Raw genomic sequence first — 72,089 nt, 5'->3', positions numbered from 1 at the left:
ATGGGCTTGTGTTTTCAATTTGATTCTTATGTATACTAGAGGAGTTGGAATACCAGCATCTTAGAGAAACCAGCTAGTGAAGACAGAGAATATGAGGTATTAGTTTTCTGAAGGGAGCACTCATTTCTTCTATACTACTGAGCGTCATCCCAGGGACAACAAAGCCTTTTGGTGGGTGTCCTGCCAGCAGATCTTACCATGCCAACCAGGTGGAAAATGAGAAAATACAAAACATTTTCCCATAAATATGTAAAATGCTTTGTGATTTTCTGTGTCAGGTAAAAATAAACCTAAATTATAAAAGAAAAACAAGCAAGCAAAGTAGATTGGTGCAATGCAAATAGTTCATGTATATGTTTTAAAACTTTTGTTAAATATACATGTATTTTTGTGAGATACACCCACACCCAGCCCTCATCCAGCATCGTGTCTTCTTTCTATTTTTAAACCTCACTGAGTCCAGTTAGTACTAGTCATATGCACACGGCTGTGAGGCCATCCAGCGCAGACTGGTTAACTTACAAGTAACCACAACCACAAGGAAAAATGGTTCTCCCTTCCCCAGAACATTCCAGCTGCCATTTGCTTCTCAACTAAGGAGGAGGCCTCAGGAGGTTTTCCTCCATCCATGCTGGAATTTTGACCAGATGGTTTTTGGGTAGGGCTTGTGGAATTAACAACTGCTACAGAGAGTTCATGAGTGTAATGCCCATGCATGTCCAGAAGACAGCATTTATTTATACCCAGTAGCCTATTATAAAAGTTCACTGATTCCATAGAAATTCTATATTCATTAATACTTTATTCTACTTTTCATCTTTTCAGTATGCTTAAAATTATTATTTTAGCTCATTATTATTTTAGAAAGCAAACAGTAATCCCTTTAAATTTTTTCATAGAACAAAATAGAGAGAAATGAGCCAACTATAAATACCATAGGCAGCAATGTGTGGTATAAAAAGAAGAAACATTTGGAATCCATCCACTATGAATTATGTGTTTCAGAAAGATGAGTGAGTCTAGAAAGTTTTAAGTTTAAATTATGACCTGAAAATGCAGGCATTGAAAGTTACAAAGAAGTATCTAGGGACAGGGAAGGATCTTAAGCCATAAAGCCTCAGAATATGATTGCTTTCTGTACATACTCAATTTTCTATACACAAAGTATCTGATGCACAAATATTAAGTATTTTTTAAATCCATGATTCTAAATGAATGTCATTGTTAATGCCAAATGTTCCTGTTATAAATATTCTTTTTGGAAGAGAAGTTGACAAACTTTATATAACATGCCAAGTATATAATTTGTTGGGAAAATGTGGAACAACTCAAAGAAAATTCTGGAGAACCAAGGTTTCAAATATCCCAAGCACAAGACACTGAGTAACAGCAGTTGATGGAGTCTCAAAGTTTCACTTTTAGAATGAATAGCTCTATGTTCGAATTGTTTGCTCACAATTCAAATTTATGTAGCCAGCAAGCAGTCTTGGCTTCACTTGCTGAGGAATTGGCACTTTGAGTGATGATCCAACTAACATCATGAGCAACAGCAGAAGAGGTGTTGCCCAGATGAAAGCACAGGTGTTGTAAATAGAGGCCAGAAAAATGATGGAAAGGGGCTGTCTCATTTCTCCTTGTACGCTATAGCATTATTTTAAATCAATACTTCATTAGATTCCTCCATCTAACCTTTGACTCATTTCCCATTTCCTTTTTCTTTTATTTATTTATTAACTCAAATTTGCATATCTCTCTCTGTGAAATAGTGTGTATGTGTGTGTGTGCGTGTGTGTGTGCACGTGTGAGCACATGTGTATGCAGGTGCACTCACCTGTAAATACATGTGTGGAGGCCAGGAATCAACTTCAGATTTCTTCTATTGATCTCCACCTTACTTTTTGATCTAGTCTTTCACTGAACCCAGAGCTTGCAGTTTGGGCTCAACTGGCTGGCCAGAGAGACCCTGGGATTCACCTGTCTCTGCATTGGTGTTAGGGGTATTGCACCTGCCTTTTACCTGTTTGCTAGGGATCTGACTTTGGGTTCTCATGTTTGTACAGCAAGCCTTTACCAGCTTTTACTGAGCCATCTCTGCAGTTTTTCATTACTCTTCTATATTTTAAAAAAAATAAGAAGAAAATGAGAAACATGTCAATAATTTTGAAACTATCTCTCTCATTCCAACATCCTTGCTATTTTCATAGTTTTTAAGAAGGTGACATACATTCAGATAACCTTACTCAGGACATGCTTTAAAGCCAAGATTTGTGGTATCTGAAAATAGTACTTTCCATGGGATATTAATCTGTTCAATCAAAAATTTTGTAAAGGACTTTTTAATTTATAGCTCTTAATACAAAATGTTAGTAAAGCTATTATACTGAATTCATTATTTTCAAATGATATTTCTGAAAAGATATGGGATCTACTTAAACTGGGTTGTTTTTGCTCATTGTTGAACCCAGAAAAAGTAAGAGAATTCTCTGAAGGCCTGTGGATAAATAGTTATCTGAAAAGAAGTGACAAGTGAATAGGGAAGGCAAGACTGCTTTGAAAATGAAGGCCAGTAATGGGACCCCAGGGCTTTGCTGGCTAACAAATATAGGAACAATTGAGAATAGGCCTTGGGACCATGAGAAATGGAAAGCTGGAAGTGTGGTGATCATAAAGCTACGAGTCCAAAGAGACTTCAACCTCAGTGAAAGGTTATTGTGAAAAATGTTGATCAGTTTTAAAAGGACCCTGTCTGTGACTCCTCTTTGCTTAGATGAACTCAAGGTAAAATTAAATGTTAATAGTAACAGTGCAGATTCCCACAGAGCCAGAAACTGCTCTCATGAGAATCTGAGATCAGATTGACATGAGATGCTACTGTGGGAATTCATGACAGCATATAGACAGAATTTCTGTAGATTTAAAATAGAATATAAAACTTCCAAAGCAATGACTATTGAGAGATGTCAAAAACTCTATAACTAATAAATGTAAAGGTTAAATATATATATGTGCATATTTATGTATGTATATATTTATCTGAAAAAGAAAATGTTCTAGTAATTATTCATAAAACATTCAGTGTTATAAATGTATCAGTTCATGATTATTATCAGATCTCTGATTATACTTTATGTTACAAGATATGAATTTAGGCTCTCACAGTTTCTTATTATTTGGTGGAAGATCTGGGACTTGCGTCTTCCAAGTAAGGTCTCTGTCACAGCATAGGGAACAACTTCTCAAAACATTAATATCAACTTCCCTAGCAACCAGTAACCAATTTTAGAACACAATTGGACTGCATTGGATGTGCTTGGGACTGAAAGGAGCTACCGTTCACTGTAAACCCTGAGAATTAGCCATCCCCAAAGAATCCAGGTCATTGGTTCTTGAAAAATGTGGATTGCATTGCCCATCATTCACCTCTTTTTACAGAACTCTCTTAGTGCTACTAACATATTCACATAAGCATATCACTCTATCAGCAACACTGATTAATCTTTCAGAGGCTAAGAGCTTATTTCAGTTTTTCGAAACTATTTGATCAAGATTGCCATTAAGTAAGGTGTTGTGTCATACCCCTCTAATCCAAGCACTTGGGATGCTGAGGCAAGAAGATAATGCATGTATGCATTTAGGGCCAACAAGGGCTACACTGTGAGACCCAGTCTCAGACTAAAATGAAAGCATAGTATAGACTGCTATTCACCATTATTCAAGCTAGTGTATGGCTAATTGGCATTATTGACCCAAAGGAGACCTTTCATAAACACAGACTGGCCCATTTGTGAATGGATCCTAGAGGGGGTAATTTCACAGAGTCATGATAAAATCTAATGTCAGCGTTACATGCAATTCAATTTTCAGTGTTGATGGTCTTTCTGACAATTGGAGTTATTGCCAATAACTATAAGTGACATACTATCTTAAATGGAATCATTCTGTTATCTGATGCTTCCAACGTACAAATGTTTAACCTGACGGAGGTCAGAGCTTGTGGTTAAATGCAACTTGGATCATTAATGTACAGACTTGGTAAAGCTATGTGGCAATTTGCCTATCAAATGCATTCACTCTCAGCTCATTGTTGTAAGGTCATTTAAATTAAAAGTGTCAGACTGTAAATGATCTAGAATGCTGAAAAGATGAGAATTTAGTGTAGTGGGTCACAATGATATACTCAGATTAGGTTTCTCATATTTGAATGACGTCATAAGTTAGAGTATCTACAATAGAGAGGCTCTTTAGGGAGCCCCAATAGGGATTCAGAGGCCAAATACAATCAGTGTTATGAGAAAACATTGGGTCAAAGTCCCATATAAAATTGCCTTCCTTCGCTGTAAGACAAATGAGCCAACTTTTGATGGGAACCAGAGTGTGCACATGGTGGCTGCTCTTTCATCAGTTGATAATGATGATTGTTTGTTCATCAGGTGATCATAGCTGTTTTCTGTCTGGCCAACTAGTGGTGGTAGATGTTTTGCTGTGTCTGGGATAGTGAGCATCTAGGAACAATGGTGGTCCTGGATAGCTCAGGTTTGGTCAGCAAGTTCATAGCACCACACTTTAGACAGTAGACTCTCATCATCAGCATCATACTAAGAACTAGCTGTCTCACCAAAGAAACACTTTGTTCTAAAATGCACTAGGCCCAAACAAGGTTATAGTTAGTCTCATAGTCTACAGCTTCTCAAAGAAATGGCAGATGACCAGACCATTGGTAATAGCACAAACATTGGGAAAGTTAACAATTCTGACTCTTAAGAATATTGTCCAAGGCAATAGACCCTTGTGTTGCCTCTCTTACTGAAGTAATTCTTCCTGAGCTGTCGTTAGTACTTGGTGTCTGCTGTCACCAACAAACATCAGCAGATTTTTCAGGATGAGAAGTGAGGGGTAGGGTTCTCCACAAACAGAGATGATATATATTTAAATAAATAAAATTTCCTTGTTTTTGAGAACATCACTTCAATTTGCTTACAAAGGTCTACTAGACACTTCTTATCCAATTGAATTGACGCAAAAAAATGGAAATGTCAGAATGAGATTCGCAAACTTTCAATGAATTGAGCAATTCATTTCAAAATGATGTTTCCGATTCATGAAGGAAGCAAAACAGTCATATGTCATTGATGCCTCTGTTAGCACAAGTTGAGCATCACATACCCAAAATCCAAAAGTCTTTGAGTAGAATTATGAACCCATTTCATTCCCAGTGTTTTCAAGACTTTATTGAACTTAGCACAGATATTTCCATAAAATACCCAGTGATTTTCAATTCTGGCTTGAAAAGCTAAAATATAATTTTGTATTATTTAAAAGTCAGTATGATTCTGGTTACATCATATTGTTACAACATCACTAAGAAGCTAATTCAAAATTCTTTTCAGGTATGTGTGTACGCATATATGTGCACTTGTGTGGAAGGCAGTGTTGACCTCAGCATCATCTACTGTTGCTCTCCAGTTTTATTTTTGAGACAGTATCTCTCACTGAATCCTCTGGATTGGCACTCCCTCCTGCCTCATCCCCCCAGGACTGGGATTATCAGCATCCACTCCTATGCTTAGCTTTAATATGGGTGCTGGGAAATGAACTCAGATCCTCTTGCTTGCATGACAAGCACTTTACTAACTGAAACATCTTCCCAGTGCTCCAATTCAGTTCTTCTAATTCAAAGTCTCCTTATAATATCTGAAAGGACTAATGTATTTATTACACCTGTCAGTGACCCAGCCTGTTGTTTAGTGGTACCACATAGCAAGAAGTATCCATGTTATTGTATAAGTGAGTGGCCCTGATTCTCAAGTAAGTGAGTATACTAATTATAAAATGCATTTAACAGTTCATCTTCAATATAGACTGATATTACTGATGGTCACACATCATGTACAGTGGAAAAAGCACTGGGCAATGGAAGTTTGTGGCCAAGAAGTTTATTAGAACTCATTCTCAAGACCAGCACACACTTCGGAGTGAAGAAGGCACAAAAGGGCCTCAGATGAAAGTATAGGTGCTGAGATGTTAGGGAAAAGGTGCTTCCAGCTGGGAGACAGCATGGCTGAGGGGACTCTGTCAGATTCAGAGAAAGGGGTATGTACCTGCAGAGAGCTAAACAAGATGGAGGGAGCTCTTGAAAACTTTCCCAACAACTCTGATACATGCCCAGACTTCATGAAAGCCAAAAGAGAAACAAAGCACCTTTTTGTAGGTGGCCACAGCCAGGCCATTTCAAAGACAGACCTACAAAAACAGTTTAGCAGATTTGGAGAAGTTTCTGATGTGGAGATCATCACTCAAAAAGATGCGCAAGGAAACTCACAGAAAGTCTTTGCATATGTTAACATCAAAATGGCAGAAGCACACCGACAAAACTACAGAAAAAATGAGAAAACCTAAGCAAGTGATGAAGGTCTGTGTAGGTTTGTTATGACATATAAAGAATGAGACAAAAATAATATACACAAAATCTTAAAATCTCTAAGGTCGTAGTTTAGTCAACTAGTTTAAGGAACAAAATATATATCTAGTCAAGGTTTATCTGAGAATATTTGGTATTTTACCCAAGCTCTATCTACACAGCACATAGTAATTAAAAGTACCAGACTGGTGGCACTAACCTTATTGGATGTTTAACAGCCATAGTTTGAGGCCTATACTAACCTGGTCAGAGGGATTTAAAGGACAGTTTTTCTCCTTGCCCTCCAAGGTCAACTAATTTCCAGGGCACTATGAAACATCTCTCAACATGTTCTGTTAATTGTGGTTTGTCACCTGTCCTCTTGTTAAGGGAGGCCATGGATATCCCACGAGATGGACTTGAACCAGTATCCAGTCTACAAAGAGGAGGGTCAACTCAGAGGAAACATCTCATCTATGCTTCCAAGTGAAGCCAGACATGGTTGAACAGGACCTTTGACTTATGTTCACATACATGGAACTGGTAAAAGAAAGGAGCCAGGGGCTCCTCCCAAGCCCACGTGACCCCTGAGGTCAGATCCTCAAACGACCTTAAGAGTAAAAGTAAGTTGATTTATTTGGGCCAACTACATGGACTTAAACAACCAAAAGGAAACTATAACCAAAGATTAAAGTGATCAGTGTATTTCTTTAAGATTTTAAGGGGTTGCACTTCCCAGACATTAGGCTTAAGTCCATATAAAATATTATTTAGACAATTATTTCTCATTGATGATTTTGTTTCTAAGCAGAAAGTGCTGCTCAGATTTAAGACTTCAAACCATGGTCTGCAGTACTGTAGTGCCCACCTGTAGCTAAGGGAGACAACCTGCTATTGTTCTAAAATGATGAATAAATTTGTTTTCTCCCCTTATCTACAAGCCTTTGAGAGGGAACTGACACTGATTATAACCACTCCAACACTATCAAAATACCTGAAATCAAATCCTGAATCCATCACTCTCGAGTCCAGCCTTGGCAGACTAAAGAAAAATGAGGAGGAACCCAACAGAGGGATGCTTTTGGAAGCCCTTGTCAATAAATTCCAATGGACTCTCATACGAACATTGCCCTCTTCTTTTTTTCTAGTTTCCTGTCTAGAACTTGTAGTGCTAATTACTCTTGCCTTTTGGATGCTTTTGGAAGTTCTTGTCCAGAAATCCCAATGGACTCTGATATGAATATTTGAAATTTGCCATTCTGACTTTTTTCTGGTTCTCCGTCTAGAGCTTGTAATGCTAACTACTCTTGAATTTACTTCTCCTCATCTATTCACCAGTCAAGGACTTTCCCCCTACAGATAAGTGTTAGCCAATTTGGGAGTCTTTTAGATACACCCACTGAAGGGGTACTCCAATTGCCTTGCCCTGCATCCTTGTTCATCATGGAAGAAGCCACAGAGGTCTGCATCCCGATTCCCTAACTGTAAGTTGGGTAACTTCTGCAGAGGATGGTGTTATAAGAATAGGAGGTAGGAATTGGCTAGGCAGTTAAGGTAAACAGACAGACCCCAAAGAAAAGTAGCCAGTTTCTTGCCTAAAACTCACAATGTCCTTGGGCCCCTTAGCAACATATTGCATTCTAAAGGCCAAAAATGTCGAAAGTATTTGGAAGCTTTTATCTAATCCCTAAAAGATTTTAGGTCTACTTCTTCAGAGGGGGGAATGTTAGAGTAGCAAAAAGCCTCATTAAAAAAAATAAAAGAATACGGGTATGTGAATTTATCAGAAAAAAGTGATTGGGAAATATGAGAGGAGTTGGAAGGGGGTGGAATGGACATAGATTTAATCCAGTCAGCTTATATGCATGTATGAAATTCTCAATAAATTATTTTTTAAGAAAAGAAAGTATGGCTGCTTAAATATTGCTACATTATAGAATTATGGCCCCTCCTCTAAATTTATCTTCTAGACCTAACCCTCAGAAAGATGACTGTTTTTCAATAATGAGTTTTTACATAAATAAGCAAGTTAAATGGGCCATTACAACAAGCCAAATACAACTAGATGTATTTTTCCTTATAAAAAGAGGGAAATGTGAGTACTGAGACATATGCCTATGCGGGTAACACTGTGAAGAGAAGCAGGTTGAAGATCTGTCATCAAGGAGAGAAATGGAAAATAGATTCTTCCACCACAGTTCTCAAAAGAAACCAGCCCCGTGGACATCTTGATGGTAAGCCTTTTATTCTCTACCACTGGGAGACACTAAATTTCTTCTGTCAAATAACACAGTGTATGGCACTTTGTTACAGCATGGGAGGGAATGAATATATGCCAACCATAAATTACAGTGGGGGGTGGACTGCATCTCTATTCCTCACACAAACGGTGGCTGATCTTGATTGACCCTGAAAGGGAAGTGCAAACTTCTTTAGCTGAGAGAAGTCTCAAAGCAGGGTTAAGTTATGAGACCTCAGATGCCAGTGACTGATACTCCTGTAGCCTCATAGCCATATCCATACTAACAACACTCTGAGAGAGCACAGCCAGTCAAGGATGCAATGACATCTGTACCAGATGGCCATAAAGAATGTACTTCTTGATATAACCTTTCCTCCATTTCCTGCTAGTCCCTGTCTGTTACACAATTTTATTAGAGTTTGTCTTATCATTCCAATGCTGCTACTTTGTTTTTAGCTATATAATATTTAAGAATATATATTATTAGTTTTGATCTTTCTATTTTTCTTTCTAAACTATTGCATTTTGCTCTTTATCACCTTTTACTTTTACTTAAAATTATATTTTACCGTATTGACTTTAACCTCTGAAATTACATCTATATTTTCCCAGTACGTGAAAGTTCATTAACAAACATACCTCATTCAAATGACATTTTCCCCAAATTTTAATTGTGAAAAATAATCTATGTTGAATATTCTTGCATATGTATTATCATTTATAGAGGTATGCATTCAAAATAGATTCCTGGAAGCTGGAGAACTGGATGAAAAATGAAATGTGTAGGTAATTTTCCCCCAAATTGTTTATTCTGTCCATAGAAATAGTGACATTTTACTGACAAATCATTTTTGTATATAACTATTGCCTCTACAACAATTTGCACAAACAGAAAACCAGAAAGTTAGAATCAAGTGGATGGATTTACACTGGTGGACATCTGGGTACAAATGCTTGACTGGATGGGACTTAATGTGTACGGCAGAATACATGAGGACTCGTTGGGGGATGGAAGGATGGATAGGGCAGGGGTCTAAATTTGATTAAGAACTGTTGTATAAAATTACAAAAGCCCAAAAAAAATTTTTAAAGAAAAAAACAATTCTATACAAACCACACACTGGAAAGAAAAAAAGACAGTTGTATTTTATTTTTATCTGATTCTCATCATTTTAAGTTACTAATAGTATATTTTCATATGTTTCAGGGCCATTTGCTTTTCTGTCAGCTATTTTTTGACTTGTTGACTAATATTTTATTCATCATATTTTCATCTCAATTTTAGAATCACCTTTGTACATTGAAAAGTCTGTGTTATTATAATATAAAAACACAGCCATGCATGTGACACTTTCCATCTTGTTCTTCTGATGCCAAATTGAAGACCTGAGATTGAGTGATTTACAAATACCATGATATGTCACCTCATGGCAAATATGACCCAGAAATTTATTATTTGGTGAAACCACTATTGTAAAGCATTGCAGAGTGTACTTTCTCAACTCTAGATATCTTATTCAAGTACAGACCAAGGACATATCATAAGCAAAAGAAAGATAGAAAAAAGAACAAAGATATAGATTAGAGAGAGATGATAGATAGATATGATGTGGTTATTGATCATAGAGCCATAATTAACAAAAACCACATGATTACAACAAACATATTTTCCAGAAAATTTGTGTAAGTGGAAATAATAATAAAATGTATAGGGTAGTCAGACATAAACCAAAATCATTTTTATTATCATCAAAAACTAAGGAGTAGGGGCTGAAGAGAGGCTCAGCAGTTAAGAGTATTGACCACTCTTGCAGAGGACCCAGGTTTGACTCCCAGCACCCATATGGTGGCTATGAACCATCCTTAACTCCAGTTCCAAGGGATTCTGAAGCCCTCTTCTGACCTCCGCGGCACTGACACGGGTGCACTGCCATATACGCAGGCAATACACTAATACACATAAAATAAAAATAATTTTAAAAATCTAAGGAGTATACACAGTTGTTTGTGCACACTTATACAGGGTTGAAAGCACAGTAGTTTGTGCAAAGCAAGATCACAATAACATGTGAGTGATATGTGGCTCTGGGGTATTACGATAGCCGCAGCTTAATTTCCCTCACAAACTTATAGAAATGCACATTGCAAATGCAGTCTATTATTCACCAAAACTTTGTAGTGTGCCATGTCCTTGCAAATAAATAAATAAATATGAAGATGTAACTAATTTTGACTTTGCCTTATGTTTTTGATTAAATCAAATTTTGTGATTCAATTATATTTTATTTTGTATATTCAAATTTATGAATAATGGGGAAAAGTTTAATGTGCTCCTAAGTCACACATAAATTCACTCCTTTGTTCTAATATTTGCATTTCTTCCACTTTAGAGTTATATTTCATATTAATTTGACATTTATGTAGCTATATCCTGAAAAGTACACTTTAAATATTGATTTTAAAGGAGATTTTCAGAACTTCTAGCATGATTAATGACACAGTCCATCATATCCACAGTGATTTGATATAATGTCTTTGTAATATACTAAATTTTTATCCTAGCATTGTCTATTGGAGGCTTATATTCTGTTTGTGCTTTTCTAGTCAACTCTGAAACTTCACATTTTTCATTATCAATGCTGAGTTAGTTGGTATAAAATGTATACCTCTTCTAGAAATCAAGTTTTAGAGAACTTCACAGCTATTCATTGTTAGGTGATTACTTGTATATGAACTCTGGAACCTACTTATCTCTATGCAGAAACCCCTTCAACTAAAAAGCTGATGTTGTATTAGCATTACATTAAATTAGCTTGATAAAATATACCTCTGTGATGTTACATTACCTTATAAGACTACATGAGCTATTAAATTTTCTTTCTATGCAAATTCACTTCTATGTCTTTCAGAAATAATTTGTGTCTTTTTTTATTTAAATTTCACCTTTTATTAAGTTCATATTATTTAGATCCTATATTTTGAATATGATCACTATTTCAATTAATTATACCTTCAAATATAAGGATTATGGCTGAATTTTCTAGAGGAAACAGAAAATATAAATATTTGGAGGAAAAGGACTTGCAGCAATGCTGACTGCATGCACAAGACCTGTACCAATTCAATCAGACAAAAGCCCAGCGTAGAACAGCGGACATGGGCAGCAGGCCACAACCCTAGTCAAGGAACTATTGGAAAATGATTACTACTGGGTGAAGGAGAGTAGATCTTTGAGGGAATGACTCTAATAGAATGAATAGACTCCAGTGGATGGACTTGCACTGAAGGCCACCTGGATAGGACTTAACTTATAGGACAGAATACCTAAAATCTGGAATGGGGCAATGGGAGGTGGGGTGGAAGGAGGGGCTCTAAATTTGATTAAGATGCAGTATATGAAATGCACAAATCTCAATAAAAATATTACAAATGGAAAAAAATATACAAGCAGGTAGAGACCAAGGGTTTAACACCAGAGCCTGTTGGGGACATTTCAGATTCAAGCTTCAACCCTCTCCTTTCCTGTGGGAATGGCTTACAAATAAAGACATGCTTCAGACAAATATGTTTTATGTAAACTCACAATCAAAAAGTTAACCTTAGATTTTGTGAGCATTTAAGAATATCACAGAAAGCTTATTAGGCCTTGGGCTCCTCTTATAGCCTAGACATTTAGCTTTAATGCCCCATGACCTGTCCTATGAATGTTGCGTGTGTGTGTGTGTGTGTGTGTGCTGTATCAAGCACTGCAAGCACCAGATATTCCTTGGAAGCAACAAGAATTATCCCATTTGTGTTACAAACAATAGGTGGTGTTAAATTGATAACATCTGTTTGTGTTTGTGTGCGCTGTTCTACCTCAGCAGGTGTCAGAAAGGGAAAATTCTCTGTAAGGCAGATTTCTCTGTTTCCTTCCCCATATCATGCCAGATAGGCTTTTTAATAAAGAAAGAGTGAGGTCTTCTTTTGAGAGCACAGTTCTGGGAGAACTCTGAAGGAAACAGTTTCTCAGAGGAGTTGGGGCCGCCCCCCCTCCTTGGTTAAAATGAATGCTAAGAGTCCGGCTGTTTTTATGCAAATCACCATAATATGGCATCACACTGTCAGGCTTCCCCTCTCTCCCTATTACCTTCTCTTTTACTTTGACTCTTAAGATTTTCCTAAGGAATTATCAACTACGTGCACATAGAGACTATATTGTTTTTCCTTTCTAACTCCTATGATTCTAATTATTCTTTTCTCATATTTTATTTTTAATATAGTCACCATAAAATTAAAATCTGTAGCAATAATAAGCCTCATTTCCCTTCTCTTTAAATTTAAGGGAAATATGTCAGCATTTTCCCATTGTTTAAAATTTGGGTTATTTTTATTCACATGTCCAATCAATTCTCTTCTGAGAGATATCTGTATTATTTTTATGTAAGTTAGACATTACTCTGAGAAAATGAACCAGTTAATATGTTCATGTGAATTTCTTCAAGGCACTGAAAGACAATTTCTTCTCTTTAGGTCTATTTCTAGCATTCATTATGTTAATAGATTTTTCTAAATTTGTTCTGTCCCTGAAACAAATAATCTTAGTTAATCATTATTTATAAATTTTAATATACTGTTAGCTCTTTGGTTATTATTTTCAAATACATGCAATGGTGTTTGCATAATTGAACTTGTTTTGTGGTTATTTTTATGTGAAATCATTATTAAGTTTAAATATTAATGCTATGCTTATGCATCATTATGATCTGTCTGCAAATCAGAGGCTACTAGCAGAAACTGCTGTAGTAGTATTACAGACTGAAGAAGTATGGACCTACACACACACACACACACACACACACACACACACGCATATTAGTTATGTCATTTGGAGGAAACATAGACAGTAACGGGAAGGTAGCCTGTCTAAAAATTAAATTAAATTGCTACAAAGCAGTCAAGAGTTTCCTGCAGGCTCTGTGTCTGAATCTGGGTCATATTCTTGTTCAAGTGGAGACACATGATATGGAGCCCATCAGCAGGACTGACCACAGAGGAAAGGTCATGCCTGCACTCCCAGGCTTTCATCTCTATTTTCAGGCTTAGCTGGTACTGTCCTCACTCTGAAATCTAATATGGTTGCTACCATTCTTGCATTCAGAGATACAACAAGAAAAAGGACGGAAGACAGAGTCAGTCTTCACTCTGTCAAATCTGACAGTGTACTGAATTTGTAGAACTAATAAGATCTTTGATCTGGCATGGGTGACTGTGATATGTAACTTGAAGAATCCCAGAGCCCTCACTGCAGAAAGATTCACAAAAGGGAAGATGTGGAAACAGATGAAGCAGCTTATTCCATTAACAAGATATAAAATGTCTTCTCTTGTTTTATTTTATCTTTTCCTTTGTTTACTAAGGTACATTTAGCTGTCACTGGAATTATCTTATCTTTGAGTCACCATCTAGGTTATATATATTTATTTAGAGACAGCTCTTTCCTAATGCCTATTTCTTGCATTAAAATGAGGCAATTTAAAATCTTTCCTGAAGTAAGTTCTAGTAAATTTTGGTTCTCTAGGAGAATTACCCATTGGACTATAAGGTTCTAACTTTTGCTGAGACAGGAAAGTGGTTTTTTGTGATTATTATCAACTTGTAGATATTGAAAAATTAATTTTCTTCAAGTCTTTTCATATTTAGAGTATATATTTTTCTCATCATTGTGTTTGTTCTTTATGTTATTAGGTATTTGGTTGCACTTTTTCATTTTGGAATGACTTGGATATATATTTTTCCTGTACTACACTCATTGTTCAACTCTTATGACATATTGCCTCCTGTCTTTCGCCGCCTTGTTGTTTCTTGGGAGATATTCTGATTTGGATGATTTCATTCTTATTTTAAGTGCTTCCCAGAAAATTATGGCATAACAAGTTTTTATAATTTTTTCCTAGAAATTCTATAATTTGGCTTTGAACTTATCTTTGCCTCAAAGGCTGTTTTTAAAAGTATTCGTGGTACCCAGCTCAATTAAACAAGGGCCAAAATGGGAGGTGAGAAATAGGTGGTGGACCGCACTAGATTGAGAACTATTTGAGACTGATTGCTGCTGGGTGAGGAAGAGTATGACTTACATATAACTACTGGATGGGCTGACTAGATTCCAGTGAACATATTTACACTGAAGGACTTTTGGGTACAAACATCTGAATGAATAGGACTCAGCGTGTATGGCAAAGTGTATAGGGTGTGGTGGGGGGATGGGGGAGGAATGGATGGTGGAGTGGGTCTGGATTTAAGTGGGACATGTATGAAATTTTCAAAGCTCAATTAAAAAAGGGAAAAGAAAAGGTATTCTTACATCCAATCAGGCAGAAATTGCATCATGTTCACTGATTTCTTCACATCTATGTGGACAAAACTTCTAATTTGTAATGTGTAACAATATATTTCAGGGAAATCAGAAATGCCTTTTCTCACAATTCTGAAGGCAAAATGTCAAAGTTGCAGACATCAACAGTATCAGTTTCTTCTGAAAGAACTTCCTTTGATATGTATGTTTTTGTCTTGACCCTGAGGTCTTCCTTGGTCTCCTTCTGTTCATATCTATGTAAGAATTTTTTCACCCTTTGAGAAGAAAAAATCATATTTGATTAGATCCCACCCTACTGAGATTATTTTTTAACTTAAAAAACATTTATTGAGAATTTCGCAAATGCATATAATGTTTTGATCAAATCCACACCCACTCCCTCCCGTCCAACTCCTCCTGTATCTCCCCGTCACTTTTTTCTGACAACTGTGTGTACTCTTTCTTTTTTTGAGGGGGAAGCTTTTTGATACTCTAATATTCCCCTCTCTGAAGAGGTAACCCTAAAATATTTTAGGGGCTAGACAAGAACTACAAAATGCTTTTGACATTTTTGGCCTCTGGAACAGAGTATGTTGCTAAGAGGCCCAAGCACATTTTGACTTTTAGCCAAGAAACTGGCTAGTTTTCTTTGGGGTCTTTTTACCCTAACTGCCTAGCCAATTCCTACCTCCTATTCTTTTTAATATTTTATTATTTTTTTAATGTTATGAGTATATTGCCTGCATGTGTGTGAGTGCACATGTATCATGCAATGCCGCAGAAGTCAGAAGAGGGCTTCGAATTCTCCTGGAACTGGAGTTAAGGACAGTTCTTAGCTGTCATGTGGGTGCTGGGACTCAAACCTGGGTCCTCCGGAAGGGCAGTCAGTGCTCGTAACTGCTGAGCCATCTCTCCAGCCCTCTACCTCCTATTCTTGTTACACCATCCTCTGCAGAGGTTACACAAATTGCTGATACAGAATCAGGATATAGACCGCTCGGACTTCTTCCATGCTGAATAGGGACACAGGGTGTGACAATTGGGGTACCCCTTCAGTGAGTCTATTTAAAAGACTCACAAGTTGCATAACTCTTATCTTTAGGGAGAAAAGAAATTCCTTGACTGGTGCCTAGGAGATGTGAAGGAGATGTAAAGGCAAAAGTAGTTAGCATTATAAGTTCTAGACAGGGCACCAGAAAAAAAGTCAGGACAAGACAAATTTCAAATGTTCATATCAGAGTCCATTGGAATTTCTTGACAAGAACTTCCAAAAGCATCCTTCAATTGGGTTCTTCCTCACTTTTCTTTTGTTTGCCAAAGCTGGACTCGATAGTGATAGACTCAGGATTTGTTTTCAGGCACTCTGATAGCTGTTGGAGTGGCTAGAATCAGTGTCAGTTCCCTCTCAAAGGCTTCTAGATAGGGGAAGAAAACAAATTTAGACATTTTTAAACACTAGTGGGTTGTCTCCCTTAGCTACAGGTGGCACTACAGTATTGCAGACCAAGGGTTGAAGTCATATATCTGAGCAGCACTTTCTGCATAGAAATAAAATCATCAATGAGAAATAATTGCCTAAATAACATATTATATGGACAAAGCCTAATATCTGGGAAGTGTAATCCCTTGACCTCTTAAAGGAATATACTTTACTCTTTGGTTATACTTTCCTTTTGAGTGTTTAAGGCCATACAGTTGGCCCAGATAAACCAATTTATTTTTACTCTTAAGGTCGTTTGAGGATCTGTTCCTCGGGGGTCACATGGGCTTAGGAGGAGCCCCTGGCTCCTTTCTTTTACCAGTTCCACCTATGTGAAGATAAGTCAAAGGTCCTGCTTGATCATGGTTAGCTTCACTTGCAAGCATGGAGGAAATGTTTCCTCTGTATTGACTCTCTTCTTTGTAGATTGGTTCAAGTCCATCTGGTGGGATATCCATGGCCTCCTTGATCAAGAGGAGAGGTGACTCGCCACAGTTACAAGACATTTTGAGAGATGCTCCATAGTCCCCTGGAATTTACTCAACCTTGGAGGGCAAGGAATGAAAATTGTCCTTTAAGTCCCTCTGACCGGATTAGTATAGGCCTCAAAGTATGGCTGTTAAACATCCAAGAACGTTAGTTCTACCAGTCTGGTACTTTAAATTACAATGTGCTATGGGAAAAAATCCAAATAGATTATTATTTTTAAAGACCTTAATTCCAAATACGCATGTTAAGACACTGAGGTATTGCTGGATATAGGAATTAGAAGCTTAACAAGGGATGCAATTCAGTCTAAGACATCTTACACTATTTGTACCAAAGATAGTTTTCTGATATCTTGGAAGGAATGCTCAAGGCACCAACTCTAGAGGCTGGAGAGATGGCTCAGGGATTAAGAGCACTGGCTGTTCTTGCAGAGGACCCAGGTTCCATTTCCAGGATCCACATGAAAGCTAACAACTGTCTGTAACTCCAGTTCCATGGGAATCTGATACCCTCTCTGGCCTCTGCTTGCATCACACAACACGGGTGCATTTACATAAATGCAGGCAATAAATTCATACACAAAAAATAAAAGTAATAAATAAAATATTTTCAAAAGAAACCAACTCAAGAAACACAAATTATCCAAACTATTTCCTCATTTATAAATTTAATTAACAATGAAGACTCCAGAATAAGGTCTAGAAAAAGTGTCTATGTGAAACAAATCAGAATTAAAAAATCAGAAAATACACTTGACAAACACTAAGTAAAATAATGGTGATTTACATTACAATCAGAATAGACAGTGAACACAGATATGTACTTAATCTCTAAAAGACACATTTTAGGTAGAGCATTTCTAGTCATCAGAAGTTAAACCCGAATTAGATGATGTTAATGTTGTTCTCAACTTCACTGAATTTAGGCAGATTTCTTTCTGACTATAGGTCCCTGACCTCTTTCTCCTTAGAACATAGAGCGTTCACTTTAGGAACTTGCAATTGTGTGTGTGTGTGTGTGTGTGTGTGTGTGTGTGTGTGTATGCACACACAGCTTTATCTTTTCCCACTTAAGTTATAAATATTTGTCCAGTTTTTGTTAGCTTGGTAAGCCACAAATAATCTTCTCAAAAACATTCCAGCACTACATTTAAAATGCAACCACTCATTTGATTTTATTTACTATTTTTATTTTATGTGTATGCGTGTATTGCCTGCATGCAGGTAAGTGCATCCGTGTCATCCAATGCCCATGGAGGACAAAAGCTGCTGTTGGATCCCCTGGAACTGGAGTTATGGACAGTTGTTAGCTGCCATGTGGGTGCTGGGATTTGAACCCAGCAAGAACAGTCAGTGTTCTTAACCACTGAGCCATCTCTCCAGCCCCGCAACCACTTATTTGAAATATAATTTAGGAAGTGCCCATGTTTCTAAATATTTTTGAGAGACCTGGAACCTAACTTCATTGAGCTCCAACTAGAAAACACAGGCAGCCAAATGGCATTGACGAATCTCCTCACTAACTTCCTCTAGGATTTTCCCTTTAGTTTACCCAAATGTTTCTAGCCTCTCACCTTTCTTCCTTTTGGTTTAAGGGAACAGCACTCAATTCTTTCTCTTATTGCAATAGTATTCATCCTTACCTCAGTAGCCTTGAACTTTGTACAATCAAAATAAATTGAAAAAAAGAACGTAAGTAAAATAATGGAAACACACAAACATCACTTGATAATGGGATACTAGAAAAGTAAAGATTTGGATGATTGTGTTCTTGTGTGATAACAGGGAGAAGTTACACCAAGATTAGTATTATGGGAATCTATGGATGTACTTGCACATGGGTAGTAATCATTAGCCACACACTGCTATGTGCCATGTAGCCATCACAGCCATTAGGGCAGAAATCAATGAACCTAAAGACAGAAACTAAATAGAAAAAAGAACACAATTTAAAAGACATCTTTCAAAATAAAAAAAAGAGAAGCATCTTCCCAGCTAAAGCAAATAAAGCTAACATGCAAATGACTATCCTCATAAATGAAAGAGGGGACATTACTACACATCCCAAGAATATTATGAAGAAATTTTTAAAATGTTATCATATGCTCCAACTTTATGCTCCAAATATGACAATTTAATTTTATTCAAGACATAATATGTCAATACTTACATAGGAAAAACAGACAATCTGAATAGGCTTATAAATATAAAATAGATTGAATTAATAATATTTTCTCAAAACAACAACCGTTTTATATTGATTCACCAGTTTTTATCAATCATTTAAGGACAAATTTATATCAATTTTCCACTTTTTCTTCCAGAAGATGGACGTACCAGGAATACTTCCTAACTCATTCTGTGAGGCAATTGTGATATCAGAACTAGAAAAAAAATTACGAAAAGCTGAAAATCAATAACTTAATGAATACATTTGTACCCAGATGTCCTTCAGAGAAAACTCACTCACTGGAGTCTACTCAGCCTATCCACAGATGGCTTTAAGGCCTACTCTCCCTCACCCAGTAGTGATCAGTCTCCAGTAGTTCTCAGACTAGCCCCCTCCCCCACTGCCCATTTCCCTCGCTCCATTCTGGGCCCTTGTCTGATTGAGTTGGCTGCAGGGATAGCACAGCCATTAAAGGCTAAGGCTAACAACCAAAATGTTTTCTTTTTTTTTGAGACAAACTTTCACTATATACTCCTGGCTGTACTGGAATTTGCTTTGTACACTAGGCTGACCTTGAATTTGCAAAAATCTTACTGTCATTGTCTCCCACATGCTGGGATTAAAGGTGTGCACCACCACGCATAGCTCTTGTTTTGTATTTTGAAGCACATATTCTGAAAAGGATGTTTTTTATGAGGGTTGGCCATATTTTAATGGAAATTTCTGGTCTCTTGAATGGATGGAAGAGTTCAAACTAACATAGGAAAGGAACTCAGAATTTTTCTACTAAGATTTATTTATTGGATTGACTGATTCAATAAAAACAAATCACAACAAATTAGTAACAGGTATCAAACAATGAAAATTTTCTATAGAACTTATTTTAGTGGTCTATTTTTACAATATTTCTTAACAAAAATAAAATATCTAAACTACTATATGCAAAGTAATTAACTGGTTTAAAAGAGATGTCTTCCAAAATGGCATTAAAATAGAAAATGAGTAAAAAGAAACCATTTTATAATATATATTTTATGAACTGTAAGAGATGTATATTCTAAATGTTGGTAAAAGTCTTTAAAAAGCTAATATTTCAAAGAGGAATGAGACTAGCCTACAATATCATAAGAGAAGCATAGCTCATACATACAAATGGTAAATGTGTGTGCAATTAGCCACATTCACTCCAGGTGTTTGCTCTTCGGTCAGTGGGCATTTGGGTTAATTGAATTGCAGAGTTGCTCCCTGTTTACTCAGATTGTTTCACTTTATAGTGATATATATATTTATTCAGTGATGAAACAGATGGTGCATTTTTGTTTTGTTTTACTTTGCTTTGTTGTTTCAGAAATCATCCCCTCTGGGATTTATTTCACTGTGAGACCTCCTTTTCTCCAAACCAGGTTTCAGAATCAGAAGGTCCCTTCCCAAGAGACAGTTTTCCATATAAGCTTCTAATGGTTGGTGTCTGTACAATATTCTCCCCTTTCTAAATATCCTAGGCACAAGAATGAAGAAAAGAAAATAAGGTCAATTGACACTGTTTCAGTTAAATGTGACATAAAGGGTATAAGCGTATGAGATGGGCAGATCTGGTGGCCAATCTTTGTTATCTTTCTCATTTTCATAAACAGTGGTACTAATTCTTCTGCCAAAACAGTGATCACTAGGGGTCAGGTATTTGCTCTCACTGGAGGTGCTTAAATCCCATCAATTTATAACTGGCAACATGAGATATGAAGGGAGATTTGAAAATAGATGTCTATTTAAATGTGTTTTTCATTTAAATGAGGCTTTTTACACTCATAGTTATGTGGAGTTGTGAAACTTTTTTATATAAAGACAATTCACCTTGGGAAATCTGTGGAGGTAAAATCCTGAAAAGGAGCTAAGACATCCTGGCAAAATGTGACAGTTGCAGATGGGACTGATGATGGAGAAATAGAGTAAGTGATTTTTCTCTGTATTTTTGTTCTATGATGAATTTCTTTTCTTAGATTATTGAGCATTTCTTGATGGAAATAAATTAAAAGTGCAAAAAATGGCTAATTCAGTTCAACCTATTTTATTGGTGTGTTTGAAATTCCAATCATTTGAACATTTTTCTCTAAGCTTTTTTTTTTTTCAGGTATCTAGACTCTACTGTCAAATAGATACTCAGGCGTTTCCTCTACTAATATTTTCAAGTGCAGTATGCTTGGAATATTAACAAGCCTTCAAGGTCATTAATATTCAAAATAGAACCTGGGAAGATACTAATTAAATATGTAAAGTAGCATCTTCCAGCTTTGTAAGATTTTAGTTTGTTTGTGTATTATAAACCAGATCATTACAATAATATATAGGTCCATAATAGAAGGTAAAAAGGTGTCCTAGATTTACAGTGCTACACTGTTTTCTAGAGTGCAATTTATACTTGTGGAAATGAAAACTAAATGCAGGTCAAGTAGCAATAACTTGACCTTTGTGAATTTGTTTTTATATATTTTAAAATGTTGTACAGAATCATAGTAAGGGACTGGAGAGATGCTGCGTTGGTTAAGAGCACTTATTGCTCTTCCAGAAGACTTCACCCAAGTGAGGAGGCTCACAACAATCTGTAACTCCAGCTTAAGGCACCTGACATCCTCTTCTGGCCTCTGTAGGTACCTAACTGATAGGCATGCCTTCACACATAGATCCACAGACATACACATAATTAAGAAATGAAATAATTCTTTAAAATGAATCATACTGAATTTTTATTTTCCACAAATGCCTTTTATGGAATTCTGTGATTTATAAAGACATGTATTTATTTATTAGTTTTTGGTCAGTACAATGGCAGGTTCTCATCATGATGTTTGAAATATGTCATGAACGATACTCTTCCTTTTAATAGGAACTTAGAACATAAAAACGTAAAGCATTTGTTGCCTGCCAGCATTTATATCAACATACTGAAGTTCTGGTACCAAAAGGTTGTGGGAGACAGGCTTGAACCTAGGGTGAAAGTCTTATTGACAGCCACACAGAAGGCCTGAGGCAACGGCCCAACCGTTGGAGCCACAAGGAATGCCTTGTGACATTTCGCTCCCATTGGCAGATCATGAGACTGATGCTTAGAACTCACCACTCCCTAATCACCACCCTTGGAATCAAGGTATCCTACCTGCTGTACTGTGATAGGCTGCTAAACCTGTTATTCTAATAAGGTATCCTACTTGCTGTGCTGTGATTGGACCACTACCCCTATATAAGCTTGTGTCTTCCTGCAATAAAGCAGATCTTGTCACTGAACCTGGTCTCCTGCGTCTGAATGCAGCGAATCTGAGAGCAGGAGAGTGGCCATAGCCAGAGAGCAGCCACAGCCTGCGACCACAAAAGGTAAAAGGATTTTGAAGTAGAGGGAGGTTAAATAGTCAATAGGAGGGGGTTGAGATGTGTAAAACGAATATCGAGAGCTGAGTTCCCAGTGTAGTCAGTACTGATCAAGATGGATGAGCAGAAAGAATGGGATGGCATGGAAACATCCCCATGGAGACCAAATACATCTTACAATGTATAATAATCTTGTAGCAGAATATAGGTTCTAGGATTAGCACATGAGTTAGAAATGCTTGAACTTAAATTTGAGGAGTGAGTAGGGATTTAGAATTGATGTGGGGACAAGAATTGTATGAGCAATACGATGGGGTGAGGAGGCAGTTCAGACAGAGAAAATGATATATGAAATCAAGTGCAAAGGAACAGCATTATCCAGTGAAAGAACACTTCACCAGAGTTGTGAAAATCTAACTTACATCTGCTTTCTCTAGCTCTTAGTGTGTGTGTGTGTGTGTGTGTGTGTGTGTGTGTGTACACATTGATTGCCATCTATAAGCAGCAGGTAAATGAAAAGATGGTTTACTAGAAAATTCCTTTATCTACAGGTACCTGGAAATATGCATTAATTTAAAACTTGGAAACTTTCAGGAACTCTAGAAATAATTCATGCTGTAAAGTGCCCTAGAAATTATTTTGTTACTATTTTTGTAGTCTTTTTCCACAACATCAATTGTAGAAGAGAACATTTTTCTCAGAAATCAACTGAAGTGTTTGTGTGTTTTTTCTTTAATTCTTCAATCAGTAGTATATGTTCTTTAAGTACACATACTAGAATCTGCCCAAGAAAGTTTCAGGCTATTTTTGCAGTGGTTTCTGCAATATCTGGTGATGGCATGACAATATAAATTTTCTAACTTTCAGATAACAATTAAATTGCAAATGCATAATATAAAGTACTCAAGCTTAGGCAAATTAAGTTAAATAAATCCCAGACTTGTTCTTATTTGAGAAACATACAGGCTAATACAGAAATTTGCAATCTTGCATGAAAAACAATTAGGTTTCATCATGAAGTTACACTTTCAAGTGAACAAACAATAATACTTTATCAGAAGACAGCCTACAAGTATACTTATTTTAAACATTCCTAATGTTTAGTTAAAACAATTTTAGTAAAGGACATGTGCTACCGTGATAGGTAGGCTTCCAGGATGTTAACAGTAAGCTATCCTATGTCCACCATGAATAAATTAGATAAGCTAAAAGCATTTGATATAAAATAAAAAACAAAACTGTGAAAAACCCTACCAATAGATTATGTAATTCAACAAACACATGTTGAGAGATTTTAGTTTCACATTCACTAGTGACACCACCAAGTATAAACATCTTTAAAATATTAATAATTTAATTAGGAAGTCTGAGAAATTGAAGAGTTTATATAAAAATTCTATTAATTAAATTATGCGCAAGAAACAATGAGTTTTTAAAAGAAACTGCCAACTCTTTTAGAAGACAGAATATTTCACAAGGATAAGAAAGGTGTTATAAAACAATAAGAAAATTAAATTTCAGAGACAACACACTAATTTTAGAAAATATTATTAATTTGATAGATATGGCTACAGCTCTCCTCCTACCTATGATAAAATTTCTTTTGTTTATTTAGCTACTATTATTACTGCTGTTTGTCTTAAGATTTATTTTAAACTTTATTCATTAACAGCTTTAACTTTTGTCAGGGTGACACTAAGTCCATTCTTATCAACAATGGTGGCCAGTACTGTTACAACAGCCTTGATTTGGCCATTAGGAACAATTATTCCCCGGGCCTGAGGGAGAGAACAAACATTCCAAATACTCAAAATATAAAAGACTTAATCTAATTGAGTAGTGAGTCACCTGACCAAGGGATCATTCCTCAAGAAGGCAGGGTCACATTCCACCATGTTAAAGAGATAGAAAGAATATTTATCCATTTAATGAAATAATGTTATTTTCCTTCCCAGAATCCTGCTCTCAGTACAGCCACTGCAGAGTCACCATGAGATTCTGATGGGTCTCTCTCCCTTTTTGAGTCCTGATGAAAATGACATGACTTTTCTTATTCTTCTCTTCTGGTTTTTTTTTCTTTTTTCTTTTTCTCTCTTTAGGGTGCTAGCCAGAGTCAAAGTAGGCTTCCCTTTTTATCAGAGCTGTTTTCATTTTTTCTCTAAAGCTCCACTTCCCATCATGTGGCTGACTTCCTTGCAGGTTTAATTAAAATGGCATGACTCCTTTTCTATTACCCAGCTTCCTCCGCCAGGAAGATGCTAAGATTTATAGTTTGTCATCATTGGAGTTTTTCTTTATGATTGAATTTTGGTGTATTTCATGCAATGTATCTTGACAGAATTTAGATCCTCTCCCCAATCTGCAGCCTCTGTATAATGCCCAGTTTTCACATTCTCTAATAGAAAGATAGATGACAGACAGCCAGATAGAGAGAAAGATGATAGGTAAATATATAGATATATATGATAGATAGATAGACAGACAGATGATAGATAGATGATAGATAGATAGATGATAGATAATAGATATAGATAGATGATAGATAGTTGGAAGGAAACGTAGATGATAGATGATAGATAGATACATAAGTTGATTGATAGATGATAGATGATAGATAGATAGACAGACAGACAGAGATGATGGATGGATGGATAGATAGATAGATAGATAGATAGATAGATAGATAGATAGATAGATAGATGATAGAGATAGGGCTTGACCAATATGACAGAATACATGGAATATTGTAGTGGTCTATAGAGAGATGCAGATGGGGGGAGAGTTATAAAAATAATTAACGTGTTTTATATGAAACACACGAAATTTCAATAAAATATTCATAGAAACGAGAAATATGTATTAAGGCCTATAGAGTCAAACTTATGCCCACAGATGCCTTTTGATGTTGGTTCATCCACTGGAGCCTAGTCAACGTACCAAGGTTCTCACCCTTAACAAGGCAGACTCTACCCCTCCCAGCAGCCATTAGTTGCCCAAGGTTTGTAGTGTCTTACCCACCTCCCCACATCCATGCTGACACTTTATCTGACTTAGGCTTACTTTTGAGATTGTGCATGCTGTCATCATTGCTGTGAGTTCATATAACTAATCAGCTGTCTAGAAAACTGTTTCTTTGTGGTCTACTTCTTCTGGCTCTTATTGTCTTTCTGCCCCCTCTTTCACAATGATCTCTGAGACATGGGAAGCAGAAGCCTCTTCTTTTCTGCATGTTGACCAGTTGTGGGTTTCTGATGCATAAGGAAGTTTCTCTGGTGAGAGCTGAAAGATGCCTTAGTCTATGAGTTTAACAATAAGTTATTAGGAGTCAGTTATTTCTGCTTAGCAAATATAAAAAAAATATATCTTTATATCTATCTGTTATGTCTGTTTAACAGAATAAGGCCTGGGTCCCAACTAGCCACTATTGGGTCTTTCTTTTAAATTCTAATAAAATTGTCATTGAGATTCTTTTTGAGTCTGTCCTTAAATCTATTTTTTAAATTTCTTTTATTTCTTTTATTGAATTTTGATGTGTTTCATACAAAATATCTTAATCATCTTTATATACCCTCTCCCATCCGTGTCCTCCCACAGCCCCCTCACTAGATTTCACACATTCTATCATTTATGTAAAGGACTATCAAGTCAAGTTAGTGTAACAGGACATCCCCCAGTGCAAGTCCATCCACTGAACTTAAATTCTTTTATAAACAAGACTAAGAACTCAAAGAGGGAACCCTGATTTCCCTGTAACGTGATGACTCTACTGGGACTTCCCCAATTTCCAGTAACAATATGTTCAATTTGCTATTTTTTAATTACTTGAAATTCACTTTCATTTCTAAAGAGTTTGACCATCTAATTAAATTCAATGTATTTCTGTTTGCATCATTAGCTTTGTGCTGTGTTTCTCATTCTTTCTTTTTCTGTTGCTGTCATAAGACACAGTGATTAATACCTAAAAACTTGAGAGGTAAACATGATGATGTGAAGACTTGTGAGCTGACAGATGATAAATATTCTATCACACTTTGACTCACAACTCAATCACATTTATATTCAGGAAAAGGTTTTATTTCCCTTTGAAACACATTACCATATCTCTAGGGTTAAAAAAGATTTTATGAATATCTCCAGTGGATATGCATACAGGATGGATTAATTTAGAACATTCTTTACATTGATTTAGCCATTCATTCATTCATTTACATCAATACCTTTCCAATGTACTTGACCTATGTGGAAGAAACATCTTTCTGACCTGTAAGGAAAGGTTACCATTATCTATAGACACACATGAAGCTGTTTTCTTCTGAAGATATTTGAGCATCTAATATATAAGTGATATTTAGTTCTTGCCCAAGACACGGGCTCTTTTCACCTTCATAAATCCACTAGATGATCATAAACAGTGCAAGGACCTTGCAGGAGGGCTATATTCATATTTCACTAGAGCTCCAAGTAAGTCACATATATCAGTGTTTTTATTTATCTATTTTTCTACTCTCCATGGATTAATTGCTTTAGGTTTTCTTATTGAAGTGTTAGATTATACACAAAACATGATATACCATATTTTCTGAATTATATATAATTTTGAGAAAGAAACTCTATGGACAATGTTTTACTAGATTTTATGATCTGTTAGAATTCTCGGATGTGGTTAGAGAAGAAGAAAAATGAAGGAAGGAATATGTCTCTATATCTTTAGAAAACAGATTTTGATCATAGCAAATAAATTTTATATAGACATGGAGATGAATTCTTGTTGTGATTATGTTTATATACTTTATGATCAACATTCATGGCATTTTCAGTTACTAGACTAAGAGGACTTTGGAAACTTTGATTCAGTTCTCAAGAAAGGAATTGAAATCTTCATGATGATCATGTATGCTTATACATCAAACCCTAAACTTAGCTCTATTTCTTGAAATATTAAGTCAAGTAATCTTTACTTTTCTTTAGTGAAACTATTGAACTTTTTCCAGAAATAATCTTTCATAAAAGCTTGAGAAACGTGGAAAAATATTTATCAATTATGAAGTGGAAAGGTTTTATTTAATTTATTGCAATATACTGAATTTCAGGAACAGTGAAATCTACTGAAATAACAGTTTTTAAAGGATTAAATCAATGAGAGGTACCAGGACCAAGTTTGCTTCTATGCCCACACTTGAAGAAGATGTAGAAAGTTAGTTTTTAGCTATAATAGCTTTAATTGTCAAGCTGGCACAATCCAGAATCATCTAGGAAGAGAATCATAATGAGGGATTGTCTAGATCAGGTTGACCTGTGATCATGTCTCAGGAGGACTACCTTGATTATGTTAATGGAGGGGGGAGTCATGCCCACTGTGAGTGGTACCATTCCCTAGGCAGGTGATCTTGAACTGTGCAGGAGTGGAGAAAGCAGAGCACAAGCATCCCTGCATCTATGAGTCCTGTAGATTATAGACATGATGTGAACCATTCTGTCAAATTCTCTGCTTTGATCGATTATAACCTAGAATTGTGATGTAAAATAAACCTCTTTTCCTGGAGAAAAAAACATAGGCATGCACACTAGATATGGAGTCCAAATGGAACATAAGATCCAGGAAAGGAAGTCTCATTCACTGCCGAATCTGTTATGCCTCAAGTAATACTTGCAGATGATAGAGACAACAAGAATTATTTGTGGGATGAATAGCACTCAAGCAGAATACAATAGATCAACAATATCAAAACTGTAAGAGAAGAAGGGCTAATCAAGATGAGGAGGATTTAGGGTTCATCAAGATAAGGAAGACTTGGTGAAGAAGAATGAGATGATCAGAGTCATCGCGGATTATCAAGGAGACAAGAGTGGTCAAACTATGCAAGAAAAGATGAGAGAAGTGATGGAGAATAGCATGTGTGTGGTGCACTGGGAAAGGGGATGTGGCTGTGGCCAAAATAGTTGGATAGTGGAGCGACAGGAGCCAGCAGTTCAGGCATGGAGAAGACACTTAGACACATCATCGAGTTGTATATCCTAGCCCTGCCATTTATTCAACAATGGGATAACCAGCCTCATTTTATATCAGCAATGAGAATAATGTAGAGGATATATATTGACTAAAATAAAAAGGCATTAATATAAAAATAAATAAGTAAATAAATGATTAAATCAATGGTAATCTTGATGGAAAGTATTATAAACAGTGAATATATATTTTATTGAACTTTTGCAGAAAGACAAAGGCACAAAAAACAATGAAGTATTGGCCAGTCCCTAGAGAGTTCCAATTCATCTAAGAAAGTGGTTTTGCCACTTGTCTCAAATTGACAGGAGGTTAAGAAGCACTTTTATATGTCAGTTTGGAGAAAGTTATTGACATACTTAACACATGAATATGATTATGTATTCTCCATCATGAAAGGGACACAATTGCATAAGTGTTTTCAATATGTCGCTGGCTTTTTCTTAGGAAAGCTTTTAGTTTTTCCTTTTCAATTATCAATGTTTTGTCATTAGTTTCCATGGTGAAGCTCTACACTTGTGTAACTCTCTAAGTATATCTAAAACTAAATAAAAATACCTAAACCACATGAATATGTTTTGTATCCCTTCTACTATAGAGTAAGTGAAAAGAACTTGCTTTCAGTCACTTTGATTTCTGGAAATTCCATAAGCAGTCTGAGAAATGTAAGTTTTATTATTTTTAATTGAATCTTTAAGTGTCAATACCGAAAAGACTGCTTCAAAAATATAGGACATGTGCTTACTTAGGTCTTCTGCATGCTGATATGAGTAACTGACCAGCTGTCTGGAAAACTGTTACCTTGTGATCATCTGCCACCTCTTCTTCTTACAATCTTTTCACCCCCTCTCCCACCATGATCCCTGAGCCTTGGCAGGCAGAAGTTTCATATTCAGGGATAAACATTCTGTAACCTCTTGTTCCTTGCACATTGACCAGTTTTAGTTCTCTGTGTTAACAACATCTGCTATATAAGGAAGGTTCTCTACTGAGAATTGAGAGATGCATATGGATATAACAATAAATCATTAGAAATCAGTTTGATACCATATCTATTTAACATAATAGGTTCTCCCATGACCTGTGGACTATCTATCCTTGGGTTCCTAGGACTGGTGTCACTGTTGGTACAGGCTCCATCCTTTGAATTGGATCTCTAATACAATTACAAGGTAGTTAGTTACTCCTATAATGTTAATGTCACTATTGCACAGATGGGTGTATCTTACCAGCCCAGTTGTTGTTGTAATTAATATAATTCACAGATGGATAAGGTTTTAAGCTAAGTTTTCTCTTCAGGTAGCTTGAAGCATTATGAAAACTAACCAGAAGAGATGAGGCTTTGAAGTCAGCATTAGCTTTATACCTTCTTGATTGTTCTGTAGTTCATGTATATTTCAGGGTCTTACCATGGTGTTCTGGTAGGTAACCAAGAGCAGGGGCAAAGGCCAGTATTGTTTCAGGGTCTAAAGGAACTCCTAGTCAAGAACTTCAAAAGAGAGAATTCATTCCTGGCATTGGCCTTTTACTTTGCCAGCTCATAGTGTCCAATAAGGACAATATCTCTCAGTTTTAAGGTAACTCATTTTAATGTCTTTTTATAATGTATATATTTTAAGTAACTTTTATATAGATAGGTTTCCACATGGCTTTTTCTATAGATCTTTAACATTAATTATTCCTCCCCATAGTCTTTCCTCTGCCCTACCCTCCCGAACTTCCCCCAATTTAACCGTTCTTACCCTGTTGTTCCCCTGTTGCCCTTCATATTACTGCATTGTCCTTTGCCTCTGAGAAACCAATGGCTGATTATTGGTCTCTTCACTTCCCTGGATTTTCAAATAGACACATGCATATCTGAGATTTTTGAACTATCATTCAGCTATGAAAAATAATGTTACATTTGCATTTCTGAGTCTGGATTATCTCACTCAGATTGATTATTTTAGGTTTCATCCATTTACCTTCAAATTTGATAATTTTTAAAAAATATAACTCATTTTTTAAAATTCATTGACTCTTTTTGTGTGCGTATATCAAACAGAACATCCCAAACAATCTTATTCATCTATATACTCACTACCTAAATGGTACCCTCCATAGCCTCCCTCCCCTCTCAATGGAGCCCATATACTCTATCATCTTTGCTACTGTTCACTGAGATGTCGGTGCCCCCAGCCATTCTCCAGTGCTTGCCTGTCTGTTGAATCTAGTCAGCCTATCTAAAGATCCTTGTTTTAGGAAGATCAGCTCTTCCTCATCTAGCAAAAATCAGTTGTCAATATTCCTTTTGATAAAGTTGGGGTCTGCAGTTCATTTTCCCAGTACTATGCTGGGTTACTGTCTGGGAGTCTCTTGGGCCACCCTGGCCAACAACTCAAAGGAAGGTATCGCCTGTCTGACATTGTTTCTTGATATGTAGTAAAAATTATATTGACCCCATTAACCTTTGGTTATAATTTCCTTTCTAGTGTTTAAGACCCTACAGTTGGCCCAGATAAACCAATTTATTTTTACTCTTAAAGCTGTTTGAGGATCAATTGCTCTGGGGTCACATGGACTTGGGGGGAGCCCCTAGCTCCTTTTTTTTTAGCAGTTCCATCTATGTGAAGGTAAGTCAACGGTCCTGCTCTACAATGGCTGGCTTCGCTTGGAAGCATGGAGGAAATGTTTCCTCTGTGTTGACCCTCCTTTTTGTAGACTGGACACTGGTGAAAGTTCATTTAATGGGGTCTCCATGGCCTCCTTGTTCAAAAGGACAGGCAACTCACCACAGTTACAGGACATTTTGAGAGATACTCATAGTCCCCTGGAGCTTAGTCTAACTAGGTGGGCAAGGAGTAAATCTGCCCTTTATGTCCCTCTGACCAAATTAGTATAGGCCTCAAAGTATGGCTGTTAAACATGCAAGAAGGTTAGTTTCCCCAGTCTGATTCTTTAAATTACCATTTGCCATACAGATAAAGCTTGGGCAAAGACCAAACATTCTCAGAAAAACCTTGTCTAGACATATATTCTTTGATCTAATTGTATGTATAATTTGTCAGTAGGTTGTTGGACTAATATGGTTCCCTCTGTTTTTTTTTAAACTACATAGGCATTATTTATCCCTTGCATTGTCTAACACTTCCTCTCTTGAGCTTCTTCTTTCCCTTTATATCCTAGGTTCCATGTATAACCTTCTCTCCCCTCTCCCCTTAAAATAACCCCATTTTAATCTACATCTCCCTTATTAATGCCTGTTTTCTACTGTTCTTCTCTTTCAGATTCTTTCTTTTCCTTTACCTGCTTGGGTACTTTTCAATATCCTGGTTCCTGTAGTTATGTCTGGATACATAGTCACTTATCAGGATTTGGTGCTAGGATTCACACATGAGGGAGAATACATATCGTTTTGTTTTGTTTTTTCTGAGTCTGTGTTACTTAGTATAACAGTTTCTAGTTCCATCAATTTACCTGAAAATTTCATGATTTCATCTTTCTTTACTGCTGAGTAAAACTTCATTGTATAAATGAACCACATTTTCATTATCCACTCGTCAGTTGAGGGACACATAGGTTGCTTCCATCTCTTAAATATTGTGAAAAGAGTAGCAACAAACATGGATGTACAAGTGTCTCTGCAATAGGTATAATTGGGTCAAATGCTATGTTCATGTGTAGTTTTTTAAGAGTTCTGCACATTGTTTTCCAAAGGGATTGAACAAGTTTGCAGTCCCAATAGAAGTGGAGGAACGTTCCCCTTTCCCCACATCCTTTCCGACATATGAAATCATTCCTTTTCTTGATCTTAGCCAGTCTAAGGTAAGATGAAATCTTAAAGTGGTTTTAATTTGCATTTCCCTAATTGTTAGTGATGTTGAACACCTCTTAAGATGCTTCTTAGCTGTCTTTATTTCTTTTATTGAGAACTCTCTGTTCAGCTTCCTTAGCTCATCTTTTAATAGGGTTACTTCCTTTCTTCATTCTTTGTTTTTTGAGTTCATAATATATTCTAGATGTTAAATTATCTGTCAGATGTGTCACTGGTGAAGATTTTCAACCATTCTGTGAGTTTTCTCTTCACCTACTTGGTTGCTTCTTTTGACGTACAGAAGATTTTTAGTTTAATGAAGTCACATGTGTTGATTCTTGACCTTGTTTCCTGAGCAATTGATGTCTGGCTTAGAAAATCCTTTCTAACACCTATATCTTATAGATTAATGCCAATGTTTTATTTTAACAGTTTCAGAGTTTCAGTCTTCACATTCAGGTCTTTGATCCATTTGGAGTTGACTTTTGTGCAAGGTGAAAGACATGGGTTTAGTTACAGGTGTTGATCCAGTTTTGCCAGCACCATTTGCTGAACATGCTATCTTTCCTCCAGTGAATGTTCTTGGCCCCTTTGTCAAATATCAGGTGACTGAAATTGCATGTACTAATATTTAGGTCTTCAGTTTTGTTCCATTGATCTGCGGTTCTATTTTTTGGGCCAGTACTGTGTTGTTTTTATGACTATAGCTCTGTAATACAATTTAAAATATGCTACAGTAATCCCCCAGCATTGTTCTTTGTGCTCAGGGTTGCTTTGGCTATCCAAGTTCTTTTGTGCTTCCATATGAATCTTAGGATTTTTTTTTTCAATTTTGTGAAAAATGTCATGGGGATTTTGATTGACATTGCATTGAAATCTATAAATAGCTTTTGGTAGGATGGTCATTATCACATTATTAATTCATCCAATCCATGAACATGGGAGGTCCTTCCATCTTCTGATGTCTTCCTCAATTTCTTTCTTTAAAGATTTCAATTTTTCTTTGCAGAGGTTTTTAATGTCTTTGGTCAGGTTTACTCTGAGATTTTTTTTCCAGCTATTGTCAAAGTGAGTGTTCCATGTGGTTTTTCTCTGATTGCTTGTTATTGGTATACAGAAAGGCTACAGTATCTTGTAGATTAATTTTTTATACTGCCACCTTATAGAACGTGTTAATAATTTCTAGGAGTTTTCTGGTGGCATTTTTGGCATCTCTTAGATATAATATATCATCTGCAAATAGGGATAATTTGATCTCTTCTTTTCCAGTGATTACTCATTTAATTTCCTTCTCTTGTCTTATTCCTCTTCAAAGACTTTCAAGCACTATGTTAAGGAGGAGTGGTGATAGTGGATAACCTTGTATGGTTCCTGATTTCAATGGGAATGATTCCAGTTTATCTTGATTTAGAATGATGTTGTCCCCCTGACTTTAATTATGTTGAAGTATGTTCCCTCCAGTCCAAACCTCTCTAGGACTTTGAATATAAATGCATGTTGTATTTTGTCAAAGGCCTTTTCTGCATCTATTGAGATGGGTTCTTGTCTTTGAGCCCATTTATATGATTTATGACGTTTATTGACTTAAGTATATTGAACAATCCCTGCATCTCTGGGATAAAGCCAACTTGATCATGGTGGATGATCTTTTTGATGTGTGTCTGTATGTGGTTTGCAATGCAAGTATTTTATTGAGAATTTTTGCATCTATGTTCATTAAGGATATGGGTCTATAGTTTTCTTTTTTGGTTGTATCTTTACCAGGCTATGGTATTAGAGTGATGCTGGCTTCATAGAAGGGATTTGGAAGTTCTCCCTCCATTTCTACATTTTTGAATAAATTAAGTAGTATTGGATGTAGACCTTCTTTAAATGTCTGGTAGAATTCTGCTGTAAATCCATCTGGTCCTGGGCTTGTTTTAGTCGGGAGGTTTTGTATTACTGTTTCAATTTCTTTATGTGTTATGGCTCTGTTTAAGCTGTTAATCTATTCTTGGTTTAGTTTTGTTGGTTCCCATCTTTTAGATACCAGTCCATTTCTTTTAGGTTTTCAAAAGTAGCATACAGGTTTTTAAAGTATTCCCTTATAATGTTCTGGACATTTTTGGAGTCTGTTGTGATGTTTCCCCTTTCATCTCTGATTTTGTTGATTTGTAGGTGCTCTTTGTTTTTATTTTGGTTAACTGGGCTAGGGGTCTGTCAATGTTGTTTATCTTTTCAAAGAACCAGCTCTTAGATTCCTTGATACTTTGTATTGCTTCTTTGTTTCTATTTCATTAATTTCTGCTCTGTTTTTTGTTATTTCTTCTTGTCTGACGGTTTTGGGTTTCAGTTTTTGTTGTTTTTCAAATGTCTTGAGGTGTAATGTTAAGTCATTTATTTGTGTTCTTTCAGATTTTTTAACATAGGCACTTAGAGCTGTAAATATCCTTCTAAGAATTGCTTTCAACATGTCCCAGAGGTTTCTCTTGTGTTGTATTGTTCTTTTCATTTAGTTCCAGGAATATTTTTATTGCTTTCTTAATTTCCCCTTTGATTCATTCATCATTCAAGAGTGCGTTGTTGAATCTCCATGTGCTCATATAGTTATTACAGTTTCTTCCCGTGTTTATTTTAAGTTTTATTGCATTGTGGTCTGAGAGAATGAATGGAATTATTTCAGTCTTTTGTATTTGTTGAAGTCTGTTTTGTGACCCAGTGTATGGTCGATTTTGAAGAAGTTTCCACGGGGCCCTGACTAGAAAATACAGTCTTTGGTGCATAGGTGGAATATTCAGTAGATGTCTGATAGGTCCATTTGATGTATGGTATTGTTTAATTCAGATGTCTCTCTGTTAATTCTCAGTCCTATTGACTAATGCAATGGAGACAATGGAGTACTGAAGTCCCCAATTTAATGGGTTGGGATTAATCTGGGTCTTAAAGCCCTGTAGTACTGTTTTTATGAATTGGGGTGCACCAGGGTTAGGTGAATATATGTTCATGATCATAATATCTTCTTGGTCAATTGTTCCTTTGATTAGAATAAAGTGATCCTCTTTATCTCTTCTGATTACTTCTGTTTAAAGTCTATTTTACCAGATATTAGAATTGCAACGCCTGTTTTGTTCTTAGTACAATTCACTTTGTATATTTTTTTCCATCCTTTCACCTTAAGGTAGTACCTATCCTTGAAAGTGAGATGAGTTTCTTGCAAACAACAAAAGATTGGTTTTGTTTCTTAATCCATTCAACTAGACTGTGTCTTTTGACTGGAGAGTTTAGTCCATTGTTATTTAAACTTATTAATGAAAGGTGTATTTAATCCTGTTATTTTTACATCTGTTCACCTACTTGTATGAGCTGTGCATTTCCACAGTTTTAACTTCATTGAGTTTTTTTCCATAACCCCTTGGGTATAGTCATTCCTTTCTTCAGCTCTTTGTATTGCTACCAGAACTCTCTGAAGGGCTGGTTTTGTGGACATGAATTCTTTCAGCCTATTTATGTCATGGAATATTTTTCTTTCACCTTTGACTATAATAGACATTTTAGCTGGGTAAAGTAATTGGGGTTGGCATCTGTGGTCATTTAAAAATGGGAATACTTTGGTCCAGGCTGCTCTAGCTTTCACAGTTTGCACTTAAAAGTCAGCTTTAATCATGATGGGTTTTCCTTTATATGTGACTTGTTGTTTTTCTTTTGCAGCTTTTAGTATTGTCTCTTTGTTCTGTACGTTTAGTGTTTTTACTATGATGTGCATGGAGTGTTTCTTTTCTGCTTCTGTCTATTTGGTGTTCTATATGCTTCTTATATTTGTATGGGCATGTCTTTTTTTGATTTTTGGAAATTTTCTTCTACAATCCTGTTGAAGATCTGGTCCATACCATTTTCTTGAGATTCTTCTCCTACCTGCATGCCTATGATTTGTAAGTTTGGAATTTTTATGGTCACACAATTCTTGCATATTCCATTTTTGTGTTTCCTTAAATTTTTCTTAATCTTTGCTTGAGTGGTCTAGTTCATCCACTTTATCTTCCAGTCTTGATATTCTGTTTTCCATTTCATGCATCCTATTGGTGAGGCTTTCTCCTGTTGTTTCTAATTGGCTTACTGAGTGTTTCATTTCCTTCTTCATTTCAGCCTGAGTATTCTTCAATATTTCTAATTCTTTTCTGAATTCATTTGCAAGTTTATCCCTATCTTCTTTAGTTATTTGATTTTTTGTGTGTTCTTTAAATTCACTGAATTCTTTTTATCCTGTTTATAATTGTTCTTTTGAGTTCCATGTCCTGTGTTATCTCTAGGGGGTTCTCACTGTACTCCTCTAGAGGACTATTGGTACTTGTTGGGGATATATTATTTTGGTTTTTCATGTTATTATATTTTTCTCTGTGACTTTGACATGTGAATTTCTTTTGTATTTTCTGATTCTGTGTGAGACTCAAGCCTTCCTTTGTTGAGTTTAGATCTGCCTCTTTTTGTAAACTTTATGTGCCTTTGTGGTTTACTTTTTGGGCATGAAAAGCTGGTTGGTCTAGGCTTCAGGTCTTTCTTTTGATTTTATATTGGAGTGGCCAAATTTCTTTCCTCTTCAGGAGTTCCCACAGAGGCCCAAGTCAGATGAGGATCAGATGCTCTCAGGCTTTCTTCTAAGGTCTAAATCCCTTCAGGAAATTAGCTTTCAGAAATTTGGGGGCTGGGCTGGCCTGGGAGCAGTGCCCAGGGAAGATGCTGGACTCAGGAAGCTGGTGGCTGTGCCACCCAGAGACACAAAGGAAGTTGGGGTAGGGAGAGGCCATGAGGACTCCTGGGGACTACTGAGAGGAACTGGGTTAGTCTGGATGCAAAGGAGCAGGAAGCAGTGGGGATTCTGGGCCAAGAGGTCAGTCTGGGGGTCTGGGTGCTAAGAGAAGAAATGGGTCAGTACCCGGGCTAGGAGGAGAGCCAGGAGGGTGTATGAGGCTGTGGGAATTAACGTTTGGTGGGCCCCAGAGGGACCCAACGAAGAAAGATGCTAGCACCAAGAAGCTGGTGGCTGAGCTGCCCAGGGAAGCAAAGGTAGGTGGGGCAGGTCCAGGTCCAAAGGACTCCTGGGGACCACAGGGAGGAAGTGGGTTCGTCTGGATGCAAAACATCAGGAAGCGGTGGGAAGTCTGGGCCAAGAGGTCAGCTCCAGTGTCTGGGGTGCTAAGACAAGAAATGGGCCAATACCCAGGCTAGAAGGAGAAATGGGGCAGGGGAGATGGAAGGGTGAATGAGGCATGGGGGGTGGGTGTCAAGGCCAGGTGGGTGCCACTGGAGTTACCCAGGAAAGATGCTGGCACCAGGAAGCTGGAGGCTATGCAGCCCAGGGCAGCAAAGGGGGGAAATTTGATAATATTTTAAGAGCTGAATAATATTCTATTGTTTATAGGTACCACACCTTCACTATCCATTCATCAGTTAATGGACATCAAGGGTGTTTCCAATTCCTAGTTATTATTAAGAAAGCATCAATGAACATGAATAAATAGGTATTTCTCTGGAAGGGTATAGAGTCTTTTCAGTATTTGCCTGAGTGTTCTGGCTGGATCATAGGATAGATCAATTTCGAGCTTTGTGAAGCATCTCCACTCTGATTTCCAGAGTGGCTGCACCAGTTTTCATTCCCACCAGCAGTAGGTAAGAGTGGTCCTTTCTCCACATCTTCACCAGCATGTGTCATTGTTTTTTGGATCTTAGCCATTCTGAGTCTGGTAAAATGAAATCTCGAAGTGATTTTAATCTCCATTTGCCTGATGACTAAAGACTTTGGACGTTTTAAAGTATTTTTCAACCATTTACATTTCATCTTTAAAGAAATTCCTGAATTCCTGTTCATTTTCTTTCCCCAATTTTTAACTGAGTTTTGTGTATTTTTATATGTTTCTTTATTTTGTATTTTTTTATTTCTTTGTATATTCTAGATACTAACCCTCTGTTAAAGGTGTAGCGGGGAATTTTTTTGCATTCTGTAGGTTGCCTTTCCATTTAAATGATAATGACAGAAGCCTTTTAGTTTCATGAGATCCCAATTATCAGTTATTGGATATCATGCTTCCACTATAGGAGTCCTTTCAGAAAGTCCTTTCCTGTGCCTATAAGTTCCAAAGTATTCCCTATGTTACTCTCTATCTGATTCAGGTTACCTAGTCTGATTTGAGGTCCATGATCCATTTGGAATCCCAGCATCCATGAAGGGAAGTAGGTAAGAAACTCCAACCCTACCTGAAGAATTCCTGGCAACCAATGACTGCTGGGAAGAGGCGATTCAGTCAAAGTAAAGGGTGAGACTCAGGAGGTTGACCAGGTTGCAGTGGATGACTGCACACCACGGGGCATTTGGGACTTGAATCTGACTTTATGGGCCTTAATATATAGAGAGTACAGAAATGTGGTGGGAGGGTAGGATGGGGAGTGCAGATGTGGAAAAGATCTCAATATGATCAAAATATACGGTATGAAATTCATTAAAAATTGTATTAAAATGTATAGGGCAACTTCAGTCTTCAGTGTCTAAAGGAAGAAATGGTTCTAGTTTTTCTTTAGAGTGATAAGATCTAATGTGAACATGTGACATATTAAGCTTATTGAGAATTCTTGCTTCATTAAATAGAAATATTTTCTAGTGATTTTATGAAAGATAAGGTGAAGAAAAAGGTGTTCAAGTGAGCAAAACCAGGTGGCATAAGGAGCCTCATCTGTGTAATTATCAAATATCTATTTATTTACTGTGTGTATGTGTATTTCCACTTGCCCTGGAACTTAAGTGTGGAAATGAGAGAGCAGCCTGTAGTGCTGGATTATCTTCTTCAGAAGTCTAGGCCCGGGGATCAGACTCAGGTTGCCAGTCTTGTACACGATCACCTTTACTAACTGAACCTCCTTACTGGGTTGGTCTCATTTTATATTTTTTATATAAAGAACACAATATGTATCACAGACATCGATGCCATTAAAATCATTCTACTCTTTGCATATAACACATGCAACATTTTGCATTATTCATTATTCATTTGCCTATCAGGGGTTAAGCTATGAAAATTGACCAAGTTTTGGTCAACATTTAATATATTTTATTTAACATATTATATTTATATTTTAAAATATTTTACAAATGCCTCCATGCAAATTTCTCATCATTTAAAGCTATGCATTTTCTTATTTGCTATATATACATGCCATTATAAATGTGTGCGCGTGCATAGCATAATCTGACGACTAATGTATAATGGGAATTTTTGTATAAAGCACCAATCCTTCACTAGGGCCTCCAGATGCCCAACAGGCACACTGAAGCTGATCACAGCTTGGCTTCTCTACCTTCATTTTGCCTCTTCTCCTTTGGTTTAAAATAGTGTCTCACATGTCTACTCAGCTCTGCACATAAACATGTCAGTCATTTAGTTAGCACCATTAAGTAGTATAAAAATTGGTTACATAAGGTAGATTAGTCTTAAATTCACTTAACCTCTCTCATCTCCGATCAAGGCCACAAGGTCCCAGAGTAATTAAGGTATTTTGCTTGTACAGCATCCTGTTCTAAATCTCTAGAAACTGAAAGTCTCTAATCACTGTATTAGACTTCCAGTCACCAGAAACAGCCAGTCTCACACACAGATTATCCCATGATGAGCCTGTACCCCAAAGAGGAACTCATATCCCATAGTGGGTTAAAATGCTGTCAGTCCCCGCACCAGAATGAGGATCAGTTACCTCATGGGAAGTGTGTTACAGCCCCAGGCAATGCCAGAGCAGTATGTTTCCTGGGATTTATCAGAGCAGAGCCACCTTCAGAACTAGACTAGAATAAGGGTCAGCCAAGACCATGCTTTGGCCAAGACATCTTAATTTTACATGACTCTTTATCATGCATACCTCTTCATCACACATACCATTTTCTAAAACTCATGTCAGCACCCCTACTGCTCCCCCCCCCACACACACACAAAAGCAGGGCTAAGGATCAGATTCCTTTCAGTGTTTCCAACATGGCTGCATGGACTCAGTCCTGTCTCTTGTCTTGTGCTACTACTTTTGACTTCTGGATTGAGTGGTCAAGCTTAAGTTGTTTGAAATCCCCAGTCTTAGGCCCCTGGGTTCAAGACATTGATAAACAGCTGCATAGTTTTATGTGAAGCAAAACAGTCTTTATTACCCAATGATGCTAACCAAACACAGGACCTTGTTCATGTAAGGGAAGTGGTCTATCTCAGAGCTCCACCTCTAGATGATAAATTATTTTCATAAACAAAATAAAGCCACCCAATATCTTATATACACATTTATATATATTTAAAAGTATTCAAGTCAGCATATTTAACCAAAGTGACAACAGTTTCCATAAAGGCATAAGAAGTGTGTAGCTAACAAGCACAACTGTCTTCTACTTGCACTTTCACAATCATCATATCTCCCATGCAATAATTCTATAGCCACACATATCATAGGTTGTTGTTAATATTTTTTGAAATAGATTTTATTTTAAATAATAGTTTACATTAATAAAAAACGATGAAAGGAAATATAGAGAGTTTGCAAACACTCCACACCCAATTTCCTCCTAGCATATTATATTGCTTTGGTAAATCTTTTAACAATTAATTAAGCCACATTGACATATAGCTATAATTTATTCATATCTCTATAGTTTTGACCATCTGTCTTTTTCTGACACTGCGATCCCATCTAGAACACAAATTCACTTACCCTTTCTGACTCCTCAGCCTCTTCCTTACTATAGCAATTTATCACTTTCCTTATTTTGATGAGCTCAACACTTTTAGGAGACACTAGCCAGATACTTCGTAGGATGCTCTATTATTGAACTGTGTGAACTTTTTCCCGAGAAGGAAGAAAAAATGGTTGGTCATCCCAATACACATATAGCAATATGCACATTGCTAGCTCAAAAGCTCATGAAAATGAACTTTATTGTCTAGAACACAATTCTGAGCAGTTCCATTCTCCCCCAATCTTAAAAACCCTGTTCTTTTCCAAAGCAATCAGTCATACCCTTGCTATACCCCTTTCAACTGGTTGTTTCATTTTTTTGTCACTGTGAATTCTTCCTGGTGTCTCTTGACCTCCTAAATAATGTTCTGTTTTGTTCTGTTTTTGTTCGTTTGTTCTTTTTGCCTTTTTGAGACAGAGTCTCCCTGTAGCCACAGCTGTCCTAGAAATCACTATGTGGACCAGGCTGGCCTCCATCTCACAGAGATCTGCCTGCCTCCTCCTCTGCCTCCGGAGTGCTGGGATTAAAGGCATGTGCCACCAAGCGTGGCTCTAAATAATTTTTTTTATTTAATTCTATACACTAAATTTTACTAAACATGTGCTTTAAATACTTATGGGTCTTTGCAAACATGGGATACCACTTATGCACTATGATAATATGCAAAATGACTTCTTTTTTCTCTTTGTGTTTTTTAAAAATTTTTATCATTTTTTAAATTTTTAATAACTACATGATTAGAAGAAGCATTTCACTACAGCTTTAACGTATTCAGTTACACACTCCAGAGCAAGAGTACATCTCTTTCCCAACTGGGTGAACGTTTCTGGGTTCACAGTTGAATTAATACGGTTATACAATATTGAACTCAGTATACAGGGCTCCCCCCAAGCCCATGTGACCCCTGAGGAACAGATCCTCAAACAACCTTAAGAGTAAAACTAAATTGGTTTATCTGGGCTAACTGTATGGCCTTAAACCCTCAAAAGGAAAGTATAACCAAAGATTAAAGGGGCCAGTATAATTTCTTAAGAGTCCATATGCATAGCTAAATGCTACATAACAAGCAACAATGTCAGATAGGAGATACCTTCATTTGAGTTGTTGGCCAGGGTGACCAAAGGGACTCCCAGATAGCAACCCATCATAGAACTGGGAAAATGGACAGCAGACCTCAGTCTTAGCTAAAGGAATACTGACAACTGATTGCTGCTAGATGAGGAATAGCTGACCTTCCTAAAACAAAGACTTCTAGATAGGCTGACTAGATTCACCAGAGGGGCAAGTAGTGGGGAATGGCCGGAGATGCCGACAACATAGTAGACCATAGCAGGGATATCAGAGTATAAGGGCTTTAGTGGGGGGGAAGGAGGCTATGGGAGGGTGCCATCTGGGAAGTGGGTGTATTGAATAAGGTGGTTTGGGATGTTTTTTGTAATATACACACACACAAAAAAAAAATCAACAAATTTTTAAAAATGTATTATATTTGAGGAGGAAGCATGGAAATTTATGTCATGCTAATTGGTAGAGGTGATAAACATTACCATTGAAATCTACCCGAAGACTTTATAGACATACACAGGCACCAAGGATCCAAGTGCCACTAATTATGAGTAGTAATAATCATAAACATACAGATTAGAGATGCATGCACCAACATCTCAGTGCTAGTAGCAAAAACAATGGGTTTTTCTGCAAGGAACAATATATTCTAAAATGAAATGGAGATCTTTTTTAAAGGTCAAAATAACTTCTTTTTCTACAAAAATATTGATCCTCCTCCATTCCTACCTCAAACCCCGTGGAATCACACTTCATTGTGTGGATAGGTTTGCCACTGTTTCCTATAATTAACAGCATACACTATCCAACCACTTCAGATACATTTCTTTTTAAATATTTTGTTTGTTATTTTTATTTTATGTGTTTTAGTGTATTGCCTGCATGTATGTAAGTGTACCCATGTTATGCAATGCCCATGGGGGACAGAAGATGTCAGATATCCTGGATTTGGAGTTACTGATAGCTGTGAGTCACCATTTGGGTGTTTGAATTCGAACCTGGGTTTTCTGCAAGAACAGAAGTGCTCTTAACCACTGAGCCATCTCTCCAGCCTCCAGACATATTTTTTTTACAATGGTATATTGTAGGCTCCTCCATGCTCTCCTATGTCTTGATAGGACCCTTCTTTGTATTGCTCAATGTGTCACTCTATGCTTATACCACACAGACTGTATTTCAAATCTAGTCACCTCTTGAAAAACATCTGGGCAGATTCTAGCTTTTGACAATTATGATTAAGGCTGCTAAAAATATTCACATTTGTGTTAGTTTCAATTTTCAAATCAACTGAGTGAGCTTAGCTGTATTGCTGCATCATATGGGAAGGCTAATTTTAGCCTGCAGGAAATTTCCTGTGTACCTTTCAAAATATCTGGATCATTTTGTATTCCTAACACAATGAATGAGCTTCTGGCTCTCCACATTCATACTGTGAAGTAGTGTTTGTTATTTCCTTTAAAAATCTGTAACATTTTATTCGCCTTAAAGAAACATGTTTTATATTATCATCTATAATTTTTTGCACATTCTCAGTTGTTCTTGGTACTCCATCTATTACTATGTATTTTTATTAAAGCCTTTTATTAGTGAGTCTGGAGAGATGGCTCAATAGTGAAGCCCACTGGCTGCTCCTGAAGAGGACCCAGGTTCAGTCCCAGCACCCACAAGGAAGCTAACAACTATTTGTGACTTCAGTTCCAGGATATCTAACACCCTCTTTTGGCTTCCTTAAGCATTGTATACATGTGGTACATGCATGCAAAACACATACACATTTTTAAAAATGAATAAGTATGGGCTGGAGAGATGGCTCACTGATTAAGACCACTGCCTACTCTTACAGAGGAGCCCAGTTCAATTCCCAGCATCTACATGGTGGCTAAAATCTGTGTACAACTCCAGTTCCAGGGGCTCCAATGCCCTCTTCTGATCTCTGAGGGTATTTCATGACACAGGTGCACTTACATACAGGCAGGCAGTGTACTGATACTCATAAAATAAAAAATAAAATAGTCTTTAAAATAAATAAATGAATAAAAATTTAAAAAAGAAATGGTCAAGGGTGAATTTTTTAAAGTCCTTTATTAGTCAGATATTTTCCAAATAGTTGTTCTGTTCTAGTCTGTCAATTTCATATTTAACAAGCACAAATTTTAAATTTTTTTAACTTTTTCAAAAAATTTATTGATAATTTCATACATGTATATAAGGAGTTTTGATCAAATCCATGCTCCCTCCCTCCCAACATTCCCCCCTCTGAAGAGGTAGCCCTAATATCTTTCAAGGATTAGATTCAATCTCCCAAATATTTTTGACATTTTTGGCCTTTGGGACAGAGTATGTTGCTAACAGGCCCAAGGACATTTTGACTTTTAGCCAGGAAACTGGCTACATTTCTTTGGGGTCTTTTAACCCTAACTGCCTAGTCAATTACTACCTACTGTTCTTATCACACCATCCTCTGAAGGGGTTACCCAAATTGCCAATAGGGAATAGGGACACAGACCGCTCTGGCTTCTTCCATGCTCAACAGGGATTCAGGGTGGGGCAATTGGAGTACCCCTTGAGTGGGCCTATCTAAAAGACTCCCAAATTGCATAACTCTTGTCTCTAAGGGGAAAGAAAGTCCTTGAATCTTGAATAGGAGATGTTTCCTCATTTTTCTTTTGTCTTCCAAGGCTGGACTAGTTGGCTAGGAAAAGTGGCTGGATACTCAGGTGAGGGTCCAGTGACCCTGCTTGGCACTCCTTTAATGAATGAGCAAAACCATCAACAAGCCCAATTGTGACTATATTTAGCGATCAGACTCAGCTGAAGTTGTGATAATGGTAGTTATTTCATGCAAAAGGGACTGCTTTATAACATCATCTTATTAAAAGGACCTGGAATTTAAAAGGATTTGGTGCTAGGAGCCACATATGAGGGAGAACACATGTCATTTGTTTTTCTGAGTCTGTGTCACTTCACTTAGTAAAACAGTTTTTAGATCCATACATTTACCTGCAAATTTCATTATGTGATCTTTCTTTACTGCTGAATAGAACTCCATTGTGTAAATATACCATGTCCTTGGTAACCACTCTTCAGTTGAGGGACACTTAGGTTGCTTCCATCTCTTGCTATTGTGAAAAGAGCAGCAACAAACATGGTTGTACAAAGTGTCTCTACAATAGGATGTGTCCTTTGGGTATATGCCAAGGAGTGGTATAACCGAGTGATATGGTAGGTTCATTTTTAGTTTCTTAAGAGTTCTTCATACTGTTTAACATAGACGCTGCACAAATTTGCAGTCAACCAGCAGTGAATGAGCATTCCCCTTTCCACGCATCCTCGTCAGCATTTGGTATCATTTGTTCTCTTGATCCTACCCAGTCTGATTGGGGTAAGGTGATACCTTAGGGTGGTTTTACTTTATATTTCCCTAATTTCTAATGATGTTGAACACTTTCTGAGATGTTTCTTAGCCATATTTTCTGAGAACTCTGTTTAGATCTTTAGCCCATCTTTTAATTGGGTCATTTGTTTTCTCAATTCTTTGTTTTTTGAGTTCTTCATATATTCTGGATGTTAAACATCTGTCAGATGTGTCACTGGTGAATATTTTTTTCTATTCTGTGGGTTTTCTCTTCACTTCCTTCGTTGCTTCTTTTTATGTACAGAAGCTTTTTAATTTAATGAGGTCCCACTTATTGATTGCTGACCTTAATTCCTGAGCAACTTCTGTCTAATTTAGAAAATCTTTTCTTACACCTATATCATGTAAGTTACTGCCAGTATTTTCTTCTAATAGTTTCAGGGTTTCCAGCTTTACATTGAGGCCTTTGATCCATTTGGAGTTGACTTTTGTGCAAGGTGAAAGATAAGGATGTAATTTCACTCTTATACAAGTGGAGATCCAGTTTTGCCAGCACCATTCGTTGAAGATGCTGTCTTTTCTCTAATATGTGTTCTTGGCAGCTTTGTCAAATATCACATGGCTGAAATTGCATGCACTCAGGCTTGGATCTTCAATGATATTCCATTGATCTATGTGTCTGTTTTTGTGCCAGTGCCCTGCTGTTTTTATGACTATGGCTCTGTAGTATACTTTGAGATCTGGTATACTAATCCCCCCAGCATTGCTCTCTGTGCTCAGGGTTGTTTTTGCTCTCTGGGGCTTTTTGTGCTTCCATATGAATTTAAGGATGGATTTTCCTAAATCTGTGAATTATGTCATGGGAATTTTGATTGGGATTGCATTGAATCTATATATTGCTTTTGGTGGATTGGTCATTTTAACACCATTAATTCTTCCAATCCATGAATCCATTAATTCTTACAATCCAATTCCTTCCATCTCCTGGTTTCTTCCTCAATCTCTTTAAAATTTTCATTGTAGAGATCTTTGGTGTCTTTGGTCAGATTTATTCCAAGATATTTTAATTTTTTGCAGCAATTGTGAATGGAAGCATTTCCCTTTATTCTTTCTCCAAATGCTTGTTATTGGTATATAGAAAGGCTACTGATTTTTGTAGTTTGATATTATAACCTGCCACTATACTGAAAGTGTTGATCAGTTCTAGGAGTTTTCTGGTGGAGCTTTTGGGATCTCATAGGAATAGTATCATATTATATGCAAAAAGTGATAGTTTGACCTCTTCTTTTGACCGCTCCTTTAACTTCCTTCTCTTGTATTATTGCTCTAGGAAGAGTTTCAAGCATTATGTTGAAAATGAATGGAACTAGTGGACATCCTCCTCTGGTCCCTAATTTCAATGGGAATGATTCCAGTTTTTCTCCATTTAGAATGATGTTGGATGTGGGTTTGTTGTATGTAGCTTTAATTATGTTGAGGTAGGTTTTCTCCAGTCCAATTCCCTCTAGGACTTTGAACATAAATGCATGCTGAATTTCATCAAAAGCCTTTTCTGCATCTATTGAGATGACAATGTGCTTTTTGTCTTTGAGTCCATTTATATGATTAATGACGTTTATTGACTTGCATATATTGCACCAACCCTGCATCTCTGGGATAAAGCCTACTTGAGCATTTATTTTATCATTTTTCTCCTTCCTGGATGATGCTTTTAGTATTGCATTTAAAAACTCATTGCCGGGGCAGGAGAGATGGCTCAGCAGTTAAGAACACTGGTTGTTCTTGCAGAAGACCCAGCCTCGAATCCCAGAACCCATATGGCAGCTAACAATTGTGTGTAACTCCAGTCCCACGGGATCAGACAGCCTCTTCTGACCTCCGCGGACATTGTATGACATGGATGCACTTACCTACATGTAGGCAATACACACATACACTAAAAATAATACATAATTGTTTTTTAAAATTAAAAAAAAAAACCTCATTGACACCTGAGGCCTTCTGGTGCATCTCTACAGTCCCAGCAGTCCAGAGGCTGAAGCAGGAGGATGCTAAATTCAAGTCTAATTTGGAGGAAAAAAAAAACATCTTTCTGCCTCCTCTTCCACAATGATCTCTGAGACTTGGGAGGCACTGTCCTATTCTGGAATAAGCGCTCTGTGGCCTCATGTTCTCTGCACATAGGCCAATTGTGTCTTTCTGTATTAATCATCATCTGCTCAGTAAGGACACTTCTCTGATGAGAGTTGAGATATGCATTCATCCTATGTGCAGAGGTTGCATTAAAGATGTGTCATTTAGGACTCAGTGTTTCACAGACACTTATTTTCTACATTTGCCACATTCTAGAACTCTGTAATTGTTTCCATCTGCTGTAAAAAGCAGCTCTTTTGAAGAGGGGAGAAAGATGCACTTGTCTATAAATATGAAGATGCATATTTAAAAGGAAATATATTATGTTGGTCTAGGGATGTGGCAAAGTAGGTTTGTCTCTAGGATCTATGACCTCTCCGGTCATGTGTATCTGGATTGTTTACAGTACCAAACATGAGTTCCCTTTTATTGAGTGGGCCTTAATTCCAATTAGATAGCTGTTGAATTGTCCCCAAATAAAAGTGCCACTATTGCACTAATAGTGAGAGTCTGTTGTGGCAATCGTTGTTGTTTATTAGGCTTTACCACTGGCAAGGACCATCAGTTGGTTTCCTGCCTTTGCAGTTTGCATAGAACCCCCTGATAATATGAGACCTAGTCTGCAGGGAGGACGCTTCCATGTCAGTTCCAGCTTCATTGTTTCAAGTCCTGTGTTCAAAGGATGTCTTCTCTTCAACAATGGGATCTTACATTCAAATTCAGGGAGGAAATCAAAGGCTGTGTCAATAACCTATGTTATTTTGGAAATCTCTTGAACTACCCTGACTAACTACTTGAAGGGAAGTTTCTCCTGCCTGGCATTGTGTTTTTTGTTATATAGCCTCCAGAAATACACATGCACTTGTATATTTATTGTATATGTATTTTTCAATAAGACTTTGAACTAATACATTTTCCTCTGGTTTTTTATATCATTTAAGCATTACTTATCTCTCCTCTCACTTTCCTGTATTACCCTCCTTTTTCCCTCCACAGTTAAATAACTCCTTTTTCCCCATTTCCCTCTTAATTGTACCTATCTCCTGTTATCCCTGTCCCTTGACCTCCTTCTTTCCCTTTATCCCCATGGTTCCTTTCCATTTAACTGGCTCCTGTGTTTACATGAGATGTATATTCACATCTAGGCATTTGGAGCTAAGATTCACATATGACAGAGAATATATATCACTTGTTTCTTGAGTCTGTGTTACTTCACTTAGTATAACAATTTCATCCATTTTACTGCAAATTTCACAATTTTCTTTTTCTTTACATCTGAATAGAACTCCACTATGTAAATCTACCATGTTTTCATTATCCATTTATCAGTTGAGGAACATTTAGCTTGTTTCTACTTCTTAGTTGCTGTGAAAAGAGGAGCAGCAAACATGGCTGTGCAAGTATCTCTTCCGTAGAATGAATCTGCTGAGTATAGTAGAAATCAGCATAGTGAACTCTTTTAGGTCTTAAAAAGCTAAAAATAAATCTACCATATAATCCAATCATTTCTTAAGATTTTAAATTTAGCTTAATTTTTGAATCTAATTAATTTAGTTTGATGCAGAGGGCTAGGAAATGTCTACAAATTATCAATGGTATAATAAGTTTGTCTGAAATATTTTACTTAAGTATTTTAGGTGGAAAAATTAAGTTCACATAATGTTCAGCACCCTTTTCCCGTAAGAGCATACTACTCTATAAAATACCAGTTAATATTTTCTTTAATTGCACTTTTACATTTTCATACCTTTAAACTAATGAAGTTTTAAAAAAATATTTAGCAAAAATATCAACAAAATATAATATTAAGAAATTTAAATTAATCTGACTCTACAATAAGAACATAAGCTAGTTGTTTTTGTAATTTAGGCTACTATAGTAGAAATGTTTTTCACATATTATACAGTCAAGGTGAAAGCACATGACTGATTTTAGGAGGATATATATATAAAAAAATTTTTTTGATCTTTTTGAGATAGGGTCTCCCTGTAGCCCCAGCTGTACTGGAACTCACTGTGTAGACCAGGCTGGCCTTGATCTCACAGAGATCTGCCTGCACCTGCCTCCCACATGCTGGGATTAAAGGCATGCACCACCATGCCCGGATAGTTGCTTTTTTAAAAGATAAAAAATTTTGGCAGATCCTCAGTAGATAGTAAAATAAATTGAATTTGAGAAGTCTTAATCAATTCATATTATTTGATTGGATAGGCAGCAGCAGTTCACAAGTTTGCCAGACACTAACCAGTCTAACGTTATCTCATGTTTATGAATTATCTTACAACTTAACGACTAAGGTCATTAGCTCAGCTGTATCATGTTCTCTGAGGTAACTTCCTCAGGAAGTGTTTGGAGTGTTCAAAAAGATCCAGGAATACTTCATTATAGTTTTTCCTCAATTTTATTGAATTCTCTTATTTTAACATTATAAGCCAATATTTCTTTGGCAGAATTGCTTCATGTAATCTAAAAATGGGTTACAAAATGCCCAAGTTCTGACTAAATCTCTTATAATATTTATATAAATGCTGTCCTCTAATATTTTCCCTTTGAAATCGATTATCATTCAATAAATGAGATTATCCTATGAATATAAAACTGAACTTTAAAATTACATGGCAAAATTCAAATCCAAGGAGTCACCTATGAAATGGAGTTTAGAGTAAAGGCCAAATCCAAGGTGTAGGTGCAATCAATACCTTCGTCCAAGGCCTTGGAAAGACTTTTTTAAAAGTAGTTCCTTTTCGAATATAGTGTTTAGAACATAAAATTTCTAAGAATCTTAGGCTGTACTTTCTGTACCCTCAGTGTGATAAATGTTTGAAGCAAGTGTCTCCTTGGCCTTTTAGGTACACGAAGGGCTATTCAGAAGTATTGAAGATATTCTCACATAGCGCCTTTACTACCAAAAGACAAAATAACCCTTCTCAGGAATTAGCGACAGTAGCTTTTATATAGGAGTGAATCCCAATACATTCACCTGGAGAACTCCCTACATTTTGAGAGTGTTTTACTAGTACAAAAACAGGTTGCCATCTCGGGCCAAAAAGCTAAAGAGAGTTCACAATAAATTTTAGTCTTTGGACCCTCACTTTCAACTGAAAAATCAGGGCATTTCTTATGTATGGGGAAGATGACTCAGAGTGAAGAAGAATCTGTGTTAAGGCTTGGTACTAGGGAAACTTCACATAAGATGTACATCAAAATCTGAATTTAGAATGAGGAAGTCCTAGTACTCAGGTTGTAATCCATGTGCTTTCTAATAGCTTTGAGCATGAGATGAATTTCTGTTCCATGTGTAAAGAGTAAAAATAATTCTTTGTAGTCAGTGGTTGATTACACAGGATCATAATTAATTCTTTAAATGATCATCAGGAGGTAAAGTCAATATCCCCTTATCTGGAATCTAAAGTAGTTGTCCAAATTGTTTTAATCAACAAACTGTGGTAGGAAAGATTCTCTGTGACTTCTAAATCAGAATTATGTCTTCCAAAAACTCTTTCAGTTGTGACATTCAGATCCCAGTGTCCAAAGTCTACAGAGCATCAGACATGGTATAGGTCAAGTGTAGGTGCTGCTATTAGCAGCCCCAATTGAACTTCCAGATGTCAGAGTAGCATTGATAGACAGCCATGCATGCGAAGTCACCAGCTGAGCCTTCAGTTATCTGTAACCTGACCCTCTGCGATCTCCTGAGACATTTCAAATTATATCACCTGCCAAGTCCAGTCAACATGAAGAAACAGCAGAGACAATAATAAATTGAAGCCTTTGCCACAAACCTATAGAAAGTTTTGCTAAGTGACAATAAATAGGCAAGATAAAAAAAGAAGTTGTAGTTATCTGTCCAGAAATATTTTATATTCATAGAACAAAGACAAAATTTAGAGCAGGCTGTGGAGATCTTGAGACATTTGTAAATGAATTCTTCCACACTGCATTATATGTTGCTTCCTTTACTAGTTATCCAGTCAGATTGTGGGTCAAGCTAAAGGCTCAAATTTCAGATTTATTAGCTCTAGTATTCAGCACATAGGCCAGGTTCTCATATATTGGCTTGTTTATGGATTTCTGCACAGATTTTCCATTTTATTTGTGATAAGAATTAAGACATGGTGTGCTCTCAGATCCCTTCTGATGTCTCAGGAGGTCATTGAGCTCCTACAGCTCAGAAGCAATCAATCCTGTATCATTTTATTATTTTTGTTCTCATTCCCAGGCACAGTTGGGCAGATCTGTGCCTGTGCTACTTTAATCAAGGAAAGTTCTCATGGAAGAAGTAAACTCTCCATTTCCTGTAATTCATTATTTTTAAAGGTGCTTTTAGTTTTCTGCACTTACAATAAACAAGAACTATTGAGTTCAACAGTTCATTTTGATAAGTTAATAAATGTAAATTTTTCCAAAATGAAAAATAAAAAAAGAAGGAAAGAGCAAACTATTGACAAAGAAGATATTATCTTCTTTTACTTCTCTTCTCCTCTCTCTCTCTCTCTCTCTCTCTCTCTCTCTCTCTCTCTCTTTCTCCATGCATGTGGAAGCCAGGAGTCAACATCAGGTGCCATTCCTCAGGGCCATCCACCTTCTTTTTTGAAGCTGAGTCTCTCTCTTGCTTAGAGTATACCAATTTAGCTAGGCTGACTGCCAGTGAGCCCGAGCAATCCACGTGTCTCTCTACCTCCTCAGTGCTCAGATTATAATCATGCACCACCCCACTGGCTGTTTTTAAGTGGGTGCTGGAACTTCAGATCAGGTCCTCATGATTGTGTGGTGACAAATATTTTACTGACTGAACCAACACTCTAGCTCACAAATTAGGTAATTTTTTAGAATAAATCTATCTTTACTTCTTTTGTCTATTTGATCAAAATAGTGGGATTGAGCTGCAGGGATTAGTAGGTTTGGTATCAAATTTTCAGGTATGGGTCCAAGAAATATAGGGCATGAGTTATGCATGAGAAAAATAGAATGGCTGTATCAGTTCCAGAATGAAGCCCTGTGATATATAGCATCCCAGAGGCATCTTCATCCTGATGCTTTGATAGTGAATATAATTTATGAATTTATTTTCTTGTGAATCATTTGAACTCAAAGTAGTACTCAAACAAAAAAATCTAATGAGATGGTTGACTATTAGTACTTGGAAGGCAGCTAGGTAGTGTTCTAAGTGACAGAAACTTGACCTTCACTTGAATGAACCATAATTTTGCAATGTAATAAAACATAGGTGACTCAAAGGTCAGAAGAAATAAGAATTTTCAAGGCAACATGAAAATAAACAATAATCCCCAGTGCCTAAAGATCTGGTGACTGAATCTACAGGGGTCATCAGCAGAAAGATTTTGTTCAGTAAAGACTAGAAAAAAATTAAGAAAAAAGATGATTTTTCAAATATATTTTGCAGTGAGTACACAATTTACAACCTTTTTTTATCTAGGTCTGTGAATAGAATAAATATAAACTAGTAATTCATTAGAACTGAATTGCAGAAAAGGAAGGAGGGTTTATAGTCTAAAAACTTATGCAAATAACTTGTTTTCTAATAAAGTGGGAAGAAAGCTGGGAACAAAGATGGAATCAGTTCATGTGTGTTGACTTTCAGTGAGTTGTGAGTCTGCCAAAAGAAATGTCCAGTGTGCAATACCAGTTTCTCTCTCTCTCTCTCTCTCTCTCTCTCTCTCTCTCTCTCTCTCTCTCTCTCTCTCCACATTTCTCAGACTGATGCTGAGAAAATCTGCAGGAACATTTTTGAACTATCAGCATATATGTGATAACTAACTTCATGGATATGGATGAGATTGCAAAAAGACAATGTCAGGAAGAGATGTGGGGTAGGCCAAAATAGAACTTTGAAAAACTGAAATATTTAAATCACAGAAGAAATGAAAAGAACCTAGGAAATGAGCAATCAGAGGAACCGAGTAAAATGCTATGATGAAGTGGTGACTCAAACACGGAGCAATAGGATTGAGTTCTCTTTCAAGAGTCAGTCAACAGAAGAGACAAACAACTCTATTCAGGAAAATTGTATCAAATGAGGGAGTCAATTTTAGCAACTGATGCAGAAATATGTTAGAAGCGTCTAGATAATAATTGATAATATGGGTGTGAGTAAAACCGTGCCAGGTTGAGCTTGCTAAGGAAATCTTAAGATTTTCATGTATTCCTTGATTAAAGAAAATCTGGTTTACAATGTATTTCTTCAAAAACTATTTATTTGATAGAATCATTCAAGATGAATGAAGTAAATATTCCATAATTCATAGCTATGCTGTATTCCTTTTTTGTTCAAGATGGAATTTTCAATATCAAATATTCATGAGAAGTATAATAATGAGTGAAAAATTGGAAACTGAATGTCAGAAAAAATTAAATGTATAACAAAAGATTATTTCACATTAGTGCATCCATACAACAGATACTAAATGATATAATTCATTGCAAACTGATTTTAATAATGAGTATTTGTATAAGCACTGCCAATGTAACATTAAATTAATAATGAATGACCACTTATACAGTATGTTAGTCCTTCACCCTATTTCCAATCTAAGGAGTCTATCTCTTAATATGAAATACATATCCAACAAAGGAGCACAGATCTCATTATGTAATACTATTTTTAAAGATGTAATTTTATTTTTGTGTATGTTGTGTGTACTTCTCTGAGTGTGAGACATGCATACAGGTGCACATGCAGATCAGAAGAGGGCTTCAGATTCCCCTGGAGCTGAAGCTCTAGGCAGTTATGAGTTGCCCAACTTGGGTGCTGAGAACTGAACTCCAGTCCTACAGAAGAAGAGTCGCAAGTGCTCTTAACAATAGAGCCATCTCTCCAGGCCCTCATTATGTAACATTTTAAATGTCTGAAGCAGAACAGTGTATATAAAACACACTAGTAAAAATATATTAATTCCAATAGTAGAAGCCACTTGAAGATTCCAAAACTTAATAGGCATTAAAGAGTCTTCTTATTGTACTTAGAAATTAGAATATTTTGTGATAGCTTTTAAACTATAAGTTAAAATATTTAAGAGCTACCATGACTCTCCTCTTCATAACACTCACTAGAAAACAGAGAAAGCAGAAATACCAATAAATAATTACAACATTGTGATCTGTGCTGTTTTCATATGCCATCATAAATTGGGTATTTGTCATAACTATGAAATGAGTTTAATATAAATAAACATTTCTTTTGTAGATGAGAGAAATGAAGGTGTGAGAGGTTAAATTGCTTCTCTAAGATCAGAGTCCGATAAATTCATAGCTGGAAGTGCTGCAGTGTGAAGTCCTGGAGAAGCCTGCATGAGGCTCTGAGTTCAAGTCCCAGGACCACAGAAAGTACGATGGCCTATGCTTTATACAAGATTACCTGTTCCCCAGATCAGTGTTCCCAGTCACTAATCTATGTTGTAATGTGTTAATATAAGTTGATCTATAATTTACTTCCCAGGAGAAGCCTTAGGAGAAGAAATGACCTGAACATCCTACCCACCCCCAAATTCATTTAAACAGACTAATAATGGAGTTAAAAGGAGTTCCTACCTCTCAAAGGGTTTGGACAAATCAGAGCCAGTGTGTCTAAACTATTACTGTAAGTCTGGAATATAAATACATGGAGTAAGGGAAAATAGAGCAAGAGAGTTATCATGAAACTGACTCTGTTCATGTGGTTGACAGTGACAAACACCCAAGCAGGGGAGTGATGCTTCCAAAACACACGCTACCGAGTCACAGTGCATCTGTTTTTCCCAAATACACTGGTGCTGACCATCAGTAGGGAACAGTATATAACAGAAAATAATGCCTCAGTTATGGCTAATGTCTGCTGATATAGTCTGACTCAATAGGAGTTTGAGTAAGTACAAGATGTATGATTCCTGTGGTCTCACTTGGTAACTCAAGTAGCCTTAGACACAGACAACATGAGCCTTGTGTGAAGCATCCTCATGAACAGCTATGTGAGTACAGTTTGCCAACTTAGAAAATATGGAGCACACCCATCTGATGGAAGCATGATAAGCAATCCTTTATTATTTACAATAGCATGACCTAACACAATTTCAAGTAAAAATATGCTTAAAAAATAAGCATGATGGTTCATGCATACAATTCCAGCACCTGGAGGCTAGGGTAAAGACTGTCATGAGTTCAAAACCAGATGTGAGCTACAGGGTGAGACTGTTTCAAAACTTCAAAATCTTGTGCCAGGCATGGTAGCAAATACCTTTAATCCCAGCTTTTAGATCTCTCTGAGATCAAAGCCAGCCTGGTCTACATAGTGAGTTCCAAGCCTTCTGAGACTACAGGGTGACCCTATCTCAAAACTTGAAAATTTTGTCTTTTTCTATAAAATATATTTGCTAGTAATAAAGTAGATAGTTCTCTTAGAACTACATATTCATGAAAAAGCTTTACACATGTGACGAAAGTCCTCATAAAGTAAAAATCAAATTATTCATATTCCCAATAACTATTATTATTCATCACCCATTGCATTTACTATGCTTAATTAAATTAATTACATGGTACTGTCCATTAGTCCCTAACATTGATTATTTTATATTCATTAAAATATTTCTGCACATTTGTGCTACTTCTACATTGTATTTTACAGGTGAATGAAAGGCCAATTTATAGACTCAAATATGCATTAAAGTAAAAAATCTTTAATTATGCTTTCTCAAATCAATATTGCCTAACTTCCAAAAACTCCATTGTAACTTCTTAATGAAATATAAAAAAAAATCATTTAGATTATGAGTAGGGAAAAGACATTGCTCTAAATACTGTTTTAGAGTAATTTAATCTTTCAAGGCAAAATATAATCAGCACAATTTCTAAACATATTTTTGTGCTTAAAAATAAATGAATGAACATTTATTAAATCAAACTGATTTGCTGCAGATCATTGTCTTTTTATCTATCTATCTATCTATCTATCTATCTATCTATGTATCTATCTATGGAATATTATACCTGGGCATATACCAAAGACTCAATATTCTATTGAGGAAATACTTGCTCAGACATATTCATTGTTGCTCTATTCACAATAGCTTAGAAATGGAAATAACCTAAATGTCCTTCACATGATAATGGATAATGAAAACATGGTACATTGATTTTATTTTTTAATATTTCATTTATTATTTTTATTGTACGGTATGAGTATATTGCCTATATATATGTAAATACACTTACTTCCTGCAGTGCCCCTGGAAGTCAGATGATGGCATTGAATCCCCTGGAACTGGAGTTACAGATGGTTGCTAGCTGACATGTGGGTGTTGGGAACTGAACTCAGGTCTTCTGCAAGAACAGTCAATGCTGTTAGCCACTGAGCCATCTCTCCAATCCCTAAAGATTTTATTTTTATTTATATGTATGTGACTATGATCATGTTCTTGCAGGTGCCCCCTGGAGCCGGAAGAGGATGCTGAATCCCCTAGAGCTGGAGTTACAGGTAGTTGTAAGTTGCCTGACTTGAGTATTACAAACCAAGCTCAGGCCTCTGCAAGAGCAGCAAGCACTCTTAACCTTTTTTTGCCATTTCTCTAGCCCTGATATTTCTTTTAAAATCTAGATAATGGCAAAACTTCCTAACAGCATTACTTTTACCATTTGGGGTTAATTTTTTCTTTGTTGTGAGCATCAAAATATTACAGCATTTGGTTGCATCACTAGATTCTGTACCTAATGGGCTTAAATACATTCCTCTACCCTGTATGATGAACAAATGTTGAGATATATTCAGTGTTTCCAGAGGACCAAAATGATCCTAGTTAAGAGCTTCCAGATTAAAAAAAAAAGATGAGTAACTTTTACTAAATTCAAAAAATGCTTTTAATATCTTTATATTTATTGGAAAGAAATAAAAAATCTTAACATTAAGAAAAATATAGGTATTTTAATTTTTAAGTTCTATGAAGAAAACACAAAGGGAAAGGGAAACAAAGGGCCTGAAAGAGGGAGATAGTAGGGAACAGATGTTATCAAAGGGAAGGTAGGGAAAGTGGGAGTGTTTGGCTGGGAGGGGAGGACGGAATAACATGCAGGAGACTATGGTGGTGATGGAGGAGAGATCTTGGGAGAGGGGGGATGGTGGGAGGCAGATGTTATGGGGAGAGTGGGGATGGTGGGGGTGCTTGGACCAAGAGGGAGGAAGGAAATTGGATGAGGGGAGAGAGAGGAGAGATGAATGGAGCTTTGGTGTTGGCATGGGAAGCCAGAGGGAAATGTGTTGACACAGCAACCCTTCAGTAACACACATTCACTATCTGAACATTAATGCATGTGTATACCTGGGGACTGTTTGGTAAGGAGCACAGTGTCAGACAGGAGAGACAGTCCTTTGAGTGTTTGGTCAGAGTATTCCAAAGACTCCCATAATAACACAGATTGTTGCCAAAGCTCTTGTTTACCTCCCCAAACTCTAAGGTAAGACCCTACTGCTGAAGACAGGGGATTCTTCGGACACTGGGCTTAAAACAATGGAGCAGGAACTGACCTTGAAGCTTTCTACCTAAAGACCACCTCCCATAGTTCTAGAGGATACTATGCAAGCTGCTAAGGGAGAAATCAAGCAATGGTCCAACCCAGTCTAAAGCCAAATAACCATAATGACTGGTACAGCAAGCCACCTCTATTGGTGCAGTATTGGCACTGTTATCTGGGGGTTAATCAACATCTAATTGGACTTAAAGCCCTCTCAATGGAAGTGAACTAATTGGTGACACTGTAATTATAGTCAAATATACATGGTTGACAAGGTCATAGATCCTAGAGAAAATTCTATCTCTGTCATATCTCTAGAAAAATAAAATTTCTTACCGTATGCTAAGTATGGATCTTTGTATTTACAGAGAAGCACACTATACACCACTCATCAAAGAAGTTTGTTTTTGCTACAAATAGAGGCTACTGCAGAGTTCCACAACTGGCCATTTACAGAGAATATACACCTGAGAGATGTACAGCCCTATGCGGCATATCTACAGTGGAACCTCTACACCTAAAACTCATGGATCATGGTGGACTTGGGGGTGGAGAGAATACTGGCACAGCTCTCAACTCTCACCAGTAAAGCTTCATTATACAACAGAGTGTGATGCACCCAGAAGGCCACAACTGACTAAGTTTTGGAGAATAAGAGATTGCAGAGTGTGGGTCCCTGGATAGGACTTCAATGTTAAACCTCACCCAACCTTGGCTCATTGTGGAAGAGTGGGTAGAAAGATTATAAGAGCCAGGGTTGGCCCATGAACACAGGGAAGCAGAGGTTTTCAGGACACTAGAGGCTTGCTCATGTGAACTTGCAGCAAAGGTGGCTTCGAGCACAGGACCCATGCCAACTCAATCAGACAAGGGCCCAGAGTGAAGCTACAGAAATGGGCAGCATGATGACCCTAGCCCGGGAACTGTTGGATACTGATTGCTGCTGGATAAAGGAGAGGAGACTTTCCTTAAGATCTGTAGACAGGCTGACTAGACTCCAGTGGACAGACTTGCACTGAGGAACATCTAGGTACAAATGCTTGGCTGGATAGGGCTTAACATGTATGCCGGAATTCATGAGGTCCAGTGAGGTGGGTATGGATGCGGGAGGGGGTCTCAATTTGATAAAGAGCTGTTATATGAAATGTAGAAAAGTTTGGGGCTGGAGAGATGGCTCAGAAGTTAATAACATTGGTTGTTCTTGCAGAAGACCTGGGTTTGAATCCCAGCACCCACATGGCAACTAACAACTGTCCATAACTCTAGTCCCAGGGGATCCCACAGCCTCTTCTGATCTCCATGGGCATTGCATGATATGGGTGCACTTACCTACATGCAGGCAATACATGCATACACATAAATAAAAATAATAAATAAAAATTAAAAAAGAAATGTAAGAAAATTTCAATAAAATATTTTTAAAATTTAAATTTTTAAATATATTTTATTAATTTTTGAGAATTTCATAGTGTATTTTCATCATGTTCACCCCTTATTTCTCCTTCTAACTCCTCCAGATCCACCCTCCACCTCTGCACAATCTCCTAACTACATAACCTCTTTTTATTTCTTTTTAAATAACCCACCAAAAGACCAATTTGTGCAACTCACATACTTCTAAGTGAAGGGCCATCCACTGGAGTGTGGTTGACCTACCTGGGCCACATCCTTAAAGAAAAGACTTCTCTCCCCCAGTAGCTGAGGAGTTGGCCCTCATCAAGAACTAGGACTCATGAGACCTTCCCCACTCCATGTTAGAATGTTGATGGGCTTGATCTTGTGCAGACAACCACAGCTAGTCTGACTATCTGAGTACAGTGGTCTTACCATGTCCAGAAGATGCTGTTTAGCTTCATTTTCCCTGACCTTTGGCTCTTACAATATTTATCTTCCCTCTTACATCATGGTCTCTGATCCTTGAGGGAACAGGAGATATAGATGCTCAATTTGTAGCTGGGAACTACACTGACAATTATTCTCTGCACTTTGATCAACTAAGTTTCTGTGTTAACCGCCATCTACTACATAAAGAGACTTCTCTAATGGCTTCTGGGAGCTGCACTAATTTATCCATATAGAGATATCAATTTAGACAGCAGTTTGATACTATATACATTCAGAATAATAATGGTGGTAGAGTTACACAAGGAGCCTGTGAGCTCCCCAGCCATCCATTCTTGCTTAGGTTTACAGTCTTACACATGTCTTTCTTCCAGTGGACCAAGTCATAAATCTAATCAGAAAGTGGTTGACCACTATTGCATCCATGGACATATCTTGCCACACTGGTCATTATGGCAGCTCACAGAATTCAAAGCTGGGTAACACTGTTGATGATTCCCTGACACCCTGCCCCAGCAGCCTGTATAGCATCTGCCATAGCACTTATGAAAGCAAGCAAGTATGGAGGAAGCTTCCTGATCAGTGATCAGTGCCAATTTGTTTTCTCTACATCCTGAGACATAGAGAAACACTTTTTTTTATGGGGAGGTAAGTGGTCATGGGTGTGAACATGTGTGTGAGGGTGCATATGGAAGTCAGGGGTCAATGTTAGAAGACTTGTTCACTCATTCTCCACCTTATTCTTTCAGGACAAGTTCTTTTACTAGGACCGAGGGTTCATAGATTCAGATAGAGTATCTGGCCAGCAAACCCTAGGAATCTACTTGCCTCTGCTTCTACAGTGCTATGATTATAGGAGGGCACCACTGTGCCCAGCATTTATACGTGAGCTAGGAATTGAGATCAATCCTGATATGTGACAAGTATTACCAAAAGAGCCATCTCCCTAGCCCTTCAGGATATTTAATAGAAAATTTTACTATCTCCAATGTATTTAAGACTTCTAAAAGCCATTAAGGAAAAGTCATATAAGCTAAAAGGAAATATAAATAGAAATTATTTTTTAAATATTATCTTGGGCCAAGTACAATGAATCATGCCTGTAGTTTTAGCATTTGGGAAGCTCAAATTTAAGGATCATGAATATGAGGCCAGCCTGGGCTACTATATCATGTTTCAAAAAGAAAAAAAAATCAACAAAGAAGGAAAAAAAGATTAAAACTTAATTATACAATTCTACTTTTACCTAAAGGAAACTATTTCTAAGTTAAAGTGATGTCTTTTCCCCTATAAACTAATCTCCACTGGAAAAAGATTCACACCTGTTAATTGAAGTGAACTAAATCAAAAGACACTGTGGAAATCTGACCTAAAATAAATAGGTGTAATGTGTATACTTTTTAATCTGGATAATGTCAGTAATTGAAATTGTTTGAGATTTTAAATTGACACAATATAAAGGGTTTTTTATTGAATTTTGTGAACTTTGTGCAATATATTCTTATAATATTTAGATTTGCACCCCTATCTTCACCCTCCCTTACTACCGTCACCTAATTTTATATACTCTCTAATACATACATACATACATACATACATACATACATACATACAAACATATGCATATTTATTAAGGCCTATAGAATCAAATTTTTGTGCCAAAATGTTCTTCGATGAGAACTGACCCACTAGAGGCCCCTTAACCTGCCAAGAGTGACACCCTTAAAGGAGACTGACTCTCCCTACAAACAGATATCAGTGGTGAATAGGTCTTCAGCTAGGATTGGGGCTTCTCACCCACTTTACCGTATCTATGCTGGGATTTTCTCAGACTTGCGCTTATGTGGAACTTGTGCATGCTGTCGCCATTGCCATGAGTTCATATGAGTAACTGCCCAGCTGTCTAGAAAATTCTGCTTCTTTGTGGTCAAGCACTACTTTGCACTTTCTCGTCCACAATGATGCCTGAGTCTTGGGAGGCAGACGTTTGATACAGGTGTCCAATTCAGAGATAAGCACTCAATAGTCTCTTATTCTCTGCGCATTAGCTAGTTGTGGGTTTGTGTATTAGTCACCATCTACTGCATAAGGAAGATTCTCTGGTGAGACTTGAGAGCTGCATTAACGTATTTCTGTAACAATGAGTGATTAGGAGTTTTTTTTAAAATAATATATCTATTTAGCAGAATAATAGCATTAGGTTCTCCTCAATGACCTGTGTCCTGTCTAGCCACATGTTCCCAAGGCCTAATAACAATGTCAGGGATGGGCTCTGTCTTAGGAAAAGGATGTTAAATACAATTAGAAAGTAATTGAATAGCTCCATAATATTCATGCTATTATTGCACCAGAGGACATATCTCGCTAGGCCAGTTGTTGTTGAAGTTTGCATGCGTCACAGCTGGATAAGGTTAATGGTTAGTTTTCTCTTCGGGTAGCATGTATAGTACTTGGCACCCTATGAAAGCTAGCCAGCAAAGATGATGCTTTTAAGTCAGCACTAGCTAGACACCTTGTATTTTTTTATGGCTCATGTATGTAGTGTCTTTAGCAATAAGGTATTGTCGTGAAGTTCTGTTGGACAACCAATAGCGGGAACAATGGCCATTAGGGTTTGGGATCTATGGAACATCTGGAAAACAGTGTCATACTACAGAGCTATAGTAATAAAAACAGCGTTGTATTGGCATAAAAACAGGTACATGATCAAGGGAATGGTGTTGAGGATCCAGATTTAAGTCCATCAGTTTACAACCACCTGATATTTTACAGAGGGACAATAAATACATGCTGAGGAAAAAATAGAATGTTCAACAAATGGTCCAGCTCTAACTGAATAGCCACATGTAGAATGAAATTACATTTCTATCTCTCACCATGCACAAAATTCAACTCAAAGTGGACTGAAGATCTTACCTGAATCCCCTGAACCTAAGAGAGGAGAAAGGGAATATACTAGAACTTATAAAAATAGGAAAGAACTTCTGAGCAGGACTCTCTAAAGGAACATAAGCCGGGCATGATGGTGCACACCTTCAATCCCAGCACTCGGGAGGTAGAGGTAGGTGGATCTCTGTGAGTTTAAGGCCAGCCTAGTCTACATAGTGAGTTCCAGGCCAGCTGGGGCTACAAGGAGAGCCTTTCTCAAAAATGCAAAAAGATGAATATATATATATATATGTATGTATATATTCGTGCGCGTGTGTGTGTTAAAGAAGATTTATTAGATTAACTTACTGCATAGGTCTTAGTAGTCCAACAATAGCTATACCATACTGGAGAGGCTGAGAATTCAATAGTAGGTCAGTTCAGATGTCTCAGCAGTTCCAATATGTCACTGAAGGCCTGGATGATTCCCAGATAGCTACTGGTCTTCAGTCAAGAAGAATCTGAAGAAGTTGGTTCTACTATTGACAAAGAAGTGAAACAGCACGAAGACGGATAAACTCACCTGTGATTGTGAAGGCAAGAGGGCAGAAAACAAGAGCTCCCTTCTCCTATGTCCTTCAATATGGGCTGCCAACAGAAGGTGCACATTTAGAGTGGGTCTTCCAGCTTTAATAATCTGAACAAGAAAGTTCCTTATGATTTACTTAATTCCAGCTCCAGTCAAGCTGACAATCAAGACCAGCCATCATACCCAGTTAACAAGAGAAATAATATTATATATAAATACTGGATATTTCAATTATCTTTTTACCCATTTCAGTTATTTCTTGGACATTTAAGAAGGTGCTAACATTTACCAATCCAGGACTATACACTATACTCCGCATATTGGCAAATCACATTACCTGCAGTGCCTCAGGACTACTTTGCAGGATAAACTTTACTGCTATTGAGTGTACACTTTTACTCATAGAGCTTCATGATTGCCTTCTGCTTCTGTCTCATAATTGTAGTATTGCTCTCAATCTTTGGAGACAAACAATTAGTATATATGAAACTAAGATTAGTATATATGAACAATTAGTATATATGAAACACATCAATAATACCAAGTACAAATGGCTTGGGAGAAGTGACTAATATATCCCCAATCCCTTGATAGCCTCCTTTTTCCCTCTGACATTACTGTATTTTCAGGTAGGCTTATTATTAAAGTTTATGTTTCTTGTGTGATTATGAACCTTATTACGTAGATAAAAATCATAGACAATCCATAGATAAGTAAATACCTGGCAGATAGTTGACAGATCATAGATAGGTAGTCATAGATAAGATGGATAGATAGATAGATAGATAGATAGATGATAGACAGATAGATAGATGATAGATTGTAGGTAGATAGAAAATGAGACATAGTTATGAATAAATGGTTGATAAGTAGATGATAAACAATAGATAGAAAGTAGATGTTAGACAGAAGATATATGATTGATAGATAATAGAAGATAGATGGAAAGTAGATATATGACAGAGAAAAATAGTCAGACGATAGGTGATAGGTAGGTAAATAGATAGATGATTGATAGATGATAGATTAGAGAGATGATAGATAGATAGATGATAGATGGATAGATGATAGATGATAGATAGATGATAGATTAGATATGTAGATGATGATAGATGATAGATAGATAGATGATAGATGATAGATTAGAGAGATGATAGATAGATGATAGATGGATAGATGATAGATGATAGATTAGATAGGTAGATAATGATAGATGATAGATAGATAGATATGATAGATAGATAGAATCTGGTTAGATAGATGCATAGATAGATAGATAGATAGACAGACAGACAGATAGATAGATAGATAGATAGATAGATAGATAGATAGATAGATAGATAGATGATAGACAGATGATAGATAACCAAAAATATCTGATTCTAATTTCTAATTTTGGGAAAAAAGTACATTGTTCCCAGGCAGCAAAATATACATTGAGCTGGTTGCTCCATTTCAAAGATAGAATCTATGCTGTAAAATCTTTGTTAATTCTGAAAAAAAAAAACAGTGACTAAGAGCTTTAATATGACTCAGGGTGAAAGCAGTATTCCAGTCAGAACAACTTAAGCCAAGGACAAAGACCTCATCATCTGATATAGGAAGGAAAGTAGTCCTTCGAGTGAGCTGTCTCACAAGAATGGCAGTATTTTGTTGCACTCTAAAAAGGGAAATGTATGGGCCTGAAGAGATGGCTCAGTGGTTAAGAATACTGGTTGTTCTTGAAGAAGACCTGTTTTTGAATCCCAGCACCCACATGGCAACTAACAACTGTCTGTAACTCCAGCTCCAGGGAATCCAACGGCCTCTTCCGTCCTCTGCAGGAATTGCACGACACAGGTGCACTTACCTACATGCAGGCAATACACTCATACACATAAAAATAACAAATAAAATATTTAAAAAATAATGGGAAGGAAAAGGAGGTCTCCCAATTTCTATTCTGTGGAAGCTTCTTACTATGTAGGAAAAGAGGTAATGCTATAAGTTTTTAAAAAGGACTGAGCTTGAAGTCAAAAGAATAATCACTGTCTTGGCTCTGACTTAAGCTTCTCACTGAGTAAATCAAGAATTTCAACAGTGCTGAGCAAAGCACCTCAAATGACTCTAAAAAGGGAAGTGTGAAAATTATCTTCAACTTTTTAAAGATTAGATGAAGAAATTTTAGAAACACTCAAAATTATAATTGCAACCTTAATGAACACTTTGATATCCTTTTCTAACAATCTCTTTAGGAGATGATGAACAGATGCTAGGAAAAAAAAGGTGAGGACTTGGCATTAGTTTTAAGCAAGAAATTTAAGGAAGAATTCATTTCAGAGAACAGGTATCTGAACCCTGTTCTTCAAGCAGAGAGTTTTCTTCAAACTGCCTTTGCTTAAGAGGTTAGCTCCAAGGTTTAGAGGATAAAAGGTTAGGGACTTGCCCTGGTGTAACACAAGGACTTGGTACAGAGCACATTTCCTTCCTGTTAGTGCCCGCTTGCATTTGAATATTGCTTCATGATTTTTCCTGTATCTGGAATAGAAAGAAAACACGGAAGAGGCCATTTTCTGTGGTCCAGGTGGAATTTGTGTCTCATATGTCACCATGCTTGGTTGGAGCTGGTCCTCAGTGCTGCAGTCCTGAAGTGATAGATGCTTTAAGATGGGGTGCCTAGTATAAAGAAATTATGCTACTCCTGGGGCAAGCTGGCTTTGGGGAAGCTGACGTGTTTTGAAATGAAGCAATTCCCAGTGCTTAGCCCCCCCGCACCCCCTACCCCCGAGCGCCGAGGCGGCGAGAGCAGGCGTCTCCCTGCCCCTGCCCCCGCCGCAGCCCGGCTGGCCAGGGAGGGTCAGACTGTTTCCCATTCTGTTTACCTTTTTTATATTACAGCCAAGGAGGCTCCCTTTGAAAGAATGAACAAATGGTTCTACCTAAGATTGGACTTAGGCCTCCAAAAGTACATGTTAAATAACCCTCTTTTCTATATAAAGTATCTAGCCTTAGGCATTTTGTTAGAGAACAGAAACATGAACTAACACATCATCAAAAGACTAATTTCAGTTGGTTTTGTTTTGTTGGATTCCTGTTCCTTGTTATGTTGTGATAAAAATCAACATAGTGTGGCTTATATTAAATCTCAAGATGGGTTTAAATATAATGTGCGTCCATCTTCAGATCTTAGTACAAATATATGCTATTTTTGTGAGACTACACTACACTAGGGGCAGCCTTATAGAATTCTTAAGCCTTGCCAGATCTCAATTTCAGCTGGACAAAAATCTATTTTCTACTTATTAATTGCTTCAGCTCTCTTAGATTTAAATATCTTTAGGTGCCTTGTTGGGTTTTAGGACTTCGTTTGCAACTTCGGATTTCGAATTCTTTTTTCCTGTTCTTTTTTTTCTTCCCCTTCGTTCTCTTACTCTCTGCAGGCTTTTCTGCCACCTGTGTTTGACCTTCCCCTTTGGCTTCATGAGTTCATATTTTGTTGTCTTCAGATGGCATCCCAAGCCAGGAGTGGCCAATCACACATCAGATCTTGCCCTATTACTGATCCATCAGTACCTGGCATCCTCAGTTACAAAACTGGAGGGCGACTTGGCACAGTTTTGAAGAATGGTTTCTCTTCACTTTTCCATGCCTGGAGGTCAGCAGCAATAAACCAAAATCATGTTGATTTCTTTGTGTATTTGGTTTTGCCTTTCAGGATGAAATTGGGAATGAACCACTTATTTTGGAAGAAGTCAGCTACTAAGCAATAATGACAATCAGACATGTGGAGCTTCCATATGGTGAGAAAATTAGACCTGTCACCACAGCCAGGAAGACTTACACAGTTAGGTAAAAGCGTCATCCTAGAAATGGAAGTATGATTTCTGGTGAAGTCCTCAGATCACTGCAGTCCTTGCCAATAATTGGAATAAGGCTCTGTGGTTGTTTGAATGAAAATGTCCCCCATAGGCTCCAAGTTTTTGGACATTTTGTTCCCATTGGTGGCATTGTTTTGGGAGGTCTTTAAAGGTGTGATCCTGGAGGAAGCACATCACTAGGGGCCAGCTTAGAGAGTTCTTAAGCCTTGCTGGGTCTCAAGTTGCTCTCGTTTCCTGTGCCTGCTTGAAATTGTAGAGCCTAGCTTCTGATCTTCTTCCAGCAACCTCTATTGCCATGCTTCTCTGCCATGATCCACTCTTGCCCCATTGGAACCGTAAGCTCAAATAAACTCTCCCTTCTATCAATTGCTTTGGTCAGTGTGTCTATCACAGCAACAGAAAAGTGACTAATACAGCCTCATTACAAATAGCACTAAATTCTTGACCCATAAGAACTTTTACACAATGCTTATGAGTTAAAGGTATGTTTGGTGTCCTGTTCTCTGTTCTTTGTCCATAGTTCTCTGTTTCTTTGTCTTAATTGGTTTGTAAGTTAGCCCTCAGAAAACATCATTAATTGACTGAATATTAGAAAATGTAATGATCCTGGGGCTGGAGAAATGGCTCAATGGTTTAAAATATTTGCTGTTCTTCCAGAAGACCCAAGTTGGATTCCCAGCACCCACATGGCAGCTAACAACCATCTGTTACTCCAGTTCCAGGGGATCTGACACCCACTTCTGGCTTCTGTGGGGCATTCCACTCATGTGGTGCACTTACACACATACAGGCAAGATACTTATACACATAAAATAAAAATAAATAAAATATTTTTAAAAAGAAGCTATAATTATCTGTACAAATTGACTTTCTACTTAAATTGTGTTTAGTGAAATTCTTTGATAAAAGTTACATAAAATTTGCTCAAAAATTAACCAAAAATCATCCATCAAATAATGCTCATTTCTCAGAACCAGTGCTAGGTTTTAGATGTCACATTTATTTTTGAGTTGGGGTTAACAGTATCCCTAGGTCTCTGGATTATATGTATTCTTTTACAAATGACTTACTAAAATAGCTGTATAACTTTAAATTTTTGAGTGTCAGTCAAGGCTCTGACACTGCTAAAACTCATAGGTGGCATTCACAAACTTTATAATCTAAGTGGTTTCAGATTATTCTGAAATATCATGAGATGCTTTACAAAGTGCGTTTGTTGGAAAATAACTGAGATTTAGGGAATTCGAATTGCAAATACATATCCGGAGTGGGTAGGAACATTTCCATACAACCAAGTCCTCTATTTTTTTTCATCCAGAGTCCTCAGGGTTCATAGCTGAAGCCACGGGGCATTCATGTGCCGCTTATATGGATCCAGCCTCTGTTAGGGAAAATGTGATGGGGTTTTATCCTTCATGAGGACATAGTCTCAAAGGTAAAGTATCATGTGACCTTTCTAGTGTATTAATCACTACTTTTGAATTCAAATAGCAGAATTTAACTCACAGTAGCTTAAGAAAAAATTAAATGCATATCTGCAGCTACCGAGCAGATGGACTGGTTTCAGGAACAGGTAGATCCAGGCTATATAAAAATTCCAACTGGGATATGCTTTTGTATCTTCAGGTTTTACTTTCTGTTTTTTAAACTGATTCTCACAAAGGCTGTCTCTATTTAATGTCAAGGAAGATACCAGAAGCCCCAGGCATGCACTTTGCTGTTTTATGCCAAGTTTCCACTAAACCAGTCATGTTTGGAAAGAGAATTCTAGAGTTCTCTGACTCAGGCCATGCCTCTTCCTCACTATATATGGGAGACAAGGGGAAAGGTACCCAGCCCAAAAGCACACTAACTCAACAAAATAAGCATGGAGTGGGATATGGACTCTCTCCCCAAAAGCACACTAACTCAATAAAATAACCATGGAGTAGGATATGGATCCTCTCCCAAGTAGAGGTGGGCTGAAGGTACAGATTCCTCAATACTCTTTATTTTATTTTTTTTGTAGTTGCTATCCATTTCTAGAGCCAAGGTTGGTATTCAGAGATCTGCAGAAGATAAAAGTGTATTTAGATACTAACCTCTGTATCAGACTATTTCAGAATCCTGTGTTATATATTTGTTTACTCATCTATCCAATAAATGTCTCTTGAACATATACTGTATCCCAGGATCCATCCCTGAGCTGCAAGGATAAATCAATGAAGATAAAACAAAAAGAATCATATAATTTTTCTTGCTCTCATGCGGATAAAATTTTAACAGCCTTAGCATTCCAATATTTAAAGAATAGATGTCTAGTCATTCAGGAGGGCCTACTGAATTGGGAAATCAACTGGATTTTATGAGCACATTTAATGAGTAAACTGTGTGATTTGCAGCATACTAAAGTTTCAGGTCTGAAGTGTTGGAGACCATGCTGCCTGGCAGCCCTCCCTGCCCCCCAGGGCAAGCATCCTCTGGAGAACTTGCTGATCAGTCCTCCCTGCCCCCTAAGATAAGCAACCCTTCCGATGAGTTAAGATAAGTTTGAACAACCACCAATTTCCTTAGCCTGCAACCAGACCATGGCGCCAGGTCCCCTCATCCTAGGGACATTCATTAACCCATTGAGACAATACCTTCCCTCCATCTTCCCCAGGTAACTTCCCACTTCAGCCCGTATAAGAATCCCCGTGGAAAAATAAACTTTGGCAGCTTGATCAGAGTTCTTTGTCTTGCTGTCATTCTTCGTGTCTCTTGTCCCATCATTCCAGGTCCCTGGGAGTTCGAGTCTCCGTCTCCTGCCCTGTTGGCCAGGGCAACTTTCCTTTCTTTTTCCTGTGCACTAAAACGCTGATATTTGCTGTCACAACCCTCTATTCTTTGACTGGAGTGCATTTAGTCTTTGATCCATTGTTCTGATGTCCCGTACTCCACTGAGGTCTTCTACTACCCTATATACTATTTTTGACTTATAATATTGCAACATGCCTTTCAAAATGTTTTATGGTTCTTTTTTTGTGTTGTTTTTACCTTCAAACTGGGGAACATGGGTATAAGGTTGAGGATGCATCTCAGTGGAAGAGTACTTAAAAGGACATGGAAAGGGAGCAGGAGAGATGGCTCAGAAGTTAAGTGCACTGGCTGTGGAACCAGGCTCAGTTCCCAGCAGCCACACTGAAGTTAACAACTGTCTGTAACACTAGTTCCAGGGAGTCTGATGCCCTTTTCTGACCTCTGTGTGCATTGTATGACATGGGTGCAGTTACATACATTCAGACAAAACACTCATGCACATAAAATAAAGTAATAATAAAGTACTGTTTTAAAAATCATGTGCAAGGTCCTGGGTTGGAGTCCCCATGCTGCAAAATAAATAAATAGCATCAAACAACTCTTCCATACTTCCACCTACGTAGAAACACTTAAAATATTTAATATGACTGTAGCTCTTTTTATTGTGCCATCCTTGCAGTCAAACCTAGGGTCTCACATATATTTGACAACCATCAACACCTTTCCCACGATAATTTCTCTAATGTTGATGTACATAGTGGATAGGGAAAAATTATATATGATTAATAAAATAATTCAAGGCTAGAAATATCCAGTTGTTTTACATTCTTTTTAGCTAAGCTAATTAAAGTAGCAAATGAGTAATTATAAATGCTCTAGATCATATGCTTTTTTATGGCAAGTAGATAAGACATAGAAAAAACCATGGAAAACAGAAGAGTTTTGCAAAGCAAATAATTTTTTTTTCATATTAGATAAACAAGTTTTTGACTACCTTCTACCAAATAACATTATAGGGAAAAAAAATCACAAACCAGGAGCAAAAGTGAATGTATGTAAGTTTTCCTATGCCTGCAGTACCTTCAGAATAACAGATCCCCCCAGAACTGGAGTTACAGACTGTTATTAACTGCCATGTGGGCACTGGGAATCACACTTGGGTCCTCTGCAAGAACAGGCAGTGCCCTTAACCACTGAGTCATTTCTCCAGCCCTGTCACAAGCTTATTCTGAATTATCCATCTCTAGCCAATGTAATTCATTCATTACTCAAGTTAAATCTTATAATGAATTCATGGATTCAACTGAGAACTTTAAAGAGGTTGTTTCCTTCACTGAGCCCTGGGAAGAATTTACCCTTGGGTAGCTTGACTGTAATATCAAGCTTTATTTATTCACTACTAGTCACTAAAAATTGAAATGTATTTATTGCAGGTCAACATGAAAAATAATAACTTAACAAACTATGGTATTTTCAAGAAGTAAACACATTCTTTTGAAAAGTTTTAAAATCAAGATAAAGCGCAATGGTTATATGGCTCTTCTTTTAATCTCCCAATTTCTTTCCTTCCAATTTTGAAGAAAGAGGATGGTGAGGATTTTACAAGTTTTTATGCTTTTTTTGTCATATCTGAAAAGATGATAGGTGTCTGATCTTCATACTGACTTCTCAAGTTTTAGTTGCCTGATGTGGATGTAAATGACAGCTCTTCTAAAAGCAAGCAGATGTGGGTCTGACTGTTGAACTGCTCAGCGGGAGGCTGACATTTTAACATTAAAGTTCAGTGCATAAGAGTATTGTTCTAGCCACAACATACTGTCTAAATTACAAAATCCTGGCAATACGTTCCTGCCATTAAGCTGTATATCCCCCTATTTTCAAACTGGAAAGCTTTTATTAATTCATAAAAGGATTTTCTCAGCTGAGAGAAATTGGAATCTGGCAGAGCAAACAACACAAACAGGTCCCCATATTTCCCAGTTGAAAGATTTCATCACAGTCATTAGCATCTGAATTACTTTTGAAAAATCCCACCCATAGTTGATGACTACATATATTTTTAATGTGATACTGCAGATTCATATTTTCTTGCCTTTTCAT

Source organism: Nannospalax galili, unplaced genomic scaffold (genome assembly GCF_000622305.1).
Source record: "Nannospalax galili isolate Female #2095 unplaced genomic scaffold, S.galili_v1.0 scaffold154, whole genome shotgun sequence".
Classification (NCBI taxonomy): Eukaryota; Metazoa; Chordata; class Mammalia; order Rodentia; family Spalacidae; genus Nannospalax; species Nannospalax galili.
This window is presented reverse-complemented; position numbering follows the sequence as displayed.